General features: G+C 33.8%; 4 protein-coding genes and 1 pseudogene across 4 annotated transcripts; all 5 read right to left on the reverse strand.

Moving 5' to 3' along the window:
- Positions 1–1,269: 1,269 nt before the first annotated feature.
- On the reverse strand, positions 1,270–6,310 carry LOC132751772 (uncharacterized). The gene is made up of 2 exons (XM_060742012.1): positions 5,989–6,310; positions 1,270–2,847 (listed from the first exon to the last, which is right to left on the reverse strand). Exons 1-2 carry the CDS (start codon positions 6,306–6,308, stop codon positions 1,533–1,535), a joined length of 1,635 nt encoding a protein of 544 aa, XP_060597995.1. The 5' UTR covers positions 6,309–6,310; the 3' UTR covers positions 1,270–1,532.
- Positions 6,311–10,946: 4,636 nt separating this feature from the next.
- On the reverse strand, positions 10,947–15,520 carry LOC132751771 (uncharacterized). The gene is made up of 2 exons (XM_060742011.1): positions 15,201–15,520; positions 10,947–12,939 (listed from the first exon to the last, which is right to left on the reverse strand). Exons 1-2 carry the CDS (start codon positions 15,518–15,520, stop codon positions 11,619–11,621), a joined length of 1,641 nt encoding a protein of 546 aa, XP_060597994.1. The 3' UTR covers positions 10,947–11,618.
- Positions 15,521–20,581: 5,061 nt separating this feature from the next.
- On the reverse strand, positions 20,582–25,365 carry LOC132751773 (uncharacterized). Its single transcript, XM_060742013.1, has 2 exons — positions 25,027–25,365; positions 20,582–22,410 (listed from the first exon to the last, which is right to left on the reverse strand). Exons 1-2 carry the CDS (start codon positions 25,344–25,346, stop codon positions 21,087–21,089), a joined length of 1,644 nt encoding a protein of 547 aa, XP_060597996.1. The 5' UTR covers positions 25,347–25,365; the 3' UTR covers positions 20,582–21,086.
- Positions 25,366–31,853: 6,488 nt separating this feature from the next.
- Positions 31,854–50,089, reverse strand: LOC132751769 (sodium- and chloride-dependent glycine transporter 1-like; annotated as a pseudogene).
- Positions 50,090–50,883: 794 nt separating this feature from the next.
- On the reverse strand, positions 50,884–53,109 carry LOC132751768 (uncharacterized). Its single transcript, XM_060742008.1, has 2 exons — positions 53,092–53,109; positions 50,884–51,879 (listed from the first exon to the last, which is right to left on the reverse strand). Exons 1-2 carry the CDS (start codon positions 53,107–53,109, stop codon positions 50,884–50,886), a joined length of 1,014 nt encoding a protein of 337 aa, XP_060597991.1.
- Positions 53,110–72,089: the final 18,980 nt, after the last annotated feature.

Raw genomic sequence — 72,089 nt, forward strand, 5'->3', positions numbered from 1 at the left:
GATGATTTTCTATGTAGATTTGCAATTTTATGTCATATATGTCCTCAACAAATGTGTTTTCTTTTTCAAGGTTGTGTAGTTTGGTATCAGAAAAACGTACATGTATTGCTTGTAGGACATTGACGGCAGAAACTTGAAATTAACTGTGGAGTGCTACCCTGGATTTCGTGGATTTTTTTTGAAGAGAATATTTCAATGGTTACACCGTCAGAAATTACGGACTTGTACGGAAATATTGGTTCCCGGCCAGATGTATAAATTTAAATTTCAATGTAATTTCGTATTCGTGTTATTACAGTTCGTATTTGTCTAGGTGCATTCGTAAAGATTTTATTTCATTGTTATGTAACCCACTTTGTATTCTGAAAAGGAAGGACGTTCAAGATCATGAGTTAAAACTAAATTATTCAAATTGAAAAGTAAGAAGTATGAAACATGATATCTAATCACGTAGTTTAAACAAGAAGTCGAAACAATTGATCCTTACAGTCTGCAGTATCAAAATACAAATGTTTAACTGGCAATTAAAAAGTAGCAATTAAACTTGTTTAAATCAATTTAAATTTATATGATTATAGATAAGAATTAAATGAATACGAATATAAATTAGATAAATAGAAATTGAAAGATAATCAGCGAATAAATACCCAAATTCTGCTCCATAATTTAGGTCTTCATGGATTGTCTGGACACAATTACCTTTAAATAGGACAATGTTTGTTTGGTGACGAAAACAATTCCTAGACACTTCTTGTTAACATAATAATAGTAAACACATTGTCACTTTTTTTTGAATTACAAATAAATTCGTTATTGATAATTTTCCACGTCCAGAATATTAATGTTAGCACTGATTGTGTTTCAAAAGTCTTTCAATAGAGTCTCAGCTGTGTCGGGAACAACTATTCTATCCCATTAAACTAAAACAACCTATCAATTATATATTGATATTGTATCATACATAAGGTAAAGGAAGAGACGGCAGATTTTGTTGCACATGAAATATAACTGATAAAAGAATTATTTATTCAATATTCGTTTAAATGATTCACATCTCGTCAAACTTATAAATATAATTCATACTTAAAACATTCAGTTAATTCTGTATAAAACAACTCCCAAATTGTAAATATAGACGAACAGCAAAATATTGTGTTCTGTACTTATGCAAGTTAATAAACTATTTGTAAACGCGAATTTGATTATAAAACAGGTTTGATAGCTCGGCAAATTCAAACCTTAACCTAAATAATACAAGAAATTTACTTTTACAGTTTTTTTAATTACAAAAATCACAATATTTCAATGATGACAGTAATAAAACCAAATGAATGTCGCCATCTAAAATTACATCATAGATTAAAGCGTTTTTATGTTTTACTCTCTAATAGCATGATGTGGAACAGTCCAGTACTGTTACTTATGTTGCTGCAAGATATATCACGGCATTTATTCAATAAAAGCCGTAGTCATATATGTTATATATATGTAATACACGTTTATAGCAAACGTTTTACTCTGCGTATTAAATATCATATATCACAATCACCAATGTAAAACATTTTCAGATTTGGCTTTTTCAATTCAGAGACTAATATGCAATTGTTCCGTTTGTCAATGCTGAGAGCCTTTGGTGCTGATAGACCGTCGTTTTCGTTTAACAGTTCACCAAGAAATTCACCATCTTTACTTACAATCACAATATTGTTTGACAACTGTCCAGAAACAAAAAGATTGCCTTTTGACGTGAAGCAAATTCCCCATGAAAATTTGCATTTTGAGTTGTTTGAGACCCACTTCCGCTGTCCTTCCAAATCTAAACAAACGACACCTTTTTGTTCATCTGTGATGAATATCCCTTCGGCATTTACTTTAATGCTTCGTGGAGTACTGAAAAAGTATCCATCCAAATCTTGTTCATACTTACTGAGTAGTTTCCCTTTCATATCAAACACATTTAATTGACCTTGCTCTTCCCCAATCATTCCGCCACCTGTTACATAAATCTTTTCATTAAGACATGCGATACCACGACAATGTATATTTGTATGAAATTTTTTTTCTAAAACTTGACTGTTTTCAGCCGATAAAAATTGCACCTTCTTCAATGCAGGCAAAGTAAATGCAATTTCATGTTTGTTTACTTCACAAACCCCCCAAATATTTTCCTTAGCATTAAAACTTTCAGTCTCATTTAGACCATTTTCAAAACGTCTGATTTTACTATTGTAAAAATCAGCCAATAGAATTAAGAACGAGGTTTTATCTTCTTTAAAACATATGCTAGTAACATCAATAGGTTGTTTAGAACCTAAAATTGGTACAGTTCCAAACAAACAACCATCATTCAAAGAACTGACAACTGCCTCCATAACTTCATTTTCAAATTTATTATAACTTGCTAAACTATCATCGAGCTCGTTACCTCCGATTTGAATTTCCTTAAGTGTGTGCTTACATTTAAGTACTTTCTTATATTCAAAGATTTCATCGTTTTCGTTCGATAAGACTTCCGAGAGATTGTTGAGTTTCGAAAGCTGCTCGTTATACTTCTGCAAATGTTCCTGTATGCTGCAAATTTCAGGTCCAAACTGATTCTGGATATCATTTTTGGTCTTATTTACAAGAAAAGCAACATATTCAACAATAGACTTCTGAAAGATATCTAATCGCTTTAAGTGTGTCGTCTGTCTCGTTTTAAGTTTTAGGGCACGGGCAGTACTTCCTTTGAGCGCTGATTTCAATTCTTCGATTCTATCATTTAAGTCATCTTCCAATTCCTTACGTCTTCCATTGTCTTTAAATTGCCTTGCCAATTCGGGCAGATAATCAATATTTTGACATGATCTGAAACCGAAGAAAAAAAGTGGTGTTTTCCATCAAGTCTGAGAAAATGACAATTGTGCATTTTATAGACCTAAATTAACGCAAAAATCATTTCAATCACTTCCTTATAATATATGTAACAGAAATTAAATTTGAAAACATATTTATCAAACAAGGCTGAACATTTTTTCAAGCAAAAAATAGGTTTTTCATACTATTTTTGTAAAAAGAAATGTGCATGGAGACAGGCCAAATGAAAATTAATTATTCACTATCATATCCACAATAAACTCAAATAAAATACATACAATGTATATGTATATGAAACAAGAACTGCCGTTGGAAACAGACAAGTGCCCTCCAAGCAGCCCTAATACAGGAACCATTACCTTTGATTTGTTACAATAAAACTAGAGTGTTGCAAGAATATAGTCTTAGAAACATTAACACATACTTTCTTATATTATCAGTGTGCCTAATTATTTAAAAAATTATCCATGAATGAATGACAAAGACATGACCAGACACAACAATCGATGTACTACATTCAAGTATAACCTTCTCCTTCAAGCGTTTTTGTGCTGCTGAGCTAAGGCAATAGAAAATAAATAACTAGATTCTCATCCAAATTTTGGGCAAAAATGGGGCGGGTGGGTGGATTTTAATTTTTATTTTTTATTTTCCATTCTCGGTCTGGAATTACACACGAAGAGGTCAATATTTTGGAATTTGTTCTATATAATAGGTTCTAACATTATGTTTATGTAAGATATATATAGATTCAGATTGAGAATGGAAGCAACATGATAATAATTATCTTGATTGTAATGATCTAGCTGTTTTATTGAACCTTTTATATTTTTACATCAAACCAATTGATGTTTTGACAAAATAAAAAAAAATATAGATTTACATGTATTGTTACATAATAAGACATCTTAATTTTATAAGAGTTGAATAAAGATGTACTATGTCTATGCAGATCAAAAGTGCTTTTACATGAGTAAATTAATTAATTCAATCAATGAAGCTAGACAAAAAGACAATCCTATTTATATATCACATTGCAAAAATTACATCTAAGCTATTGAAAATTTGGCAAAGAAAGTACAGAGATTTACCTATTATATTAAAAAGCTATCTTATTTATGACTATAGATATTATAAAGATTACATACAAAATCAAGCAGCACGCTGACCATGAAGATTATACGCGAAATTCATTTTTAAGGCCACACGGACCGGCACGCTTTTATTTATTTTTGGTTCAGATGATTATTTCAGGACGTGACATTTCTAGTATAATATGATAACAACCTGGGTGAATGTCAAAATGACGGCTTTTCTTAGTTTGGCTTGCAATGACAAAACAAAATCTGGACGGTAGAAATAATCATGGTCCTCACTAGGATTTTCAAAATCCTGGGACTCCCAATTCTGCTGTTTCTTCTTGATTAATTCCATCATGAAGCTTGTATAATATATTTGTGTTTCCACATCCCCCTCCCTTAGGAAAATATCCATTGTACAACACTCACTGGCAAATGTGTCATTCTAAAATAATGTAAACAATCCAGTAAGTATATTTAATAAGTAAACTATATTTAAAGTGTTATTGGACAAATTTTATCAATACAAGGCTTCCTTTTGGTGACTTCTTTTTGTATTATAAAAATCGGCATCGCGAAAATATGTGACAAACGAAAAAATGTCTGTTTCCTGCATAACCATTCACAATTCTAGTTGTTGTTGATTTTATCAGATATATTATTTTATGAGTATTTTTAAATTGTTATTCAGCTGCTATTTCAAAAGGCATTGTAAAACAAATTTTCAAACTTTGTTATTTACGGCAAAATTTACCGATGCTGTTATGAACTAAGGTTTTTGGACTATTTGATTTGTCAAAAATTGGTCTTTTGTGGTTCAAAGTTCAATATAGTTCAAGTTCTTTTACACATTTCATTTTAACTATCAAAGCAGGTTATTTTTAGCTCTTAGAAATTTATTTGGACCCGAGGATTTTTCACGGTAAGAAATTTTATCTCGGCCCGTATGATCCGATCTTTATTCAGCCAGGACCAAGACTGACGGACTTTCGGCCACACGGATGATGATTCACTTAAAAATATACTTTAAATACTCTGCATCCGTACACAGTAATCAAGCAAGAAAAAACTTAATTGTTTTTCTTTCTTTCTTTTTCTTTCTTTCTTTCTTTTTTTTTTTTGAAAATAAAAATCGTTCGGGCGGAGCAATTTATGACGGGCGGGCGGGGATGAGAATCTGGGAATTTATTTTCTATTGCCTAAATTTTGTTCAATACATATCATCTTAAGCAGCCTATTAAAGAATCTTTAATTCAAAGTTCATCCGTTAATACAAAAGAAGACAATCTATTCATAATCAGCATGTTTAACATATTTTTGACATTGACCTTGAACTGGATACCTGACCCTTTTCAGCAACAATCATCTTGTTTTACACATTTATGCTAATTAAAATATTTCAAAATCCTTCCAGGAATGACAGAATTGTTGACCGGACACAGACATCAATGTACTTTTATAAAAAAAATCATCTATAGTATACCAGGACTTTTTGTCCTTGACATTTGACCTCTGATTCATGCGCGACACATCGTCATTATGTCCAACACAATTATGCACAAGAATTTTAAATCCATCCAGGAATGACAGAATTGTTGACTGGAAATTTACATCTCTGCACTTAAAAAAATCATATCATGACTTTTGACCTACAAATGTGAGCTAGGGACATAATCCTTGGGCGCGACCTGTCGTCACAATGTTCAACATGTATTTATGCATAATGCTTTTTAAATCCATCCATCAATGACAAGAACGTCAGCGGATTTTTAATTAGAAATTTCCTTTGAAGTCACAATGTGACCTTAACCTTTGAGCTTCAGATACATGATACATTGTCCCAATTTGCTACATATTTATACAAAATATTTTTAAAATCCATCCATAAGTGACAGTTATGGACTGGACAAAGTTCGGAAGGAAGGACGGACAGACCTTTAATAAAGTAGATTCTATATGCCTCTCTAGTTTGTGTGGTATAAAATAACAGTTTTTCATAAAACTGCATTGTCACAGTGATAACGATATTAGTTAAACATAATGAATATGTTACCTGTGTTTTTTAGTGATACACACACGACAGCAGACGACATCGTGATCACCACATACCATATCCTCCTCCTTGTCGGTGTGAAGTTCACATTTACTCAGGGGTGTCGGTACATTGATTTTTGAAACTTCCTCACATTTCACTAGTGTATGTCCTCGAGTTAAACCAAATTTCTCATGATGGGCCAGACATGTTGAGCAAAAATACTCGACACATTCAATACAAAATCTCTTGGCTTCCACAAACCGTTCTTGTTGAGAACAAGGCGTACAATTGTAATCATAAGCTTTCTCGGACGACAAAATGTTTCCACACGTCGCCATTTTGTTTCTAACGGATAAACTTGTTTGTCAAGTTATACACAAAACCCGAAGATAAAAGCTGTGTATTGATTTTGTAACTCGCATTTTATGGCACGCCACAATTGTTTACATACAAGATATTTTTATTGAGATATGTTTCCGTCACTTAAAGATTTTCATTTAAATAAGTAATTTAAATTTAAAGCTATGAAATATGGCAAGATATCTTTTCTACATCTGAATCTAAAATCTTCAGAAATCGTAAACGGACAACAATATATTACGAATAATCTTCTAATTTTTATTTTCGAAACTGCTATTCTCGAGATATTTAAATGGGTTCATCATATGAAGGTATCATTGCTATAGTTTGAGTTATTTGAAGTGTTTAAATCAATTGGCCATCAAAACGATCTTATTTTGTAATGAATTAGTATTTATATCAACATTTCTAAAGAAGCTTTTCTTAGTATTCAGGATTTAATTTATTGAAATCTAATAGAAGAGGCAAAGTGATTTGACTTTATATAATTTGAAAAACACTGTTTAATAAAATGACATAGGGACGATGTTTCATAGTACAATAATTTTATTGTTTCATACCTATCTGATTTGATACCGAGGTAGAGTGCAAGATCTTGAACTTGTTGAGTTCGAGTTTGTTTATTGCTGTTTTCATAAAGGTACTGATAAATGTGTATGCTGGAAATTGCAGGCATATACTTTTTTTTAAATACCATAACCACTAAAATGAGTAACTGATTTTGAGACTCTTTGTTAACTCATCAAATAAGTAAAAGTTTTCCCGTGGATGCAGGTGACTTTCTTTGTGACTGATTATGAAATCATTCACACTGTTCTTCTTCTCAGACATGTACACACGTAATAAGCTTTCCTTGCGAAGGTGAAGTCAACTTGTACTGGTAAACTGCTTGCCAACCTGTACAGGGAACAGTAGTCTTATGAATTCAAAGTGAAGATGGATGTTTTATACCTATTTTAATTCAAATTGTACTTAATAATGAATTCAATTAAAACAATGGCAAACAAGAATGATATAAAAGCATCCCATGACAAAATTATACAAACTCAAAGAAATTTCTATAGCAAATATTGATATAATTTATATCATATGTTAATAAATAAGTGATTTGATATTGGCCCTGTTATTTGTCCGAGGGCAGTCGTATTGGCCCAAGGCCGAAGGCCAATACGACAGATCCGAGGACAACTAACAGGGCCAATATCAAATCACTTATTTATTGACAATTTTATTAAATTACTACATGAACTTATAATTTTTCACATTTAATCCTCGGATATTTCTTCTTATTTTAATTCTAAGATATCTTAATTATAACAAAGAACAACTGTCAAAATAACTACATTTTATCAGTTTGTTTTGAAAACCTACATTCTGTAACTTATAGTGTACATGTACAACAAAATGTCAGTCTGTCTACTGTGATTCCTGCTGAACAAAGTCGGTAAATGTTTGTGTTTTCGTGAATTCTACACGTTGTAAATTTATAACACAATCGCTTAAACACTACTAAATCATGGCGTGAATGTTTAGTAACTTTTTTATTTATGCAACCTGTCGGCGTCTACACATATACCGAGTTTAAACGAAATGGATGCCATTTCCCCGTTTCTTGCACAAATCTATATCATTTTTTGGCCCTGCTTTATTAGCCAATGAAATTACTTCAAATGCGGGCTTTATATCTATATCACTTTTCGGCCCCGGATATTGGCACTGTTTTAAAGCAGGCCATCGTGTTATTGAACGTGGCAGGTGCTTTTTTATAGGACTAATAACGTATAGTTATTTAATAAATAATTCTAAAGGCTAGATATGCCATTGATATATTATATATGTCTTTGCTTATCTTTGAAATTATATATAGTATATAAAAAGAGAACTAAAATACATCTATTATAAATGTATTAACTATTGAATTGATATTATAAATGCATTCATTTGTAAACTGCATTCATGTAATTTGATTGTGTCATATAGGCCCATGTAGCCGAATATTTTTGTACCTGTCTTGGCATATTTGTAAATGTTGGTACAGTTTATACGATACGAACTTTTAATAACATTACTATGTTAATTATATATATTCACGCCCGTTTAACACACAACGAGTGAAAAATGTCCATCGGTTAAAATGTTGTGAGCAACTTCCGTTCCTCGTTGTGAGCACCCATCTTTGACGAGTGACACGATAAACAAGATGAGTTTTTCATAATTTTTGAAGATTACAGACATTTATGTAAAAATATTGGAATGCAGTTAGCTAGCGATATGTTTTCCGAGTATGCACGTGTAAAGATATTGCCTGTTGGTGGACAATTTGATGGAAATACCATGCGACGCAGTCACTCGGGGTAGCTGGAAAACTGGAGGCAACTTCTCTTTGGACCTAATTTAACATTGAAAACGTCGATTCTGGTGACGTTTTGTGCATTCTAACCTAAAACAGATGCCCAAAAGTATTCAGCGTAAATTATTATCTGAAAGTCTTCGTAGAAACGAAGATATACCTTTTTTTGCTTTAGTCCTCGTTGTGAGCACCATAACCTCGTTGTGAGCATGACAAGCGCATTGCTTGTCTGGTTTTAATATGTAATTCAAATGGCAAGAATACAATTTTCAATCTACCAAAAGCAATCAAAACGTTTTTGTACAATAGTTTTTCTTTGCAATAGTTCTTCTTTTTCTTTTTTTGAAAATTATTCTTCATATTCACAAGTCATCAGAATAACAGAAGAACTAATCAGTGGAGGTAAATCAGGTATTTTATTTCGTATACTCTAGTGTGGCACGAGTGAACATCACGGGGTGTTTATGAATATTTCAACAATTTCACAATCTGTGTGATACACACATACATGTGTTTATCCTGAGCTGAAGACTGACCAAATAATGTAAAACAAGAACTATCACGGTAAGTTGACAATGCCCCTGAAGTGTTGCTTTGTCCTTTGATTTATGCACCAGATAGATTATTTGTTTTTGGACAATTAGATCTTCAATGTGAAGGTAATTCAAGGTCAAGGTGAAATAAATATAGGTCAGTTGGAAGGTCTTGTCCAAAGGGGCATTGTATCCAAATATGAATTAATTCCACTTACTTATAAAGAAGTTATGACCAATGTTAAAGTTTTTGATGTGTTGTGCCTTAACCTTATGCCAGGACATTATGGCCAATCTTAAATGTTTTTGAAAATTTGACCTTCAAGGTAAAGGCCATTCAGAGGTCAAGGTAAAAAAATACAGGTCCGTAGGAAGGTGCTAAGGGATGTTGTGTTCAAATATGAATCAAATCCGTTTACTAATAAGGAAGTTATGGCCAATGTTAAAGTTTTCGGACAGATTGACGGACTTACAGACGGACATTTCAAAACTAATATGCCCCCATCTGGGGTATGTACAACGCCTTGCAAAGAAATGCTGCTGTGCAAAAACGTTTTAATTGCTGTGGTAGATTGAAAATTATATTTTCACCATCTGAATTACATATTACAACCATACACGCAATGCGCTTGTCATGCTCACAACGAGAATTAAAGCAAAAACGGGTATATCTCCGTTTCTATGAAGACTTTCACATAATAAGTTACGCTGAAGACTTGTGGGCATCTGTTTTAGGATAGAATGCACAGAACGTCACCAGAATCGACGTTTTCAATGTTGAATAAGGTCCAAAGAGAAGTTGCCTCCAGTTTTCCTGCTACCCCGAGTGACTGCGTCGCACAGTATTTCCATCAAATTGTCCACCAACAGGCAATATCTTTACATGTGCATACTCAGAAAACACATCGCTAGCTAACTGCATTTCGATATTTTTACATAAATGTCTGTAATCTTCAAAAATTATGAAAAACTCATCTTGTTTATCGTGTCACTCGTCAAAGATGGGTGCTCACAGCGAGGAACGGAAGTTGCTCACAACATTTTAACCGATGGACATTTTTCACTCGTTGTGAGTTAAACGGGCGTGTATATTATTAATACAAGCATATTTAGTAATACATATACAAATGTACAAAGTAGTTGCATACTAATTTGTTTGTAACGTGATACCATCTTTGTACTCTTTTTGAATACACACATATTTGACAAAATCTTGCAATGAATGAACAAGAACATTGTTGCTCAACAAAAATGCATTTTCACCAGGAAGAGAAAAAGAAGCCATACATATATAATCACTTTTACTAGGTGCACTAAATAACTGTGTAAAAGGACCACCAAAACATTTTTGTACATTGTTATTGAATGGCAGTGCGGTCGAGTGGATAACGTGACGGGCTAGTAATCTGAGGATTACCGTCCGCGTGGGTTGAAACCCCGCCATGGGCAACTCGTTGTTTTTGTGAGCAAGAAACTTTACACACACTACCTAGTACTGGTTGATTCAAGGAACGGATTCGAGAGTATTTCAAAAAGTTTACAGCTTCCAACTCAATCGAACTAAAATAAATTGGTATAAACTATAACACACCATGTTATTTATATGAATGTCATTTTTGTTTAGTTAAACTTTGGGATTTTAACTTGTATATCAGGGCTCCATTTCATTTATTTTGAAAGGCCAGTAATAAGTGACAAGAACTTGTTGATATCTAGAATTTAAGTGACTTTAGCTAAATAATTTAACATTTACAAAAAAAATCTTTATTTTTACATACATGTATATGCATAATGATTTATAGAAAGGATAAACGGTTTTTCTTCATATCCAGTATAAAAATAGAATTAAATGATTTCACTCCTGTCCCTCAAGAACCACAATCCCTTGGGAAAATTCGAAGTGGATTGTGTATACAAAGGTAACCAAGGCATTCAAGACGCCAGCAAAATATAGGTTCAACTGTGCAAAATAGCAATAGTAATCATTTACATAAATACTTTGCAAATCAGTGATAAAATAGAGTCACTTACCTTTAAAAATAACTATTACGTATTTTTCTGACCCGGATATGGTTACTAAAGACTTAAACGTTTTGTTATCAGAGAGCAATACCGGTATATATGTGTGTGCATTAATAAATATTTACTTCTTTATTTAGTTTTATAAATATATAGAATACTATTTACAAAAAATCTGCAATTGGACTACAATAGAAAATAATACCATCTAAATGTCACCACAGTAAGTCAAAATCTGCAGTATCATTAAAAACCGTTTACATTTCCTACCCTCTCGAAACAAATAAAACTCCAGTGCTTTGTTGTCATAAATCTTTTTGTCAAATTGTTAACCACTCGTTTCTATGTAATGGTTTATTTTTTTACTGGTATCTACTGGTTTAATATCATATATCACAATCACCAATGTAAAATATCTTCAGTTGTGGCTTCTTATATTCAGATATTATAATGAAATTGTTCCCTTTGTCAGTGCTGAGAGCCTTTGGTGCTGAAAGACCGTCATTTACGTTTAACAGTTCACCTAGAAATTCACCGTCTTTACTTACAATCACAATATTGTTTGAATCACGTCCACAAACAAAAAGATTCCCATTTCGCGTGAAGCAAATTCCCCATGGAAATTTGCATTTTGAGTTGTTACAAACCCATTTCCGCTGTCCTTCCAAATCTAAAGAAATGACACCGTTTTGTTCATCAGTGATGAATACCCCTTCGGCATTTACTATAATGCTTCGTGGTATGCTGAAAAAGTTTTCCCCAAAATCTTGATAACTTTTGCAGAGTAACTTCCCTTCCAAATCAAACACATTTAATTGCCCGTACTCTTCTCCTTTCTTCCCTCCACCAGTCACGTAAATCTTTTCATCGAAACATGCAATACCACGACAATGAAAATTTGAAATGAAGCTAATTGTTAAAACTGGACCCTTATAAATTGATAGAAATTGAACTTTGTTCAATCCAGGCAAAGTAAATGCAATTTCATGCTTGTTTATCTCACAAATCCCCCAGATGTTTCCTTCTACATCAAAACTTTCACTTTCTTTTAAATAACTGTCAATGCGTCTGATTTTCCTGTTGTCATAGTCAGCTGATAAAACTAAAAATGAGCTTTCATAATCTTTAACACATAGATTTGGGGCACCAAAACTGTTTTCAGGACCTCCAATCAATATAGTTCCAAACAATAATTCATTTTCTAGACAGCTTACAACAGACTCCACAATTTTCTTTTGAAACTTGTTGTCAATTATAAAGCATTCGTTTAAAACGAACCCATAAGATTCAACTTCAATTTCCTTAAGTGCCCGTTTACATTCTAATATCTTTTTAAATTCAAGAAGATCATCATTTTCCTTTGATAACTCCTCTGACAAACAGCTGAATTTTACAAGCATCTCTTTATAGTTTTGGGTGTGGTCTTGCAAGTCGCAAATTTCAGGTTCAAATCGATTTTCGACATTTTTCTCAGTCTCGGTGATAGCATTTTTAACACACTTGTCAATTGTTTGACCTAGAATTTCTAAACGTTTCAAATACGTTATTTTTCTTGTTTTTAGCTTTAAGGCTCTAGCAGAGTATTCTTTGTGTGCTGTACTCAATTCTTCGATTCTATCTTTCATTTCCTTCTCTACTTCTACGCACTTTTCGTAATCTTTATACTTCTTCATCAAATGGGGCAAATAATCAATGTTTTGACATGACCTAAAATCAAAATTTATTTTAGTTTTTTGCATTTTGAATAGTTACAAGACATGTTTCCGAAATCATTTATCAAAGGGTGATATTTTTAACACTGAAACCGTCAAAGGGTTTTAAAGGGACTCCACTGAAATTGTTTGACATGACGGGACTGGAAATGTTTTTAAGATTTTTATACCATTTTATATAGGTCTTTACCAGTAACTTGTGTGCAAAATTTACATTCTCTCACGCCTTTGTTCCATTATAATCATCTTTATTTTGCAGAATGACCTAAGAATGAAAAGTTTTTTTTAACGCTTTACTGTCCTGAGATTAAAATTGGACCTTACTTTTATTTAATTTAACATATACGTATGAACTCCATGTCCTGACATGGTGCTAATGTGATTTTGTTATATATATATATATATTAATTTCTTTTTTTTAAATCTCATCTGCGACCACACCTTTATAATAAAACATGACGTGTGCTCTATATACTTTCGTGTGTACACATATGCAAATCATCAAAAGCACAAAAGTTACTCATTACACGCACTTGTAAGTATATGAATTTCAGAAACATAACGTAAAATGTGTTTTAAGGACCATACTAGATAGTTAAGAAAAAAAAGAGATACCTGACTAGGGCGGCAAACTTATGATTGCATGTTTATATGGTTTTTTTTCGTTGGTTGATACGGACGCTCTGCCTATTGCACTAAGGCATTTATGTATGGAGGGTGTTTGTTGCCAAAAATCCAGACGTGTAAAGTGTTCTTATTGAAAACTACTTGTGTATGCCTAGCATCCTAATCAAATTATTTAACTGAAGCTTCCAACTTTTAAATACAAATGTAACAAGTTTACATATAGAACTAACATAAAAAAATAAGTTCGTAATTTTTATTGCATATAATACATAAGTAAGTTTGCACAATTATATATATTTATCTGTATGTGATATGAGACAAATGTATATACAACTGAAATTTTCAAATAGAATATAAGAAAACGTATTTCCAGCTGCAGAACCACAATAATTCGTTTCACAGTAACATGTTTTATAAGACAAAAGTAGATTCACAAAGTTTAACAATCTAAAGGCATGCATGACGCGCTGGGTATTTACGAACTTCTGTTACGGAATGGTACGAACCAGCTGATCATAGTCAAGAGCACGCTTGTTGCCCATTCTAGCGGGTCTGACTAAAAAAGCGTCCAAAAGAAATAAAGCGTCTGATTTAATTTAGCGGAAGCATTTTTTCAAATTAAATTTAAACACTCGAGAGGGTTATATTCATTGTAAGTGAGGTGTATAATTGTATATTACTGTATATATATATACATATGGTAGAAATAAAGTATTCTAATCACTATTTTTTTTCTATTTATTTTCATTAAACTAACCATCGTCCGAGTGCAGTTCACTAGCTCAAAAACCATTGTATACAACCGAAGCGTCCGATTAAAATATGTTTGTAACATCAATCCTAAATTAAGTCGAATATTTTTTGTAAGTAAAATAAACAGGAAAAAAGTGTTGCATATATAATTTTTTTATTTAAAACCCAAAAGCTGACGTCAATCCAAGCGTATTCCATGTCGCTTACTGACCAACATAGGGTATGAACATTTGTCTTTTCATTTTAAACATCGATATAGTTATATCTATTATATCATTATCTATTTAAATATGTTTTCATTTTTTCTTTTTTATAAAATCAGACAGAAAGGTTTTTATCTAGAAAATATTATTTTATTTCCATAACACTTTAAAATGTCTGTGCGCAGATAGTATTAAAATAAATCGTAATTAAGAAAATCAACATGAATTACTTAATCACGCTTCCCACCTACAAATTACGACAAGTGAATGCAAGAAGTTCGTTTCCATAATGACAGAGATAAAATCCAGGTCGTCAATAACACAAAAACAATGACAGTTTAACATGTCTGGAATTTTGGCAACGAAAGCCCTCCATATGTGTGAGAATATAAGTGCACTATATGTTAACGTTGTCTTTTTATGAGGTTAAATCTGCTTAAACCTATTTTTCGAATTGTTATTGTTTTGTTAATCTCAAGTTTTCATCCTAGGACAGAAACTCAAATCACGGTAATAATCGCATTTAAGCATTAGTTTGTTCGTTTATTTTTAATATTTACCTTTTTACAGTTCTATATAAGATTTTTAACTTGTATGTGCCTTTGATCTGGAGTAAAATCCTTTAAATATGCGCATGTTAATAATAAGAATCAAAATATTTTAGAACATTTACCTATGACATGTGGTAATGCAAACACGACAGCAGACGACATCATGATCACTACAGACCATATCCTCCTCCTTATCGGTGTGAAGTTCACATTTACTCAGACGTGCTGGAACTTGGTCTTTTGAAACTTCCTCACACTTTATAAGTGTATGTCCTTTACTTACACCAAACTTCTCATGACAGGCCAGACATGTTGAGCAAAAATACTCGCCACATTCAACACAAAATCTCTTGGCTTTCACAAACCGTCCTTCTTGAGAACAAGGCGTACAATTGTAATCATAAGCTTCCTCGGACGACCAAATGTTTCTACACGTCGCCATTTTGTTGTTAACATAATAAGCATATTATGGCACGCCACAGTTGATTATATACACAGTGACTCACAAGCGAGTTTCATTTGATAAGCTATGTATTTGCTGCGTAATCTTTAAATGACATTTTGAAACTTGAAAACAGGAAATATTATATTTATCATATTCAAGTTTTTACAAATATATGACAAGATTTACATTGAATTTCATTTAGATGAAAGTAGGTTTTTGCAAGTATTTAAATGATGAATTAACTTGATTATAGTATTTCTGTTAGTATGATACAAAATTAAATGTCTATATAAGTTATGAATACAATATTCAACAATCTTGAACGAATACATTACGAACAATTCATCCTAGTTCCTCTTTTCTTTTATCATACGTATATCATATCAATGAAGGCATTTTCTAAAATATTTGAGTTATTTGAAGTGTTATAATTGATATTTTTCGTAAAGAATTAGTACTCGTATCGCTTTTATTAGACCCTTTAAGAAAAATCTTTAAGACGAGGCAAACTTTTAAAATAAATGTTACAAATGACACTTGACGAACAATAAAACAATACTGCGCATTACATTTCAGGTAGATTGCAAGACCTTGGACCTTCTTGTAGTTGTTGCTTCTTATAGAGAAATTACTTATAAATGCATGTGTAAACTAACATAGCAGGCGTATAGTTTCTACAATAACATAACCACAAAAACGAAAAAATGATTTCGATGTTTAATATAGAATCATCAAATAAATAAAATTTTCCCGGATGATGCAGGTCATGAAAACCTTCCTACTGTCATTTGCACTGTACCAATGCTCTGACACGTACACAAGTAATACATGTACCGGTTCCTTGTTAAATTGAAGGCATCTACATGATGTAGTACTGGTAAACTGCTTGACGGAAAGTACAAGAACGATACTTTGGATGGACTGTGCTCTGGTCAATTGTACCCCGCCTTTTCGATAAATGGGAGATAAAGAAATAGGCTCCGTCCGTCCGTCACATTTTCGTGTCGGGTCAATAACTATGTCATTTATCAAATGAATTTAAAATAACTTGACACAAATGTTTGATATAATAAGACGATGTGTCATGCAACACAACCGGATCCCTATCTTCAAGGTCAAGGTCACACTTGGTGATTAATGGTCAACATTGTCTCTTTGAGCGTATATGTCGTGTCCGGCCCATAACTGTCTTATCCATGGAGCGATTTTGAAAATACTTGGCACAAATGTTCACAATAATAGGACGATGTGTCATGTGCAAAAGCCAGCCTTCTACATTTAAGGTCAAGGTCACGGTTGAATGTCAAAGATTAACATAGTCTGTTACAGAGTATATTTTGTGTCCAGTCCATAACTGTTTTACATATCAAGAGATTTTAAAATTATATTGCATAAAAGTTCACAATAATAAGACAATATGTCATGCGCAAAAACAGGTCGCCTACCTCCAAGGTCACAGTTTTAGGTCGTAGTCTGTGTCTGGTCCATAGCTTTTTCATAAATCAAGGGATTTTGAAATTATTTGGCACAAATGTTAACAATAGTAAGACGATGTGTCATGTTTAAAAACTAGTCGCCTACCTCCAAGGTCAAGGACACAGTTGGAGGTCAATGATGAACATGATCTGTTATAGGGTATATTTTGTTTCCAGTGCATAATTATCTCATCCATCAAGGGCTATCGAAAATACTTGGCATAAATGTTTACAATAATAAGACGATGTGTCCTGCACAATATTCGGGCCATTATCTCCGAGGTCAATGTCACACTTAGAGGTCAAAGTTTAACATGGTCTTTTATAGGGTGTATTTTGTGTTCAGACCATAATTTTTTTATTGTCCTAGGGATTTTGAAATAATTTGGCATTTTCTCAATAATGGGACAATGTGTCATATTGAACAGCAAGACTCCTACCTTCAATGTCAAGGTCACACTGGAATACCAAAGCTTAATATGGTCAATTCTAGGGTATATTGTGTGTGCGTTATATAACTTTTTCATCATTCAAATGATTTTAAAATAACTTGGCACAAATGTTAACAATAACGCAACACCTAGATCCCTACCTCCTACGTCAAGGTCAGGCCCATGCAAATAAAATGTCATTTTTGAATTGCCTCGAAATATACCCTGTAACAGACCGTATTTTGTATTGATTTTGTATTTGTCACATTTCATGACTTTGAAAAAGTGATTACAAGTATAAACATGTATTTCTGTAGACACATACACAGGAGTTATTTCATTATATTTCTTTAATGAATTTATTGTTACTGGCATGTGCAGGCCTAGCATTGATCAATATTTTGCACTGAAAGTCCAGATTCAGACCTCATTTTTTTTTTTTTTTTGAAGAAGCACAATTTCGTGCTTCATATAAAACTTCGTTTGGGCGGGGGACGTTGGTAACTCTGTTACAAATCTCTGTTACAAATTCTTGTTCATAAAGGTTTACTGTTGTTTTCCGGAGAGTAAACTATAAAAATCACAACCACCAACAAATGAGATAAGCTTTGTAACAGAGGAAGAGAGGTGCTATATATCTATTTCAATATCGAATGTTCATTTTAATGCATTCGTTAAAACAATGATAAACAAGAATAATATTAAACTAACCTGTGCGACATTTTTATAAGATATTAAGCATTATCCGTGTTAATGTGATAATGCAATTTGTCTAGACAATCTGTCATTATAATGGAGATAAGTCGTAAGGTCTTATTAAACGCAACTCAGATTATGTTTCCCCTTTAGTTGAAAGCATTCGGAACACCTCGGGCGACTTCAAGAATTCGAACTTGACGGAGATTGCCGAGTTGTTACGATTGAGTTGAAAGGTCACAGTTAATGCGCTTACGTCATTAGTCGTGCACGTCATATATTCAGGAGCACATGGCCCAGTCTGTTTTCTAGATTAATCGAAGTTGAATCGGAATATTTACCTACCAAAAGCTTTATCAGATAAGTTAATTTGTCACAATTATTTAATAGTTAATTTTCATGTATCAAATTGATATTTGATTTACAATATCAGGATAAATACAGTTCAGTCAGTAAATGAATAATAATTTTAAGTACTAGATCTACGAGGTGTGGCCGTGGGACACGGTGATATAGTAACTGTATTAAGTGAAAAATACTTTTTATACCAGTAAGTTTATCATTAATCACTGTATTGAATTATATTTCCTATGATGCCTAAAGCAAAGGCAAAATCTAACAGACATGGAAACCCCGTTTCGTTTCCACGCCATGCCACAAGGTCATTGGCAAGAGGTCAATCGGCGCGGTCAAGAAAACAAACTTGAAAAGCAACACCAACAGCTGAAAAAATGTGGCTGTCAATGTGGAAGCACGTGTTCCTACTGATTCTGATCATGGTGATGGCAATTTACCTACAGACTGTCAGGTGGCCGACAAACCCGCTCCTGAGCTTCAGCAAGAGCATCACGTGATTGGTTTTCCTATGGTTTCTCCAAGGCTGTCTCCTTCTGAAACCCCAATATCCAAGGTGAGTGTGACCCTAGTTTGGTAATACCTACTCATGACCTGGATACTCATATTTCAGATGCGTTGTACAGGAAAAAAATGGAATAATCAGTATGTCCATCTTGCACAATTGTTGCACAAAAATTTCCATATGCCCAGTTCACAAGATGACATGCAAATTTATTTCATAAATAATAACTTTGTATTGAAATCTTATAAATCAACTAGATCTAAAACAAATTGAAAATATTGATTCTTGTACTGATGCTTTTGTAAATTTCATTTTAGTTTACATTAAAAACTTTTGAAATACATGACAATTGTAAAAATTCTAATAAATTCCAGATATGTTACCAATATGATATTCAATTTCGCCTTGCATGTCTATAAACTCTAGTAGTCTGTGGTCGAATATTGATGGCCATTTGTGGCTTACATGCGGTTTGCTAGGCTACAGCCCTTCAACTAGTGACGAGGTAATCAGAAATGCCTCTGCAGGTGTTTGTTATGATTACAATTTCAAAGGCGGACGGTTATAAGATGGTTTTTTTTTCAGTTTTGGCACACCTGCATTGTATGTAAATTACCACATCCATCCGATACTTGCGTAAACGCTCAGAAGTCGATGAGTTATAATAGCAGTGCGTCAGGAGCACAATTTGTTCCTCGACCCTAGCGGAACAAATAATGTGTTTCAGCCCCTGCATGTGAAGACATTCCAAAAGGCCGGTTAGAATGACAAAAAGGCCGGTTAGAATTGTCAAAAAAATGCCGAGATCCGGCACAAAAAGTGCCGCAAATTATAAATTGCGCCGCAATCGTGTCGTTCGTCATGTCTGCTAAAAGAAGGAAAATCGAGGATTTTTTCTCCAAAAAAACGAAATCTAGTAAATGTAAGGGGTTAAAGAATGTATTGGTATTCGTTTCTGTTGAATTGTATTTTGTATCTGTTGTATTTTTTCAACTGCATTTCTCTATACTTTGTTTACAGTTCGGACAAATTCGGACATATTTACACACAATTTCAGTTTATTTATTGTTGCATGTTTATCCTTTGGGGCGCCAATCCTTTGGGCTAAATTTAACAAGGAACCCGAAGGTAAGTATTTGTTTTTCTTTCTTACAGGGAAAAAGTTGGTTTCGGAACGTTGACACTAGTCATTATGAGTCATATTACCATACCCAACCTTTTTCCATTTTGTTTTAAAGTGTAAAAAGCTCTATCTTTGACGTCTTTAGACTTCATTTTTTTATGATTCAAATAGCTCGGGAATACCTTAATTAAATGAAAAAAATCAAAGTCACTTTCGTCGGACTGATTACAACATCCTTTCCTCCGTCATTCGCACTCTACCTCAGCTCTGCTATGTACACAAGTAATATGCGTTCCTTGCGAAGATGAAGACAACTAGTACTGGTTAACTGATTGCGAAAAGTGGTCTTATAAATTCCAAGTAGTTTTTTGATCCGGAGGGTAAACTACAGTTTCTTGTAGGTATGCGTGATATAATACGAAAAGGGATACTTTATATCTATTTCAATTTCAATTGTACTTAATAATGAATTCAATTAAAACAATTGAAAAAATGAATAATATAAAAGTATCCCATGCAATATTGTTTGAGATTTATACATCTCCGCTGAAATCAGCTATGAATAGTTTGAAAGCTTTATGCCAAGTCGAAAATATACAAACTCAAAGAAATTTCTTTAGCAAATATTGATACATAATTCATAAATAATTCTGAAGGTAGATATGCCAATGAAATTAATTATATATGTATTTGCTTACCTTTAAAATAATACATAATATAAAAAAGAGAACTATTATAAATCGATCAAGTATTCAATTGATATTATAAATGCATTCATTTGTAAACTACATATATGGAACTTGATTTATTAGATTATAATAGTAAATAAAACCATCTAAATATCACCCTATAGCATCAACATCTGCAGATAAATCATTCTTAAAAGCTTTTCATATATCCTGCTGTCTTGTCATAAATCTACTATTCGAATTGTTCAACCGTACACGTTCATTGCTTACGGTTTACTTTTTCTGGTATATTACATATCACAATCACCAATATAGAACATCTTCAGATGTGGCTTTATTAATTCAGAGACTATAATGCAATTGTTCCGTTTGTCGAAGCAGAGAGCCTTTGGAGCAGATAGACCGTCATTTTCATTTAACAGTTCACCTAAAAATTCACCATCTTTACTAACAATCACAATATTGTTTGACAAATGTCCAGCAACGAAAAGATTCCCATTTGGCGTGAAGCAAATTCCCCATGGAAATTTGCATTTTGAGTTGTTCGACACCCACTTCCGCTGACCTTCTATATCTAAACAAATGACGCCATTTTGTTCATCTGTGATGAATATCCCTTCGGTATTTACTATCACACTTCGTGGAATACTGAAATAGTTTCCCTCCAAATCTTGATCATATCTACTGAGTAGTTTTCCTTTTAAATCAAACACATTTAATTGCCCTTTCTCTTCCCCCTTCACTCCACCACCAGTCACATAAATCTTTCCATTTAGACATGCAATGCCACGACAATGTATACGTGTATCGAAGCTTGTTTTTAAAGCTAGATGCGCATCAGCTGATATAAATTGCACTTTCTTCAATCCTGGCAAAGTAAAGGCAATATCGTGTTTATTAATCTCACAAAGCCCCCAAGCGGTTCCTCCAACTGTCAAACTTTCCTTTTCTTTTAAACAGTTGTCAAAAAGTCTTATGTTTCTGTTATAGTAGTCAGTTAATAAAATTAAGACTGAAGAATCATACTCTTTTACGCACATATTCGGCACATCAAAGTCATTTCCAGAATCTGATATTACTGATATTGCTACAGTTCCAAATAGTCGGCCTTCCTTAAGAAAGCTGGTAATGGCCTCCATGATTTCATTTTGAAACTTACAGTCAGTGGTCAATTTGTCATCGAACATACAAGGTTCGATCTTAATCTCATTGACTATACGTTTACCTTCTAATACATTCTTATATTCAGCGATATCATTGTTTTCATTTGCCAAACTTGCTGACAAACAACCCAGCCTTGAAAGTAGCTCATTATACCTTTGGATATATTCTTGCGCACTGCAAATTTCAGGTGCTAATCTTCTTTCGATATCAGTCTCGGACTTGGCTATAACACTTTTAACACACTCTATGATAGATTTTTCAAACATCTCTAAACGTTTCATGCACGTCGTTCTTCTGGTTTTTAGTTTGAGGGTGTGGGCAGTGTATTCTTTTAGTACAGATTTTATTTTTTCCATCCTTCTATTCAAATCATCATTTAATTCTACAAGTGTTCCATCATTTTTATATTTCTGTATCAAATCAGGCAAAAAATCGACATCTTGACATGATCTGAAAGAGAAAAATATAGTGCTTTGTCCGTTGCAAATTAAATCATTACAATGAAGCATATTATCTCTGTAAAATGCATTTAGATAAGCTAGCAGGTGATTAGTGACTTATTCCCAGCCTTACTTAAGAAGCTGGATAGCTTCCCCACGAGGTTCAGGCTACGGATCCGACTGCGCTTGACCTTTCTTACTTGACCTTTCCTACTAGTCATTGTGTGCGGCAAAGATTTACTTTTTGTCTAAAATCATGCTTATAATGAAATTATATCATGCAGACTTAAAAAGGGCGAGGGTTTTTTACTATTTTACACACTTTTTAATTTTTTTATTCTCAAAATTTTTTCCTGTTCTTAAATGTTTCATCAGAAAAGGTTTGTTGGAAAACCCAGTCTTAACCAAGAAAACCCTACAAAAATTTTTTCCCCCATGTGGGTTTTCTTCTTTAAAAAAAATTTTTTTAAAATTAAATTAAAATTTGTACGCACACAAGCTACGGCCCAAGGTTAAAAAGCTATGCCTTTTAAAAACCCCCCAAACTAAAATTTTAGAAAAACATAAATTTTTAAAGCATTTGGGGGCATTTTTACGTGCCCGTTGTGCTTTAATTTTCCCCCAAAAGTGTTATTTTTTTATCTCTTTTGTGTGGGAGGTTTAATTTAAATTTTTTACTTGTATATAGATCAGAATAAGAGTAAATGGTAAGGAAAAGTGTTCCATAACCTACAGACAGACTTGTCATTTTACGTTTTCTGGTGGAAATTATGATATTCTTTTATTAAACAGTATGTACGTCATGCGCAAAGCAGTCTGAATGTCTTTGGACTGAGTTAAATAATATCATACAAGACTCCACACTTCCTTGAAACTGAGGGTCCTGGGTTCAAATCCCAAAAGGGTCGAGAATTCTTCTCCTGTTTTTCTTTAACCATAATTTATATATCCTGGGACATAAGTTATCTTATGTCCCAGATATATCTAGTAAATCATTTTTGGAAAGATAGAAGTGTTTAATTTCAATTATAATAATCATTATAGCTATATGTATATTGGCTAAATAATACTAGATTTAATTACAAATATGGAACCAGATATTTTAAAAGACTAATGAAATCAAAACGACACCATTAAAATATCCTCAATTAAATGGACTTTAGTAGGCTCTGTAAGGAGGAAAATGACCAAACGTGTAAAAAATTGGTTTGGTAAAGTACCATTTTTATACATTCTTCAATCATTTTGAGTAGTAATTTTGCTTGTTGACTTAACTTGTTACTTGTAACATTAATAATTTGGTTATTTTTATATCATATCTATATTTCATATTTTAGTATTAGATCTATTCAATATATTTTCTGAACAATTTCGCACACAAACTTCTATTTGGGTTTACTTGTTTAGATGATATACATGTACTCCTAGCTGTTAAATTAGGAATGAAATAATTTTGTGGACTATAACATTAAAAGAATATAGTCCCGAATATTAATGAAATCCTAATGATAAATCTAAAAGGCCCATCATGACCCCAAAAAGCTTTCCTTTTTGTTTCTCATTAGATCTTTATTTTTGATGTCCAGTTATAGTTTCAAAAAATTTACTCACTGGCCTATTGCCTGAACTGTCTTTTGCTTCTGATGCCTTTTGGCAATCACTTCAGTTGTAGTGATTTAGTATTTTGTATAAAGGTCAAAATACTAACTTGGTTACATTTTGCTTCATTTATCAAAAATATTTTTACATTCAATGCTAATTTCTTCAAATTATAAAACTCATTTTTGAAAAAAATCATCTCTGAGCCAAAATGTGTTTTAATGAAAAAAACTGAAAATATATATAATGAAAACATGCATTCTGTTGCCTATTTTAATTACAATCATTTTTATAATCAAAATTCAAAACGATAATTATAAATTTTCTATATACATGCATAAATGTACATGTATATAGTGTTTACAAAATTAGACAGAATAGCAGGACCTCACCTATTTGTCACTTTTTGTGTCCCAAAAAAGTGTTCAATATATAGGTTGACAATGCATACGGTTGCATGGTATGTATATGTATATATGTATGTCAGGTTATCACCATTATCCATTATTCAGACAACAGAGAACATGTTTTAAGTTAAGAGGAACGCCCCAGACCGCCCATTACAGATTTACAGTGGAAAGTTTTTGGAGTTTCTCCTGTAGCTATATTATTGAATTATGACCTTTATCAAAAAATTATTTTTGCGTAGCATTCAAGATAGCAAATCAATTCATTCGAACCTTACAGTACTCAGTAGATATGTTACCCTCGCGTCGGTATGTCTTAATACCGGATATGACTCATATCCGCGTATATGACTTTTTAAATACATCGCGAATATAACTGATAACTTTTTTATTTATGGACCAAATTTAACGATATTTTGCATGTAAAATCATTTCATTATTATAAAACATCGTATCAAGAAAAAATAATAAAAAACAATTACTTTGTAAAATATAAGTCATTTCCGTTATTTAAAGGCATATCCGGTATTAAGTCATACCCCCCTCGCGTTAACCAGAGTGATTGTTACATGAACGATCGGGGGGAGGGGGAGGTTATTAAACGAAATCAGAAAATTTACCTATGATCTTTTGTTATGCAAACACGGCAGCAGACGACATAGTGGTCACCACATACCATATCCTCCTCCTTACCGGCGTGAGTCTCGCATTTACTCAAAGTCAAGGGAACATGGTCTTTTGAAACATTCTCACATTTTACCAAAGTATGTCCTTTAGTACCACCAAACCTTTCGTGCCATGATAGACATGTTGAACAAAAATACTCCCCACATTCCACACAAAACCTCTTGGCTTCAATTAACCTGTCCTGTTGTGAACAAGGTGTACAGTTGAAATCATACGTTTCATCAGATGAAATGATTTGTTCACAAGCCGCCATCTTGTTTTATAAACTTTAAACTTCCCGATTTATGGCACGCCACAGTTATCTAGATACAATATATATTGTCTTATGTTGTGTTTTTTTTTTTCAACATGGAAAAACAAAAGACATTACGATATGAAAAACTCTAAAAAGTGTCGTATCTTTTTTTTAATTTCACATTCTCAAGTATTTTTTTTTCTTCTGGAATTGTTTAACAAGCGATCACTAATATTTTTTTAATAAAATAAAAAATATCATTATCATATCATCATTTAACTCACAGGGATACCTGACGCTTTGTTCTGACAGTATTCCCTACCGCTACCCCCTCCCCCACTCCCTCCAGTCCCTGTTACAACCCCCAAAATTATAATTTAAAGTACATTTCCACATTAATTAATCATACCACTATTACACAATTGAAACTTGAAACTTGAAACTTTTTATTTACTTAAACGCCTATTTTTACAAAACATTCATATTCAATGGCGTTGTACAGCAATAATAATGATAATAAAATACTTCTAATAAAATACTATTAAGAAATGGTTACAGTGTTATGAGCAGATATTAAGAAATTATTGAATGATTTTAAATGAAAATGAGTAAAATGGTATCAATTCAAGTTAAGAACATATCATGCATCAAGAATAATAAAAAATTGATAAAAGATTACTAATATCACATTGAAAAATCACTTTTAGAATATACTACATATCACAGCTATGAATTTTAAAATTTCAAACGTCATTTGCGCTTTTTCACTTTTGAATTAAAACAAGTTGAAATAGTCCCTGAACATGTGGGTCTTAAGATTTCTCTTGAATGCTTCTATAGTGTTACTGTTTCTGATTTCTGTCGGTAATTGATTATACAGTTTAGGTCCAATGTAACTAAAGCTACGGTCTGCGAAAGATTTTCTCTTATTGAAAGGAACATTGTAACAATTGTCAACACATTCTGATGATCTGAGAACTCGTTTTGCAGATTTGCTTTCTAAAAGTTCAGTAAGATAATCTGGTGCGTTTCCCTTCGAACAATTGAACATGTAAGTTAAGATTTTAAAACTTATTCTTGCCTTTACTGGCAGCCAGTGAAGATCGAACAAAGCTTGCTTAGAGCTATCATATTTACTTCTTAAAAGAACTAACTTTGCGCACATATTTTGAATCCTTTGCATCTTTTGTAAATCACAGTTTGCGATACCGTATAAGATGGAGTTACAGTAGTCTAAGTGAGACATTACTAAAGATAACACAAGAGTCTCTGTCGCTTCCTTTGTGAGGTATTGTCTTATGTTTTTGATCCGCATAAAATTTATCATGGCAGTTCTACATTTCCGCTTTACGTGTTCTTTGAAGTTCAAATTTTCGTCGAGGAAAGCACCAAGATATCGAATGCAGTTTTCTTTGTTGATGGTATCGTTTACAATTTTGATAGATTTAGTTTTCACATTTGGTAAGTTGTTGCTTACTCCCAAACATAATGAATTCGGTTTTTGAGGTGTTCATTTTCAACTTATTAGAATTCATCCAGTTGTTCGTTGTTTCGCCAGCGTTTTCTAAATCACTTATTGTATTCTTTTCACTGTTTTGTATATTTGGAGAAAACGATTTGTCCATAGTATGGTCGTCTGCGAAGCCACGAAGTGTGACCGTCGGCGGAATGTCATCGAAAAGTGTGCCTGCATAGGCGAGATACAACCAGGGCCCGAGACAGGATCCTTGAGGAACAGAACACTCCAGTGCACGTGACGTCGAATATGCCGAGTTTACATTAACCCGACAACTGCGTGGGTGAAGGTAGGAGTCAACCCAGCTTAATGCGGTAGAGGTAAGTCCGTATTGCTTGTTGAGCACGTCGATCAAAATGCTGTGGTCGACCGTGTCAAACGCGGCGCTCAGGTCAATGGCGATTAAAGCAGTCACTTCCTGTTTTTCCATTGCGCCGAGAAGGTCGTTCACAAGACGCAGAAGCGCAGACTCACAGGAATGATTTTTTCTATAAGCACTTTGATTTGTGGGTAGAAGTTTATGTTTTTCAGCATGTGAATTTAACACTAATAGGGCTGCTTTTTCAATAACTTTTGAAAGAAACGGAAGATTACTGACTGGGCGATAATTCGAATAGATCAGATCAAGTCCAACTTTTTTAAGCAATGGTCGAACTACAGCCTGTTTCCATTTCTCAGGAAAGATGCCTTGACTGAGCGATAGGTTCACTAATTTAGTTATCAACGGAAGTAATTCAGTCAAAAACATTTTCAAGACGACAGTTGGTAGTACGTCGAGTTCACACGATTTCGATTGCATATTGTTTATGATTTTCTTCACATCATCTTCGGAAAGTTCGTCGAATTTTGGTAGATTTTCCACATTTTTGACCGAAGGTTCGTAGTTCGGGTAAGTTTTCAAAGATTCTCTGATTTTAGAAATTTTGTTCATAAAATGGTCCGCAAACGAATCCGCAATAGCATTGTCACTCTCGCCGCTCGGCATAGGATTTTGTACTTTACTTCCGGTAATTTCTGTCACAAATTTATATAATTTCTTTGAATCGCCTTTAAACTCCGAAACTTTTTCGCTGAATGTTTGTTTTTTCGCTTTTTTAATTTCCATAAAGTATTTATTCCGGGCATTTTGAAATGAATGATAATCCTCGGGTTTTTTGTATCGTTTCCATGTTTTTTCTGCTTTCCGAAATGATTGTTTCTTTTCAAGAATTGAATCACTGAACCATGGCTTTGGAGCACGAGTAATACGAGTTTTCTCTGTGACTGGGGCATGTTTGTCCAAAATAACTTGAATTTCATTCTCAAAATCACATACATATTCGTTTATGTCTATTTGTTCAATTTCTAGACTTTTCAGATCTTCTGAGAAAGCGTCTTTATCAATATTTTTATAGTTCCTAAACGAGACTGTTTCACTTTTGATATTTTCCTCATTATACCTCTAAAGTATTAGTTATAACTCGCACTAATTGTGGAAATTGACTTGAAATCATATTTTTGAGGGCTTGTAACAGAGACTGGAGGGAGGGGAGTAGCGGTAGGGGATGATTTCTGATCAAAGCGTCTTATCCCTGTGATTTAACTTTTTTTTTTAGCTCAAGACTTCATGTACTTGACTTGTCGTCTGAAATTGAGGGCTACCAGTGGGTATGTCATGTAGTCCAAATACTGAGAAAATCGAAAAGTGTGAAATATGCTTGAAATGAATTTACATCTATAGTCCTCACGAAACTTTATAATGATAACTGTTACTTCTAACTAACCTGTTACAAATCATATAAACAGAAATGGAATATATGCTTGAAATATTATCAATAATTTAAGGTGATATTTACTGTACTTTATTACATCCCCATCACATTTAATTTCGGGCTCAATATGGCACCAAAACTTATCAATTAAATGGCTAATATATAATCAGTTCAATAAAAACAAACGCTTTTCTTAAGCTTTCGACGTTTAGTCTTCTTCAGAAAAAATTGACGCTTATATGATTAAATGGCTGACAGAATTAAATGGCTGACAGAACAGAATGCTCTTCGAAACATCTGTTATTTTTAGGAATGCATCTACAATTTAAATAGTTTGTTTTATTTTATGCTTTTCAGTGGATTACTGATTTATCCGTGAAAATTATATCTGATAATTTCACAGTGAAAATTATCAAAATATAATTTCACTTTTTAATGACGAAACTACTTTTTTAAGATTTTCCCAATGTGGTACCTCAATTTTATTTTTGCTGACAATTTTGACAATGTCAGGCTGTTTAGAGAAAAGCAAAGCTGAAATTGATAAATAACTTAAATGTCAAAAGTAATAAAAAGAAGAAAACTTACTTCTATTCATCTAAATTACTAATCACCAAATATCGTCTCTTAATTTTATTGTTTCATTTTTACAGTCTGAAAAATACATTCCTTCCACATACAAAACTGTTCTTGATGATATTTGGGCATATTTAAGTATCCTACGAGCAATAACTGCAATATGCTTCATGAAAACTTGAAAAGCAATGACAGCCATCAGCCCGAAGAATAAGTAAACAACCCAGCGTTCGTAAGGCAGCCTTTCAACAAATCCAAGTTTCCAATTCCTAGCCGTTTTCTGAATGTTTACACATCTGTCAACACTTAAATATTGTCTGTTACAATCCTCAAATAAGTTTTCTTTCTTTTAAAAAGGTGGATGACTAACAAATCGAAATGATATCCCTCTGAATCAAACACAATTATTGAAATACACAACTTTTAAAAATGGCGGCCGTTTACATTTCACAGAGCCAGGTCTAATAAAAATTCGCAGTAAGTAACAGAAATATGGATGGATGGTTGGACTTTTTCTCCTACTAGAATTGTTTGTTTTTATTATTAAAACAAGCGATCATTCATATTTTTTTTAATAAAATGAATAATATCACCGCCATTTAACGTTGATTATCGAACTTATTTTTCAGCCCAAGACTTCTTGTATTTTATGAGAAATTCGACTAATACATGTACATAATAGAGGCTACCAGTGGGGAAAACAGATTTTAATATTAAAGTTAATATCAAGGAAATTTCGTTTTAACTTGTTTTTAAGCATAAAATAAAAAGAAAATTTGTTTGTTTGTTGTGTAAGATGTAATTTTATTTCATCTCGTGAACTTTAAAAACAGTATTCTCACTCGTGGCTACGCCACTCGTGAGAATACTGTTTTTAAAGCTCACTCGATGAAATAAAATTTCATCTTACACACAAACAAACAAATATCCTCTATATAAACTCAAGATTTTCGCGATGATTAAAGTGGTAAAATTTATGAAACATTTACCTCTTATTAATAAACATACATTTTTAATGCTACATCATATTTTAAATGACTCTTAGTAAGACTGCACAGTGGTGTATCGGTCGTCATCTTAAACTCCACCTTAAATATTTCAAGATTGTAGATCGAATATAAGTAAGTACTCAGGATTTAAGCAGAACTCATTTGATACCTTCAAAATTCTGGATCCAAAGTGCGTTGATATGTTGAGCATCGGTAAAAATATATGTGAATTTCCGCTGCTCCAGGCGTGCGCTTTAAGTCGGTATGTGAGTTTCCAACATTTCAAAGCTGCACGCCTCCAGATGAGCCAAAATATTTCAAGAATATAAAAATTGAGAAAAAATGTACTAATATTTTAAGAAAGGTAAAAATATTCAAGATCCATGTTATAGTTTACATGTTATTTGCGTTTTAAGACTGATTTTGCAGGATTTTATCATCATATATCTACTGCGTTACTATCACATTAAGGGCTGTTTTTGCATATTGTGACCCTTTTTTGGTTATTTGCACGGATTGTAAGTGCCGATTGCAATATGTAAATAACTTTATTTGTTTACCTTATATTATTTAACTTTCAAATACATTATCAAAATTTTCAAAAAAATTTATGAATCTGTGGGCGTGCTGCTTTTAACATTCATATAAAAATATTTTTTTAAAAAAGGAAATCACAATGTGATCCTACCCTCCTGGCTTTCCCCTATATTTACTCATTTTTTGTTCGGATTTTATGCACTCTTCATGGAGATAGATATTCTTTCCGCCGTGGGTTCTGGTGTGCCCAAAATATGCAATGCGTGTGAAGAAAATGTCGCTGAATGGGCTCCAAATTCAGAGTTGTCACAAAATGTTACCTCCAAACGGGTTCCATCCCGTGGAAATTATCAGTGGTAAAACAAATATAAGAAATATAGCAGTACATGTATTATGATGTTTGATAGTATTTTTACGATTTCTTTTTTCAAGAAATATAAAGTAAATATTTTTGTATTTTTTTTCATTCTAATTACTTAAATCAGTTGAATGTCACCTACCGATGCTGTTAATCCCATGGATTTTAGTTATTGTTTGGGGTTCACGCACCAGGAAATGTCAAAATAAGAAGGTAATAAATTGCAATATTTTTGTTTGGTATCACGTTAGCTATTTTTAGTGTTTTAAATTTACTTTATTTGATACACGACAAGAATACAAGTCTACGTCCCTGTGACTCATTGAGTTCGAGTTTTTGGACAAAAACATACTTTCCTGTGACGGACGATCTAGTTAATAACAATATGAGCCGCGTCATGACAAAACCAACATAGTGCTTTGCGACCAGCATGGATCCAGACCAGCCTGCGCATCCGCGCAGTCTGATCAGGATCCATGTTGTTCGAAATCAATTTCTTTACTTGCTATAGGGTTTGTAAGCGAACAGCATGGATCCTGATCAGACTGCGCGGATGCATGCTGGTCGCAAACGCACTATGTTGGTTTTGTCGTGACGCGGCTCAAATATAAATAGTTTTCAACAGTTGTGTCATTTATGTGGAGATGTTGGCCAGCAACTTGAGGGAAAAACAAGTTTGTAGCGGTACCAAATAAAAAGAAACGTTCATTAGGAGTAATGATCGGAGTATTGTTAATTGATTTAATGCTCTATACTCAACATTAAAAGCCTATTTACCAAATGCAAAGAAATAAAAGCTTTATTTTCATGTTTATTCATAATCTCTACTTTTTTTTTAAAAAAATAAGAAAATAAAATAAAAGATAAAACAAAATTAACATAAAATCTGTTGATATAAACAATTTAGTTATGTGTTATATTAATAAACCTTAAACATTTAAAATGTATTGATATGTAAGATATAAACATACAATATCAGTAAAAACGCTGATCAGCTTTAGGCCTTCTACAGCGATGAACATAGCATTGATTTCAAAGAAAGTGATGTTACATAATTGAACGACGCCCGCCGGAAAAAAAACATATAAAAACTATAATTTTAAAAGAATATGTATTATTAAAGTCTTGTATAAAAATACAATTATGTGCATCATAGTAAACCCATTTAAGATCCAAACTCTGACATGTGTAACGCATATTACAAATACTATGTTCAATATTTGCATAATAACAATATAAGAATAGTCCGTACTATACGAGTTATCTATATAAGTTTGCTATAATGCTTTGCACAAAAAAGTAAGAATGTATATTCCTCAAAGGACTTTCCAAAGTATTGTTAAAATCAAACATGCCTTTTTATTATAAAAATAATTTTTATGAAAAATAACTCGCATGTTAATAAAACTTGAATAGGAGCGTTTTCAATACATTACATACATAACTGGATTATAAATGAGAAATGAAAGAAAACGCACGAGACTTGGTGATATTGAACAATATCAAGTGAGGCAAACTGTTAACAAACATACACCATATTCTACACTTTGTTTGTTCTTTAAGACTTCATACTTTCATGAGTACGCCAATGTGTTAGTGTTTATATTATATCATTAAATAAAATTATGATTACCAGGGTTTTATTTTTGCAATCCTGCCGACCGCCTCCCTGACAAAATATTAAAATTAGGGTCGGCTGGTTATCACCTTTGTTCTTCTATACAGTGTATCTGCAATATGAAACGGATTGCTGCAGCTTAAAGGATAATCTTGAAGTTGAATACGAGTACTCTTCAAAAGCTTTCACTAAACCTATGCCATTCTATCACGTGTCATGTTTACGTGTACTGTTCACGTGCCATTTATACGTGTGATTTTTAATGGCAAATTCTATGTGATATTCACATTTCCTTCTAAATATAGAACTATGATATAGGACAGATATATCAAACTGTAGATTCCACTGTTATGCGAGACTGTTTAGATTTCTGTGACCCTAGTGAATAATTCGTACTATGTGTGGCTGATAAATTCCCAAAAGATCTGTTGAATGACGGCATTGAAACTTTACTACTCGCTATTGTTGATATACTTTGTGAACGCTGAAATACAAAAATACAAAACAAGCATTATTATTCAAAAATCGTGTGCTTATTTATTTTTTGTTTTTGTTTCAGAAATAATCTTAATAACAAAAGTATTATTTTTTCCTTTCTTAAAAAAAATAGGATGACGAGGAAATGAATCGGTGGTAGCACTTAGATGAAGTTTAGTTTCAACAGAAGTTTTTAAAAAAAAAATCGACTTATTTAGGAGAAACAGTCGTGTCAATGACTTGCGTCAAACGTTGTTAGTAAAAGTACAACACTAGGCCAAATTTTACAACAAATGTTGATAGTTATATATATTATGGATTTAGATTTATAACTTACATTTAAATCCGAGAGTTTTGAAAATCCTCTTGTCGTCTGCTTCTCCTCATACGGGTCCTCAACGAACCCCTTCACGTGTTGTATTAAACGACGATGTTTAACAAGATACGGTCCCCATTCCCTGGTTGGGGTAATCAATAGTCGAAATTTCTATAATAAATAACAATTTTCATAAATGTGTGTTCAAATTTCTAAAATATAGTTCTATCATTTATAAAATAAATGTATGAAACAATACGTGAAATTCGCGTTTATAGTATAATTTTTTCAGCTAACCTACAAAAATCAGCAAACTTTAGCAATATTTCATCTGAGCATGACTATACTAGATGTCGCTTTTCTATGCTAAACATCTTCATAAATAATTCCTGATTTGCAAGTGTTAATATACTATTTATTTACATATCAGATGATAAATTCGGCAAATAAAACAATCTGCTTATTTTCATAAAAAGTGAAATTAAAATTGTTTTGACACAGTGGCATTTTTAGAAACTGAAATGAAATTACAAAAATTATCTTACTCCAAGGGGGCTATCTGTGTCATCCTCGGTAGCGAGTTTGTAAAAGAAGACAATAAATATAGGTGAGATGACAAGACATGCCAGGAACCAGCCTATACCATCAGCCCAGCCGGGAAACACGTAATCACCATACGTCGATGACTCATAGTCGACAAACGTGAACACAAAAATAAACTGAAAAATATATGCAAAAACATTTTGCCTTGATGATAATCTTTGACAGTCTCTTCGAGGTCTGTCTCAAATCACATGATTTTCATTGGTCAGTGCATATTCTGGGCTTGTTTCTAACCAATCAAATACCTGAGATCTGAGTTTTCAGATAAAGTAATTTTTTTATAACCTCTGACCAAAATTGCAGATTTCTGCTGGTTAGTGCTTTATACATCTTTAAAACACATAACAAAGCCGTTTTACTTTAAGTCAGCGTCTGTTATTTTTTAAAAATTCTTTATAATACAAATTTAATATTTGAAGCGTTCATTTTTTTCAAAGGAAATACATGTAATGTTAAATACGAGCACATATACATATGTTGTGACTTTAGAATACACAACATAGCATTGATGATCCCTGAACATTTATGAATGAGTGTGTTGCCGGTTAAAGCAGAAAATTGTCAATATTCTCTATAGATACATGTATATCCTGGACAGTCAATTTGTTTAATTGTATTCTCAAACTCTTAAAATAATTGTAAAGAGTGTACGCTGTGATAAATTTCAAAACATCTTGAACGGGAAACATCTGGCAACGTCTGTACTTTCGTAGACTACTAGTATAGTTTGAATGGTCATTAAACTCATGAACTTTATTTCATAGGCCATTATATTCATGATGTCTATATACATTAGCCATTAAATTTGTATTTTATTTAATTTGTTTCATATTTCTATAAACAAATATCTTGCATTTAAATTTTAGGACGCCAGCAAAGATTGAACAAAGAAACAAGATTTCACAATTTCATACTTACTAGAACAGCTAAGGGGCTAATAGCATACCAACATATCTTGAAGTAAATATTCTGTGGAAATCCTAACATCACTTCCAAATCATTACAGAATCTAGTTACACCTGCAAATGTCAGAATACTTTTGGTTTTATAGAAAATTGAAACAATAATAATGACGCGTAATATATCGCGTGCATCAAGCAGACGCCATATGTCCTGAATTTCTCAAACGAAACTATCCATAATCAATTTCTGATATATCAATATTAGAATTTAAGATAAGTCAGCCAATAGTATAAAGTCTGGCCAGATTGCTAAAAAAACGAGAATGCTGACATGTCTATATACTGATGACTAAAGCTTATCACTTCCGGGTTATGCAGAGTAAGGGTAAACTTAATGCTAAAATTTAGACGAAAATTGTTAAAGTGACATTATGCTCATATTTTCATCGTCAAGTTGAACTAAATTGACAACATATTTCAAAAGATTGAGTGTTATCATGGTGATTGACCAACAGTTGATATTGGAAAACGTTTTGGATAGAATATATATCCTGCCTTAAATATAAAAAGACTGCCCCACTATTGTTATAAATTGACCGTTTCAGGTTAATTCTGTTAGTTCTGATAGTAGATAATGTTTTGGGGGCCACGTGTGTAATTTATCGTTCATGCGAAGTAAATTATAAAATTGAAAGGAATTCTGACAAAATGTTAACTTGTTCTGACAGTCAGTCAGTCAGTAGTTTAAGCTTAATGAGGGTCCATCCGCCCGCGAGGGCACAAAATGCAGCTTGCGCTGTCGAGTACGGACCCCGGACATGTCACCAGTCATGTCCTTAAAGAGTTAATTTTGAAGCACAAAATGGTGATAATTTACCTCCATGCAATTTCCACGGAGTATTAGCCAAAGATATGAATTTTGAGCCAAAAGTAGGTCACTGTACGACGGTCAATGAGAATCTAAATGTACAGTAACCTGTGACAATAGGAAAGGTGTTTAGCCCTGAAAAGGGCTGTTTGTGCCAGCTATAGACCTGCCTTTCAAGCCGTCTAACCGTGCTAGGGGCTCACGCACCCTAGAACACCATCCTCGTCGACCCAAGCGCCTACTTTGTAGGGCCACTCCCCTCGGCATTAGTCAGGACATCGGCAGCTGGTCCGCAGTTGATGACGAAGTAACGATCCCGTTGTTACAGCCTACGGGAGGCTTCTATTTAGTTGAGTTGTTTGCTACCAGCCAAGCTGTAAATCTTCTGATGCTCTGTGCCTTCTCAGCGACGTGCACGCTCCGAGGGGAAGTGAGAAGCTTGTTCTGACAGTTACCTGTTTACTCACTATATACCTTTGTATGGGCATAATGTCACTTTAAGATATTTGAGCATTTCAGTCCATACAGATATGACAAAGACATTATTTTTTCCCCGATTTACATCAAGGCCAGGTTGTACCCGGGTATTCCGTTTGCGAGTTTTAATCATTAAACAAAACACAAAATAGGCATGTTTAATGCTAAGCAAAATCATAAAATAAGACTCGCTAAAATGAAAATAAAACAACCTTGGTCCGATAATAAAGATATGGTTTCAAATTAAAATGTAATGAAAGGAAGACCTTTTTTATTTCTACATTAAATAATAAGTCTATAGTAAGTATATATGTATTTCAGTTACTTCCCTTTGTCTGATTATATTTGTGTGTACGATATACAATAAATGCTGCTGAAGAAGGCCGAAACGCCGAATGCTACGGCAAATACAAACTAGCGTTTATAATTATATACATCAAATAGAGATTTTGTTTATAGAATTTAGATTAATTTAGATTATTTTATTATATAAAGTATATATAAATTTTTCTAAACATTTCTAAACTAATGTGTTACCGTAGCAATACGCTATTGCCATGTTCTCCGCAAAGCCAATGATGAGCAGCGTCCATCCACCGACAAAGTTGTCTAGGATTTGTAAAAGGTACATTCCACCCTGGTTTATAAAAAGGAATATGCCATAGTACTATTTTGATATGAGTATATTCAATCTACAAATAATTCTATTACGTACATTTCGTGAAATACATAGTATATACTCGTGGTATCTAAATATTGTTGAAATTCGCAAAACAGAAACTAATAATTATCAAAATAGAAATTGGCAATAATTATACCTCAATTATAAAACTATTTTTAATTATAAAACTATTTTCTAATTTCACTTTTCAGAAAATTACCTAAACAAAGAATTATAATAAAATGAAATGAAAAGACTTAAACCTGTATAATTATTTTACAAAGTCCAACAAAATATCACAATTAGTTATTTCCAATCTGTTCAATTCACTAAACCACAAGAAAATATATTCTTTGTGGTAATTACGTTTTGTAATAAATGCATTTCACCTCACAAGAATACTACACAGAATATCATCTTACCGAACATGTTAGTGGTAGACCTAGAAGAAAAAATATGGCGCAAATAACTAAAATAACAAATGTTTTAAACTGTCGTAGAATGGGCACTTGGTCCATGCATCCCGTCAACACGGTTTCTACCATAGCAAACTGTAAATTAAAAAAGCTGAGTGTTAAAATAAATAACTTTCAAATATAATCAAAACTTGCACTTTCTTGCAGTATGTAATGAACTTGTTTTCGAGTTGCTAATATTTTAAAATTTAGAAGCAAAAAGTATACAGTCAAACCAGAGTGCACGAAAAAGCTGGATAACGAAATCATATAAGACACTGTTAATGCTAAGTTGATAAAAGTAGACCTCCTTCACTTGAATAGTACCAACACATCTCATTACCATGATAAAATGTTGAATTCTGCTAAAGCCGGTGCTAGGGGGCGTGGGCGGTAACTTGTACTTTCCATTACCGTCTATGAACAGGCTCTTTCAAACCGAGCCTGCAACATTTTCAGTTTTGTCGTTTTGCGCGTTCTTTAGGAATTCTTTATTTCTTTCTATTTTAGTCTTTAATGTATAAAGTAAATCTGATACACAGAGGTTTAACCTCATTACACGAACCAGAAAGGGCAAGAATGAATAGCGGCATATTTTATCAAAATATTATAAACTTGCCATCAGTAGCTAAAATATGATTTTAAGATTTACCTGGCTGTCGAGTCCTAGTGTTATAAGCATAAAGAAGAACAGAATAGACCAAAATGGCGGTGCTGGTAAATTAGTTACAGCTTCAGGATAAACGACAAACGCCAATCCAGCCCCTGCAATAATAAATGTAACACCCATTTATAAACATTTAATGATCACACCCATTTATAAACATTTAATGATCACACAATTAGCTTTTCAGAAATTCTGTTGAGAAGATTGTATTTTGTTGTAAGATAAACACAAATCCTTTGATTATAAAGGGACTCCACTGAAGCATTTGACATGAAGAATATGGAATTTTTTTTCAAGCTAAGTGTACCATGTGATATAGGTCTGGCCCAATAACTTGTGTCGCTCTGTCCGTTTTTCTAGAATAATCATTTTAATTATGCAAAATGCCCCTTAGATTCTCTAAATAATAAAAAAAAATCGTATAAACGTTTTAGCTCAAGGATTTTTTTTTAATTTAGTATTGATAATTCAATTTCTTAAACTATTTTTTGAACATTTTTTTCTGTTCTAAATGTTTTTTACCATGAAGATGTTTTTTTATCTGTACAAGACTTTGTGAGGACAATTTAAGACTTTGTGAGGACAATTTAAGTTGAATTAATAATATTAAATATACATGTTAAGTTATATCAAGTTGTGTATATTGAAGATTGTGTGATATACTATGTGCAGACTTTGCGGTTTTTGGAACAGATCACAACAGGTTTAACACAATGCGGATTCCAAAACTTAATAAATTTGCAAAATATCAGTAAAACACTTGCCATCTTGCGCTACTTTGTCTACTGTGGTACCCTGTTTTCCCGCCATAAAACCTAGGTACGAAAATATCACAAATCCGGCAAATATACATGTGAAGAAATCCCCTAGACATACTATCACTGTATCCCTGAAAATAGATCAAAATGTTTACAGTATATTTTGGTCTATATTTGTTCAGTTAATCTGATCATAACTAAACTGTTTCCTATATACTGATTATTGGTTAACATTATCTTTTAAATCACTTGCAATGTTGTTGTTTTTTTATATCTGTTCGACAAGAAGAAACAATATACATGTAATACCTTTTTAATTATATACGTTAGAAGAATTTTTAGACATACGTGCAGCATAAAAAAACATATAAGTTACGTCAACGTTATTAATTTGCCCTGAACCTTTGAATAACCTTTGGCAAACTTACATATTTGGTTGGGAAACAAATGAAAAATTGTTAAGTTGTACAGTATAGTTGAAATACAAAATCGTTTTGACATACTTTAGTATATTGTTGTGGAATCTATTATAACTTGATAAGGTGACCAGCCCGCCGCCAGCTATTGACATTGAGAAAAATATTTGGACAGCAGCGTCCTTCCATACCTGCAAGAAAGAAAATAATAATGATGATAACGATGATAACGACGATGGTGATAACGACGACGATGATGATAACGATGATAAAAACGACGATGATGATAACGATGATAATGACCACATTGATAATAATGATAACGACGACGACAACGACGATGATGATCATGATGATGATGATAACGTCGACGATGATGATGATGATAACGACGACGACGATGATGACAATGTTAACGACGACGACAATGATGATGTGAAGGTATATATTAAGAAATCGAAAACAATTTCAAATATACAAACTTGTCTTGAAAAACAATGTATAATGTAGGTAAACGTAGTATATAAAACTGTAACGTTGTTTTTGATTGGTTAATCGTGACATAAATGTCCTGTTAATAAAAATTTGTTTAACTTCTCACAAAAGAAAGGAAGTCTGCCTTAATATATATTTCTTATAAAGATGTTTGGCATATCATATGGCCGCTTAAAATGGTCTCTTTCTCTATAACCATCACCTAGCAGTTAGGGTCATATAACTTTACAGCCATTTAATTTCATAACCAATAATATACGCATATAATGAAAACTCAACTGTAATTTCAGAACTAAAAAGAGTAAACAATCCTTTTTAATCATATACATTTTTAGACAGACAGACATGACAGGTTTACTGTTGAGTCACAGTAATTAATAACCCCCATTATGTGTAATTTTACATAGAGAAAACTATACGGAAGTAATTATAGTAAACTCTGACTAACATAGAAAATTGCGACAAAATTTTTTAGATTATACTTCAGATATAATAAGGTAACTTACACAGATCTCAAAACTAAACGCTGATATGATGTAAACAATGAATTAACTTTTGTTCACAAACGAAAAGATTAAGAATATTTCTATTAAATATCTTGTAAAAAAACATCAGCAAAAAAGACCTACATGTAGCAACACAATATAGAGGCTTAAGTTGAAATTTTATGAAATAATGTAATTAAAAAATACTCCAGAAAAGTAAGTAAAATTCAATAAAACACAATATCACACAATGTTTCTATATGTCGCTGATGATCACGGAATATAAGGAACATTACCCGAGCGTCCAGCAGCCGTTCCCATTTTGGCACAATGAAGTATTTGATGCCCTCACCAGCGTTGTCCAGCGTAACACCTCGGAAGAACAATATAAGTAGCACCACGTAGGGAAATATTGCCGTGAAATATACCACCTAAAACATTCATAATACTACATTATGTTTGATGAATTACAATCCAACATGCAGTAACTAATGCAGGCATAAAATAAATAAAATAAGGCCTGACGACAACGACAACAACGACAAAGAAAAGCCCTACATTAAACAGAGAGTTATGCTAATGACAAGATTCTGTATTTTGTCTCAGATCATGTCTTTATTCATATTTTTACTTGAGATAAAAAGTATCAAATTCAGCTTAATGATTATTTGTCGTCGAACGTAAAATCTAGAATTATTTAAGTATAATTTTAATAACTTTTCAATCATTTTTCAGAGAATACGTCAAATTGCCATGTAAGGTTAAAAGTTACAATGATTAATAAATGACTAATAAAAGAGTGTGTAAACATTACCTTGCCTGTACACTTATAAGTGAGTTTATGTACATTACCTTGCCTGAAGACTTATGAGTGAGTTTATGTACATTACCTTGCCTGAAGACTTATGAGTGAGTTTATGTACATTACCTTGCCTGTAGACTTATGAGTGAGTACGTATACATTACCTTGCCTGTAGACTAATAAGTGAGTATATATACATTACCTTGCCTGTAGACTAATAAGTGAGTAAATATACATTACCTTGCCTGTAGACTAATAAGTGAGTATATATAAATTACATTGCCTGTAGACTTATGAGTGAGTACGTATACATTACCTTGCCTGTAGACTAATAAGTGAGTATATATACATTACCTTGCCTGTAGACTAATAAGTGAGTATATATACATTACCTTGCCTGTAGACTAATAAGTGAGTATATATACATTACCTTGCCTGTAGACTTATAAGTGAGTATATATACATTACCTTGCCTGTAGACTAATAAGTGAGTATATATACATTACCTTGCTGTAGACTAATAAGTGAGTAAATATACATTACCTTGCCTGTAGACTTATGAGTGAGTACGTATACATTACCTTGCCTGTAGACTAATAAGTGAGTACGTATACATTACCTGGCCTGTAGACTTATGAGTGAGTATATTATATAAATTACCTTGCCTGTAGACTTATGAGTGAGTACGTATACATTGCCTTGCCTGTAGACTTATGAGTGAGTTTATGTAAATTACCTTGCCTGTATACTTATAAGTGAGTATGTAAACATTGCCTTGCCTGTAGACTAATAAGTGAGTATGTAAACATTGCCTTGCCTGTAGACTAATAAGTAAGTATGTAAACATTGCCTTGCCTGTAGACTAATAAGTAAGTATGTAAACATTGCCTTGCCTGTAGACTAATAAGTAAGTATGTAAACATTGCCTTGCCTGTAGACTAATAAGTAAGTATGTAAACATTGCCTTGCCTTTAGAACTAATAAGTAAGTATGTAAACATTACCTTGCCTGTAGACTAATAAGTAAGTATGTAAACATTACCTTGCCTGTAGACTAATACGCGAGTACGTAAACATTGCCTTGCCTGTAGACTAATAAGTAAGTATGTAAACATTGCCTTGCCTGTAGACTAATAAGTAAGTATGTAAACATTGCCTTGCCTGTAGACTAATAAGTAAGTATGTAAACATTGCCTTGCCTGTAGACTAATACGCGAGTATGTAAACATTGCCTTGCCTGTAGACTTATACGTGAGTATGTAAACATTGCCTTGCCTGTAGACTTATAAAAGAGTATGTATACATTACCTTGCCTGTAGACTTATGAGTGAGTAATATATACATTACCTTGCCTGTAGACTTATGAGTGAGTAATATATACATTGCCTTGCCTGTAGACTTATGAGTGAGTATATATACATTACCTTGCCTGTATATTTATAAGTGAGTAAATATACATTACCTTGCCTGTAGACTAATACGCGAGTATGTAAACATTGCCTTGCCTGTAGACTAATAAGTAAGTATGTAAACATTGCCTTGCCTGTAGACTAATAAGTAAGTATGTAAACATTACCTTGCCTGTAGACTAATAAGTAAGTATGTAAACATTGCCTTGCCTGTAGACTAATAAGTAAGTATGTAAACATTGCCTTGCCTGTAGACTAATAAGTAAGTATGTAAACATTGCCTTGCTGTAGACTAATAAGTAAGTATGTAAACATTGCCTTGCCTGTAGACTAATAAGTAAGTATGTAAACATTGCCTTGCCTGTAGACTAATAAGTAAGTATGTAAACATTGCCTTGCCTGTAGACTAATAAGTAAGTATGTAAACATTGCCTTGCCTGTAGACTAATAAGTAAGTATGTAAACATTGCCTTGCCTGTAGACTAATAAGTAAGTATGTAAACATTACCTTGCCTGTAGACTAATAAGTAAGTATGTAAACATTGCCTTGCTTGTAGACTAATAAGTAAGTATGTAAACATTGCCTTGCCTGTAGACTAATAAGTAAGTATGTAAACATTGCCTTGCCTGTAGACTAATAAGTGAGTATGTAAACATTACCTTGCCTGTAGACTAATAAGTGAGTAAATATACATTACCTTGCCTGTAGACTAATACGCGAGTATGTAAACATTGCCTTGCCTGTAGACTAATAAGTAAGTATGTAAACATTGCCTTGCCTGTAGACTAATAAGTAAGTATGTAAACATTATCTTGCCTGTAGACTAATAAGTGAGTAAATATACATTACCTTGCCTGTAGACTAATACGCGAGTATGTAAACATTGCCTTGCCTGTAGACTAATAAGTAAGTATGTAAACATTGCCTTGCCTGTAGACTAATAAGTAAGTATGTAAACATTGCCTTGCCTGTAGACTAATAAGTAAGTATGTAAACATTACCTTGCCTGTAGACTAATAAGTAAGTAATATATACATAACCTTGCTTGTAGACTTATAAGTGAGTATATATACATTACCTTGCCTGTAGACTTGATGCCTTTGATAAGACAGAAGAAGACAATGATCCATGCCAGCATTAGACACAGAACCAGGTACCAGTGAGGCTGTCCAAACTCATCTATACCTGGACTCAGTTGTAGTGATACCTCGCTGAAATACAAGACAATTAATCCTTAACCTCATGGATTTCTGTGATGGATTTGCTTAGTTTTAGATTTAAAACATTCCATACAAAGTTAAGGAGAATTGCAGTATCAAAATACTAAAATAAAACCGGAGCTACAAAATGGACAGAGCCTGGCAGACTCACTGATGTGCAGACAGGCAAGTGTCTATGCTGGTGGCAAAGACTTATTAATGTACAAAAATGCATCGTCGGATACCCGCGGCCGAACCATTAACATTTATGCAAGTTATGTAACATGTTTATCAATCGTGGGTATCCGACGATGCAAAGAATGAAAACATTTGTAAACCTATAACATTCATTTTAAAAGAGCTTAAGTCCCATATATATGAAGGACAATTTCCTTCTTTAAAAAGGGTCAATATGTGTTTTAACTAATGTTTAGATAATATATTCAGAACATTTTAGGCGCTTATCACCTGAAGAAAGTAGTGCTGCCTGTGAAATAATCTGTCAATAAAAAGCAAAATTTCAACAAAATTGGTATTTTGACTCCGATATAAAATACTAAATCATATTTGTCCAAAAAGCAAAAGGAAGTTCATTTGTATGGCCAATGAGTAACTTTTTGGAACCATATATAAAAGACAAATGCGAAATAAAAATAAATGGGCTTAAATGGTCCTTTAAATGAAAGAAAATCCACTCGAAGGGGAAAATTAATTTGAAATACAAAATCATGAATTTGTTCGTACTCAGCAAATCGTGTATTTTTAAACCTGGTACTTTCATGTATTTCAATAAAAAAGCAAATGAAGGTTTCTGTAAATAAAAACACTGATCTTTAAATGAGGAAGGAAATTCTTAAATCGTATAATGACACTTCCTACAATGAAACACTGTAATTATAACTTATGTCTAAAGTTGTTATTGACACAAAAACATCCCATAATGGCTTACTTGAAATACTCCTCAGCAGGCGACACTCGTTTCAGTCCTGTCTCCTCCTCAAACAACGTGTCGTTCCAGACACCGGTCATTTCGTCATCAACAAAGCACGTGCCGTTATTGTACCTGACGCCGTCATCGCATGTTGTCAATGGCAATTTCTGGGAACAGTCTGAAAAAAACAACAAACGTAACATTAAAATTGTGTAAGCCGTTTATTATTTGACCTGTATCTAACGAATTCGGTCTAACTAAATTCATTTAAGCAGAATGATTTAATTCAATCGTCTAGCTTAACAGAAATAAAAACTCCGTACCAGTCTGCTATACGATGGCGTTGTTTAATGGCGTCATTCCGCTGTCATATCTTCAATAAGACCAATTTCATTATAGACGCGGCTTATAATTATTTGTAACTCAAACTGTTAAGAGTTCAAAGCAAAACTGTGTGTGTTTCCATGCATATTTAAATAGATAAGCAACAAATGTGCACATTTCGCTCTTGGCATGTAATTTAAAGTGATACAATAATTTGAAAATGTTTGTTCACAAAACAACAATAACTGGCAGGTATATAGGGTCGACTCACATTGGCTATTCCATCTGTTGCCGCAATCTGTCCACGGTAGTGTGCTTGTGAAAGATGCAAACATGTAATAAATGGACCAGGCTAGAATCATGTTATAATACATAGCTGTCATGGCGGACACGAGTACCATGGATATCCCAACACCTGTACAATAAAAAGTTGATAAATACATGTATAATAAAATAATATAAAATGTTTTATTCACTCTTATTGATTTTAACATACTTGAAGATATATCTAATTATTCAAGGTAGTTCGTTTCTGATTTTTGAAGGTTGAAGATTTCTGAAGGTTCGAATTTCTTGCAAGACCTTTTAATCTTTATATGTTAAACGCCAAGAATCTATTATGCCAGCCTATGGACGGTTAATGGATATTTTGACGTCTATACTAAATACCTTCATAAATGCACGGAAGGGCATTGAAAAGGCTGGAAAGCCGCGGCATGGCTTTTACATAAAACATAAGAACGTGTATATTTCTAGAAACAGAGACTGAAAATTGCAATTAGGCTTCACAAATTTCCAGTATTGACTAAAGTTATAGGAAATCTGTAGTGGATTCAGGGTCTTTCTAATTTATTGATGAGACCCTGATTAATTCAAATGAAAATTGACACTGTATAAAATTAAGTCTATAAAGTAAGACATTAACACTTTAGAAATTCGTCCCCTCATTTGTTTACATTTATTCCTAAGATATAGTAAGTCTTTTTTGTACCTTTCTTTTGCTTAAATACATAATATCTTAATGTGTTATACCCCAAAACATAATGTTTGCTCATTAACGATACTCTATTAAAATGTGTGTAACAGAGAAAAACAAGAACCAGCAACTTAGCTCTATCGGTGTGCCGTTAGCTAAGACTGAGTGAAACTGCAATAGAACCTCGACCCATAGAAGCCTAGAAATATGTTACGCCCACTCATACACAATCATTATGCAAACGGTATAAGAAACGCCCCGCCTCCATTTCTAAAATATATGGAAAAGAAATTCAGTTAAGTCTTTAAAGCTTTAAAAGACAGTAAAGAAAATTAATACTACAGTGGATTTTCAAACATGATGTCACAACCATTAGAGAACAACGATGTTCTATACGTTTTGGGTGAAAATAAACGAAAAAAAATCTTCAGCAGTATGTTAATCCCTTACGATAGTTGTTCATGTATTTTGTCAGTGTTAAATAAATGTATGACATTAATGCCTTTAATCTATTTGAGGCAAGAATACATGAAAATTAAAAGTTGTTCCAATTAGAGATTCGCAATAACTTTGTCAGCTGTTGTCAAATAATACTTTTTCAATAGATATTCTAAAATGTTTGAAAAATCATATATTAGTAATTCTGTGAGACAAAACTCACCTGTAACAAAGATATGGAAATCTCCAAACGTTACCAAGACCTACAGCGTAACCTAGCAACGATAACAGGAAGTCAAATCGACCGTCCCAGTTACCGCGTTCCTCATTTTCATCTACACCATATAACTGCTTCCGGCTGTCGTCAGTCTGAGTAGTTGCTAGTGTTGCCTGAAAAAATTGATATGTTTGTATATTATAGAATGACAATTATCTATTTTGTTATGTTGACGTATAAATTTTGGCAAAACAGATAGGGTAGAAATTTATATATGTATTTAATAATTGTAAGGTGATAGAAACAATGTATGAATTAGAACGAGTTAGTTTGCAAAATGCTCATAGTATTTAATTTGTGAATCCCGGGTATCTTTGTTTTATAGAAGATGTATTTTAAGAAATATAATGTCTTGCCGCCATAAATAATGAAGAAAAGCTATTCTAAACATGGTTTAATCACAGGCACGAGTATCGGACCTGGGAAGAAAAAATATGACCAGATTGATAAAAAAATCTGTGTTCATCTTAAAAATGTCAAAAAAAAAAATGTAAATAATGACCCCCTTTAAAAATATACTATAAGTTAAGAGAAGGCCGGAAACTCCAGATTCGAGCCTACGAGCAAGGGATTCATTTCCCGGGCCGTTGTGAAAACAATTGGCCAGATAATTAAATAAAACTTTTATCACTATTTCACGTTTATATTAAGCTTCAAAATGAGACCAATCCCAAGTCTCTAGCCCTTCCCGTACATGAAATATCTATCAGGAAACGAGCGAATTCGTGCTAAAAATCCTTGGTAGACAGAATTGCGGCACAACAATTCGGTATGTAAACATAGACTAATACATGTATGTCAGTTGAGTACGGGTCAAAATCACTTGAATTTACTAAATAATATTACTAAATACATAAAGTTGGACCACTCACAACCGTCAGTAGCATCTGATACACACGAGATTCGAGTTTCAAACATTTACACGGTCTTTCAATCGCTTTCTACGCCATTAGGCATCCTTGTGTGAAACGTTGCGGTTTTCGTTGCTATTGTCCAATCAGAAGACTCGTTACAAAATATCGAACAGCTGATTGACAATGGCGTAGAAAGGAATCTAAAGACCGTGGAAAGGTTTGAAATTCGAATTTTGCGTGTATCAGATGTTACTGACGGTTGTGAGTGGTCCAACTTAATGTATTTAGTAATATTATTTAGTAAATTCAAGTGATTTTGACCCGTACTCAGCTGACAAACATGTATTAGTCTATGTTTACGTACCGAATCGTTGTGCCGCAATTCTGTCTACCAAGGATTTTTAGCACGAATTCGCTCGTTTCCTGATAGATATTTCATGAACGGGAAGGGCTAGAGACTTGGGGTTGGTCTCATTTTGAAGCTTAATATAAACGTGAAATAGTGATAAAAGTTTTATTTAATTATCTGGCCAATTGTTTTCACAACGGCCCGGGAAATGAATCCCTTGCTAGTAGGCTCGAATCTGGAGTTTCCGGCCTTCTCTTAACTTATAGTATATTTTTAAAGGGGGTCATTATTTACATTTTTTTTTGGACATTTTTAAGATGAACACAGGTTTTTTTATCAATCTGGTCATATTTTTTCTTCCCAGGTCCGATACTCGTGCCCGTGGGTTTAATAAATAGACGGACAAAAATAACTTGTAAAAAGTAAGTTCTTACTTTTGTTTCAGTTCCAGTGTGCAGTGATATGCATTACCATAGCTAATATCCCTTGTTTAAGGGTACAAATATTACTTTGGGAAAAAAATGGTCCAAGAAAATGCATTTAAGTTTAGGGATAAAGTATTAAATCACTTGCCCACAGATCAGGTAAATCTTTACTTTAAAGGCTAATTATGCCTCAGATACATATACATTTCCGCCTCTTTAGATAGGACAAGCATGTACTAGTATTTTGCAATGTTTAAATAATGGTTTCAGAGCATGTTGGATACTTATCATGTGAAGAAAGTAACACTGAATGTGAAATAATTTGTCATAAAAGTAGAAAAATGTAAGCAAGGTAAGTATTTTATTTTCCATCAAAATACTGAATCACTATAACTGTAATAATTGCCAAAATAGCAAAAGAAGCAAAAGATGGTTCAGGTTATTGGCCAATGAGTAGATTTTTGAAAAATAAGATTTAAAACATTTTCTGGGGGCATAATGGGTCTTAAAAGAAAAAAGTTATCACTTTGGTATTTAGTATTAAAAAAGTTTAAAAATAAAGATGAATATGATATAAAGATGACTCACACGTGAAGCCGCCACTGACTGTACATAAGCGTCGTTATCATAAGGTCCGCCATAGTTGACACTGACATTGCTCATGGACACAGACCCCTGGGAATCTACCGACTCCTCGTCCTCCCTATATTCCCGAGCCTGGAACCAGCATAATAAGATACAGCTGAGGGAACCAGCATTATGAGCAAAATCAGTCATCGCCTTCTAGCATATGACAGTGATTTATCACGTATTTTCAACATTTTACAAAGTACAATCAAATAAACATTACTGGAACCGATTTGGTTTGGGCACAAACAAATTGTTGTATCAATCAAACAAACATTTTTCGCAAATCATCTTCCTTGATGTACCTCTTTCCCGAAGCAAATATACACTTGTTTGCAAAAGGTATATCTAGGATTTGGACCAATAAATATGTTCTTAAAGAAGGTAGATAGAAGTTCTGCCAAATATAATTTTGAGATCATTTTAAGGCCTTGTAACACCGCAAAACGTCCGTATGCCTTGTTTAAGGTATGTCTTTTTGTACAAGATTGTTAGTTTTTTGTTGCATAAATCTAACTCTGTCCATACAGATACAAATTTGATCGAGTAAAGATTATCATGGTAAATACAGTAAACATGCAATCTCTGGATAGGCAAGAACAAAAGGTATTTTTGTTCAAGTTTAAGGACAGATTTTAACTTCTTTATATGAGTAAATAGTGATTTTATTCATCATTTCACTGGGGAAAAATGTAAATCTCGGAAAAATGTAAATCTCTTAATGAATACACACTATTTAATAGTAAGTGTCCTTCACTGCCTTGAGGCTATACACTGTTGATCACATGGACATGAAATTTATATACCTTTATACAATACGCTTCATTGATTTTTAATATTACTAAATGTTTATGATTATTTTTGTTTTGATTGTTGTACAAATTAGTTTTACAATAACATAAAAAAGTGTACACTTACTCCGCCTTTTAATCCCGGCATGGCAAAAGTTTAAGTTAATCTTTAAAGTTAGAACGTCCTTGTAAATTCACATGCTTGTTTTCATCAAAGTCCGCACTTCAATTTCATTACATAAAATTATATACCGATTTAAAATACGCATGAACCGTAAATGGACGAAAGATGACTTTAATTACAGGTATGCACATCTACGTGTTTGTCTCGCAAACGCTTTGAAATTCAAATTTATCCTGTTAAAGGAATACAGCTGTATTGTATTACAAAAGTATTGGTTTTTCTTGTATGCTTTAAAATAACGTTACGTTGTGCTCTCTCACCCGCAAATTTTGACATACTTTTTCTAAAAGCGTGTTAAACCATAAGACCGAATGACGCATATTACGTATATTGCGCTGTTTTTTGCTACATCATTTAAAGTATCGATTTTTTTAAAGATCTCATCTTTTTATGTATTAACACTGGATAGAGAATCAAGAAAGCAAACAAATATATGAAAAATAATATTGACAACATCACATCTCTAGTCAAAATCAATTTTAATATAAAATATACTCAAAGGGAGACAATTCAAAGATACATTTTCTTAATTTAAATAATTTGGTTATCTACCCTTAACAAGAATTACATTGCACAGTGTTGCTGTATCATTTAAAAATTTCACTGTGCGTGTGTTTGCAAGCGCGTCCGCGTGCGCGTTCGTGTGCGTGTGTCATTATTTATTTTAGAATTAATATCACGAAACACTCCTTTCATGCATGTTATTTCTGCATGTTTAGTTTTGAAGCGTTATATTTTCACTATTTGTTCAAAGTTATTGATAGTAACAAAATATAAAAAAGTTGTGTATAATCACTGATTCAGTACAAAAATCGACGAACCAAGATGTCCACGTTAGGTTTCGGATACAACGCCTGATGACAGAGTTATTAACAAGATATTTGTTTTATCAGTGACAATTCTGCAGCATACAATTGTTTTTAATGAAAATCCATATCAATCACCTCGCTTTACACGTTCTAGCCCCTGGACATTTCCCTGCTTTATGTGTGTCAGCTCTGGAACATCTCCACGCTTTAAACTAACCATTTCTGGATGATCGCCTCACTTTACACGTGACAGTTCTGGAACATCTCCACGCTTTAAACTAACCATTTCTGGATGATCGCCTCGCTTTACACGTGTCAGCTCTGGAACATCTCCACGCTTTAAACTAACCATTTCTGGATGATCGCCTCGCTTTACACGTGTCAGCTCTGGAACATCTCCACGCTTTAAACTAACCATTTCTGGATGATCGCCTCGCTTTACACGTGACAGTTCTGGAACATCTCCACGCTTTAAACTAACCATTTCTGGATGATCGCCTCGCTTTACACGTGTCAGCTCTGGAACATCTCCACGCTTTAAACTAACCATTTCTGGATGATCGCCTCGCTTTACACGTGTCAGCACTGGAACATCTCCACGCTTTAAACGTACCAGTTCTGGAGGATCGCCTCGCTTTACACGTGTCAGTTCTGGAACATCTCCTCGCTTTACACGTGACAGTTCTGGAACATCTTCTCGCTTTACACGTGTCAGCTCTAGAACATCTCCTCTCTTTACGCGTGTCAGTTCTGGAACATCTCCTCGCTTTACACGTGGCAGTTCTAGAACATCTCCTCGCTTTACACGTGTCAGGCCTGGAATATCTTCACGCTTTACACGTACCAGCTTTGGAACATCTCCTCGCTTTACACGTGTCAGCTCTTGAACATCTCCACGCTTTACACGTTCTAGCCCCTGGACATCTCCCTGCTTTAGTTGTGTCATCTCCGGATTATCTCCTTGCTTTTCGCGTATCATCTCTTGAACATCACCACGCTTTACACGTGTCAGTTCTGGAACATCTCCTCGCTTTACACGTGTCAGCTCTGGAACATCTCCTCGCTTTACACGTGTCAAATGTGGAACATCGCCTCGCTTTACACGTGTAAGCTCGAGATCATTTCCTCTCTTTACACGTGACAGTTCAATAATTTTGCTTCGCAGTAAACGTGCTAAGTCTCCAGAATTATCTCGTTTTACACGTGGTCCATAGAAGGCACCTCTGTCATGCTGAAAATTTAAAAATATATTATATCAATACCGCCTGTCTTAGAAGAAACCATATTCTTAGTACATGTAGTCAAACACTCAATCAACCGATATTGGTTCAATATCAATATTGGTCTAACATTTAATTGAACGGAAAAAAAATATTCACTGTAAAGATTCATAACCCAAATACATCATATCTTTTTCAAAACGACCTGTTTAAGCTTAAGATAATTTGTCTTCTACTTCAAAGTTAGGTATCTTTATTTTGAATAAACAACAACTTTAACAACAAAAACATAATCAAAGTTATTTTTAATTGTAATTCTGTATTAGATAGAATATATACTGTCGTTAGCAGAAACAACAAAATGATTCTGATTTGTACATCACATCTTTTTCCAAAACGACGTGTTTAAGTTTAATCCCCTGACAGGATTTGAACCCACGTGACAAGCGATCCTTAAATTAATAGCCAGACGCGTTATCCGTTCGGCCATACCGACGTAACATTAAATTTTGACCCCCGTTGAATATTGGTCACGTGGTTAAAAACCTATGTGTCATTAGACGCTGTTAAATGGGAGAATCAATTTGTGATGTGTCACGAAAAATCGGGGGGGCGCCGCTGGTCACTTGTATCGTTTGTGATATGGCTCATGAGTAGAATAACCATTCTACCCAATTAGTACTGCATACGATTGACGGCTGGAGTAAGAAACACGCTACAAATATCACCACCACAAACGATGGCAAAATTTGATCCTTTGTGCAACGATTTTCGAGTTAATTAAAATTTTTATTCTACCATATGAGGTTTACAATTTGATTTGGTAGTAACAATGGGTGTCATTTTTAACGGTTTGTAGAACAATTTTTAAGTTGGATATCGTCTGTTTATATGAGACACACTGTAAAAAATAAAAAACTCCAGCAGACTTCATAAAACAGATTTCAAAAGATTTCAAGAGGCCGAGTCCGGATTCAAGCTACTCTAGGTTCAAACAAACAACATTGCCGTGATTGGCAAAATAATCTTTATGTTGGACGGGGGAAATATATACGAACGTCTAACACAAATGATTTCAGCGCCTAGCATGAGTTGGTCAGTGCATCAGTGCCTGAAAGTTTTTGTCCCGGTGGTAAGACCTCTGCATGATCCAACGTCTTTGATTTCTATCACTTGTTAATTACTGAAGGAGAAGAGTACTATTTTAAACATTTAACTCTCACGAGTGGGGACGCAATCATGTCTCAGCCATAAACTTGGTTTGTTCAATTGTCAATTTCATTGGATATTTCTAATTCGATTAGTATTAATATTAATTCTGTAATATCATTTATATTGATTTGTCTTAATCTATTATGTATGATACTATTTTCATATTTCAGAGAAAATCAAACAAACCTACTTTTGAGGGATAGATTATCTTTTAACGCGAAAAGTGCTAAAACGACTGGATTTACTATAATAAAAAAACGAACAACTACATGGTCTTAGTGTCTCATACGTATTATCCAATCTTTCATTAGTTCGTCCCATAGAATTTTTGATTATAGAGTAAGCAAGTCAAGTTACCACTATACAATTAACAATTTCAGAGCATTTAAGCCATATTCCTCTTGGTGTAAATGTCACACGTTACAAATGAAAACAATTCCGACATTGGTGAAGCCTCCATCTAAATCAATGGGTCTGGCTGGGTCGAAGAATAATCTTTTCCGCTGATTCAGGGGTCATTTTTTTTCTACTCGAGAAGTGCATAAAAAAATTGGCTAATTCATTGGCACGGCTAATGGTTGGTAATTTCTATATATAGAAAAAAGAGTATCCATGAGAATCTCAGCGGCAGCATCGGTGTCACATCGCAACCGTGCAGTGCACGTTGTCGCAACGAAGTCACGGTGTTGGAAACAGTTTCGACCTCCTGGTCACAAAGTGGTGTAAACCGTCACTCATGTCATATAAAAGAATAAGTATTGCTTGGGATCGTCGATCGCGATTTGTTATTTTAATTGAATTAATTGACTTTGTCAACTGTAAGATGTAAGCATTTTCAAAGAATACAAAATGATTAATATAATTGATTTTGCTCATAAGCTGAAAACTAAACTGGGAATTACATGATGGATTTTAGATTTTGATTAAAAATGTTATAAGGAAAACATAGGTTGTTTTCCTTTAAACTGTTGTGTCTTTATCGAGTACCATTATCATAGTTACAGTACCGCTAGGAGCATGAACCAGTTTTTAATCTAATTGATATTATACTAAACTGTTTATAATAACTGCAGTTATTTTGCATATAAGGGGGCTATGTCCGAGTGAAATTATTGTCCTATTGGGATTTTGCCCGGTTGGGATATTGTCCTAGTCGGATAATTCCGAGTGAAATATTGTCCTAATGGGATATTGTCCTGGTGGGACATTGTCCTAGTGAGATATTGTCCTGGTGGGATATTGTCCTTGTAGAATATTGTCCAGGTGGGATATTGTCCTGGTGGGATATTGTCATAGTGAGATATTGTCCTAGTAGGATATTGTCCTGGTGGGATATTGTCTAGGTGGGATATTGTCCTAGTGGGATATTGTCATAGTGGGATATTGTCCTAGTGGGATATTGTCCAGGTGGGATATTGTCCTAGTGGGATATTGTCCTGGTGGATATTGTCATAGTGGGATATTGTCCTAGTCGGATATTGTCCAGGTGGGATATTGTCCTAGTGGATATTGTCCTGGAGGGATATTGTCATAGTTGGATATTGTCCTAGTGGGATATTGTCCTAGTGGGATATTGTCATAGTGAGATATTGTCCTAGTGGGATATTGTCCTGGTGGGATATTGTCTAGGTAGGATATTGTCCTAGTGGGATATTGTCCTAGTGGGACATTGTCATAGTGAGATATTGTCCTAGTGGGATATCGTCCTGGTGGGATATTGTCATAGTGGGATATTATTCACTTAGTAGGATATTGTCCAGGTGGGATATTGTCCTAGTGGGATATTGTCGTGGTGGGATATTGTCATAGTTGGATATTGTCTAGGTGGGATATTGTCCTAGTGGGACATTGTCATAGTGAGATATTGTCCTAGTGGGATATTGTCCTGGTGGGATATTGTCTAGGTAGGATATTGTCCTAGTGGGATATTGTCCTAGTGGGATATTGTCCAGGTGGGATATTGTCCTGGAGGGATATTGTCATAGTTGGATATTGTCCTAGTGGGATATTGTCCTAGTGGGATATTGTCATAGTGAGATATTGTCCTAGTGGGATATTGTCCTGGTGGGATATTGTCTAGGGTAGGATATTGTCCTAGTGGGATATTGTCCTAGTGGGACATTGTCATAGTGAGATATTGTCCTAGTGGGATATCGTCCTGGTGGGATATTGTCATAGTGGGATATTATTCACTTAGTAGGATATTGTCCAGGTGGATATTGTCCTAGTGGGATATTGTCGTGGTGGGATATTGTCATAGTTGGATATTGTCTAGGTGGGATATTGTCCTAGTGGGACATTGTCATAGTGAGATATTGTCCTAGTGGGATATTGTCCTGGTGGGATATTGTCTAGGTAGGATATTGTCCTAGTGGGATATTGTCCTAGTGGGATATTGTCCAGGTGGGATATTGTCCTAGTGGGATATCGTCCTGGTGGGATATTGTCATAGTGGGATATTATTCACTTAGTAGGATATTGTCCTGGAGGGATATTGTCATAGTGGGATATTGTCCAGGTAGACCGTGCACAAGTAATACTCAACAATTAACAGTTGAACACATTGATGCAAGTAGTTAACAAGGAAATTCAGCAGAATTAAAATTTCAATGACCTTTAACCGATGTGCAATTTCTTTCACGTTTCTGTTAAACCATCGCAACAGCTGAATTTGGTAAAACGATGCATTTTGCACTATCACTATTATCAGGCAAATAACATACGTATGTATGTTGACATGATTCATAATCAGGGCTGCGTTTCATAGGAAGTCTATCCTTAATCCTAGTACTTATGACAAACTATAGGACTAATTTTAGACCGTTTTAAACAAATATTTTCATCTTTGGTGAAAGTTTTAGACTTTTATTTAACTCATTCTTCTGAGAAAAGTTTTATAAAAAACTTTGTCACGTGCTTTCAAACTGCAATGTTTATCACTATTCAGAAATTGAAGAGTCTTAACTTAAAGTCAGGACGTTTTCTTTGAAACGAAAGCTGTCTTAGATTTGGTCATATTTTAGACATAGGACTGTCCATGAAACACAATCCAGTAACTTATTTCAGTCTATTATTTGATAATGTAAAATACATGCATTCATGGTATTGCAATAAAGTGAATCTTTAATGATTGTGGTAAGCAAGTATGATTTTACTATGATCGATTATTTTGCTCGGCTTTTATGCACGTGCTTATTATCGTTGAAAAATGTATTTCTCAGTCTTAACGGACAACTTTTCCTGTCATTAAAAATAACTATAGTAACCATAAATTACTAAATCCAATACTGTCAGAGTTTTGAATTTATATTTTAACAGGTCTTTATTAACAAACAGTCCTATATTTGTATATGATCAAAAAGATTTTAATCGGTACAAAATATGATATTTTTCATAATTTTCGAATCATGTGAACGAATGTAGTGCACTAATTTCATTCATGTGATATGTACATTATGATAACATGTCATAGATTGTGACCTTTCCTTTGATCTTGAACAACTCGCCCTTGCAGGTATGACTCAAATGCACTGATATGATGTGATTGCAACACATTTCAAACTTTTTGTCAAAGATAGACAATTTAAGTTGACAAAACATTACGCGATGGGTATAATTTGATACATACACCTGCAGTATCCTTAAATATCCTTAAAGACACAGTATGCCTCAGGAATGAATATTGTTCCTTCTTAAGAAAGGGCAAACATGAGTTTTGTAACATTTGAACGATAGTTTTAGATATTGTTTGATGTTTACACCTGAAAAAAGTGCGCTGAAACTGAAAAAAAGTCTAAAAAATAGGGAAAAAAGTAACAAAAATAGTATTTTCTTATAACAAAATTAAAACACTATTTGTTATAAGCTAAAAAGGACAGAAGCAAAAGGGTTGTACCTGAAAAAATGGGGCCAAATTTTTACATATTAAAAAAAGTAAGGGGAATTAAAAAAAGAAAATAAAAAAAAAGATTTTGAGTAAAAGAAATAAAAGCATTTCTAGAGCATAATGGGCCTTTAAAACATGTACAATGGTACAATAATGTTCTGGATCTAACATTATCTTTTTACAAATCATCGTATTCATCTACTCATAATTCAGCATGCAAATGTGATTTTTTTAACATAAGATGCCGAAATTTTTTTTCATATTTCAATGCCAGAGATACACTTCACAAAGAAAAAACTATTTTCAAAGACCGGAGAATTCTATTCGATTAGTACTAAAAAGCTACTCTTTGGCATCCAGAACTTTCAAAATAAGTGCTTGTTCCATCCAACATGTTCAAATTAAATTAAAGAAACAAAGAAGTTTAAATAATACGTCATTTTTTCCTTCTCTACTTTTTATTTATTATAACGTTTTTGTTTTTTTTGCAATACTAACAAATGGGTATCTGTTTCACAATTCCTATGATGGATTAGTTAGTGGTAGTGTTGTGTGACACACAACAGTTAGATAGTACAGCTACTTTTTTTTCTTATATAAATTATATATAATTATAAAAGAGTATTTACTAAATATAAATCTATAGTTATGAAACTGATGTTAGACATTTAAAGGGGAGGGCCCACGATCATGTTGCAAAACTTTCTAGTCCAACCATTTTGTATATTATTGTAAAAATTGATGTGTATGTGGCGCCGTTATATGTCGCAACGCCGCTAAATGTCCCACTTACCGCTAAATGTCACACCAATACCGCTAAATGTCGCAACTGCCGCTAAATGTCGCAAAATCATTTGCCGTTAAATGTCGCAATGTTAACGTTAAATGTCGCACGAATTTCCGCTACCGTTAAATGTCGCAACACTACCGTTAAATGTCGCAAGATATAAATTCATGTTAAAATCATGATTAAAAGTAGTAGTATTTTAATTTAAAACGCTCTTATAGTTATTTTTACTGTAATTGACATTTAACAAAAAGTATCTTTGTTTTAATTGTTTTCTTTTATGAACCTAAATATCGAGGATTTGAGCTGCTATATAATGTAATATTGACGCTAGAAAGCGTATTCTAGAAAGATACAATTGAAATTCAAGTCTCAATAGATAAGTATTTTTCTTTTGTCTCCCTTTTTCATTTATAACCCTGATTGACATCTTAAAAGTATTATGATATTGTCGCGATCAGAATTCGGTTTAAGTAATTTCATTGATTTGAAGACCTTTTTTTTGCTAGTACTAATAGTACATTGTAAAACAGTCATACAAGGGCGGTTTAAGCCCCATTTACACAGTCCCGGTTTGGTGTACCGGTTTGCCACGGTTTAGTAAACCATGATCAACCGTGGTAAACCGGCGTTGGGTCGTTGAAATTCCGTGAAGTAAAGAGACAGACCATGGTGAACCGGAACAAACTGAGAGATCACCAAGGTTGTCTTCAAATGTTTAATACAACCGGGGCTCACCGGCACTCACCGAGAGGAAGCCCAAATCCGTGTTCTATCGGCTTGGAACATCGAACAGGGAATTGCCGGGAAACCACCGTATCTATACTGCATCCATGCCGTGACAAATCGTAGTAAACCGGGATGCGTGTCAATCAATGTCCAAACGGCAAAGTCCCGGTGATGACACGATGTTGCCACGGTAAAACAGGCAGAGCTACGGTAGAGCCAGGGTACATTGAGGTCACTGGCAACAACGCTCCGGTTGGAGCCGGTAATGTCCCGGATATTGCAGACAAGTACGGTTATACAACGTGCAGACAAGTACGGTTATACAACGATGATAGACGGTGGTGTAACGACCTCATGCCGATACAGGAAATTTAAAGAACAGGAATATATAAACTTGAAGCGCTACTTTAAATTTGATCATTTTGTTTAGAGAAAGAACAAGAGCATGGACAATTTGTTAAATGAGAGAAGGAAAAATTCTTCAGCTGGTTCATTTTCAGCTTCAGGTACCTCAACCTCTGAAGTTGTTGTATACACAGTTTTTTTCCATCCCCTTCCTTCGGATGCATCTCTGCTGTCTTTTTACCAAATGACTGATGTCAACGTGGTCAGTCAGTTTTATTCTCATAAACTTGAACATGAAGCATCGGTTGCATTACCAGGGCGTCACCGGCACAGTACCGGAATCACCAATAGCATTACCGTGGCAAAAACGGCGATGGTCGGATGGACCGTGATGAAACCGTGTCTAGTCGGGTTTCCATCGGAATCAAGCGGGAATACACCGGTTTAGCATCGGCGCTTATCGTATATATCCGGTGCTATATCGGGTTCTGAACCGGGAATACACCTGGGCTCTGTCGGGGATGTGTAAACGCAATTTGATTTCTCAGAAAAACACCACGGAAAACCTCGGTTCACCAGCTTAAGACACAGTAGCGATACCTTGGCCATTACCGGGACAGTGTTAATTTGGGCTTTATCAAACGGAACCTGCAACATTTTCAATTTTGCCGTTTTGGACTTTCTTTAGGGGTTCTTTTTTTCTCTATTTCATCAATGACTGATGTTCCTCAACACACATCTGAACAACTTAAGTATTCAAGGAAAATATAGCACTCAAACCCACTGATCCGGGGTCCAAATACCAAACAATTTTCATACAGTAAACCAGTGACATAACAATTAAGCTGATGCTTATGAAAGATTATACTTGAATGTCGAATATGATATCATTTTATTGTGGTTACTTAACTTACTTTGTTTCGCTAATATGTTTGTTAATACAACCGCAGCCAATGCATTTAAATTTAATAGACTACAATGTACAGTTAATTTCAACATAAAAGTTCAAATCTTATGTTTACTTGTAGCGTATCGTTAGTTAGGAGCTGATTTTATTAATGAGGTTGCTCTAAAAATTAATGTACATGCGATTGTTATCTATCTTCCGATAATGTCAAACCCGTCGCGGGACGTAAAAAATGGTTAACTTGGGTTTTGACATTGCCTTGGTTTGAAATGTTCAACGGGTTTCCAAATGCAATCACTTATGACTTGCATACTTAAGGGAATTAGGCGGCGGAAACTGATATGTGTTTGATGTTTGATATGATTGTATATCATATGTCTTTACTTTCAGCTATTGTTTAACACAATATTTGCATTTATATCAAAAGGTATGAGGGGCCTCCGTGACCAAATGACAGCTAACTATTTACTCCCGAGAAATGATTTTTTTTTCATTAATGAAAAGCTAAACGTGTCGGCGTTGGTTAACCTTTTTGGTTATGTTTTCGATTATGTTTTCGCCTTGATTAACCTTTTGGTTACGGCTTATTGCTCAAAAATTCAAACATATTCACTTAAAACATAAAATACTTATTTTATATAAAAGTAAAATGCATTTCTAAAGGAATTAAGATGATCTTGAAAGGCATTTCTCCCTTTTTATATTTTTCCCCAAAACCATCACAAATATTCATTTCAAACTTGAAATATTGATTGAATATCTAGACAAAAATTTCATTTTAACAGAAACGGCAAATACGTGAAAAACATGCACAGTATGAAATGCACGGTCAACACGAAAATCGACAGACAAGCTTTGTCTTATTCGAAATGGGAAATGTTTTGGGCCATTTTGAAATCTTGCATTTAGCATTCGTATAGTACTCCTTGATCATTCAGTATTCCTCACAGGTTTGCCGATCCGCGGTCGGGTGTTAGATATGAGCGAATTTCACGATTAGCAGATATTATCATATTATATGCCGGCAGTTGAGTAAGCAGATGTCAAAATTAGAAAACGCACAGAAAATTTAGTACATTTTACCATTTGCCAAACACTATTTACGCAAGTGATATTTTACTCGTCAAGTCGCTTTATACTATGATAGATTCTCGGAAAATTTCATTAAATAAGAATAGTTTTTTTTAATCATACTGTCAGAGTTCTAATCAAGTTTAAAAAACCTTGATTTTAATAACTGTCAAATAAAAACAATGACTATAAAAACAAAAACTTTAATATAGACATAAAAATTCATAGCCCTATCTTAATTTTACAAACCATGAATCAGCAAATAAAAACTCTTGCTGAGATTTGAACTCAGAACTTCTCTTATGTATGTGATACAATAAAGAGGCATTTTGACAATTAAACTACAAGAGCTTAAAACTTACTAACCATGGCTTGTTATGAAAAGATTAACATTCTTCTTACTTTTTTGCATCTATATATAGTTTTCAAATAGCCAAATTTAGGTCTATTATAAATGAAAAAAAAAAAACTGGCCAAAATTCATAATTTTATCCTGAAAATTCTTTTTTAAAACTTATTTAAAGGATTTTTCAGAATCATTTCAATTATTTAGTACATAAGAATTAAAAAAAACAAACAAAAAACACACACACTTAAAATGTTTCTTTTTCATATGATTACACATTTCTAAAAGATTTTGTAAAATATTGTCAATTTTCTATTCTTTATGGTTCTTATTTTACCAATCTAAGGCATGAGCTGTTCTGATGAATAAAAAAAACAACACTAAATTAAATTATCAACAGGAATAAATTCTGTCATGTACGTAAATTTTGCTTCTATATGAGAAGCAAGTAAATGACTGCATACATTGTGTGAAAATGTAACAAATTCGAAAAATTTTACGGAACTAAATTTCAACATTGGTACTGTGACGTCATATGATGACGTCTTGAAAAAGAACGCATGACGTTATGCGGCAAAACAAGTAAAAATGACTTAAAATCACTAAAAAGACTGGTTTGACAATTTTGCTTGTAAAATATATCAGAATGATAAGAACTAGTCGATAACAGAAACAAGAGCTGTCAGAAGGACAGCGCGCTCGACTTTTTTAGTGCTTGCCTATAAAACAAAACTTTGACAGTTAAGGGCACACAAGACTTTAACTAGGAATTTCTAAGTACAAATCAAGAAACATTTTCACAGAGTTATCTTCTCTTGCTTACAGATAGGTCTCATGATGGCACATAAGAACTCCAACTTCCAAAGTAATATCTCAAATGGTTAAGTCAACAAGTGGACAAGAATGAAAATCTTAACTGAGTTTCTAAGTCAAAAAGGGCCATAATTCAAATAAAATCCTTAACAGAATTACCTTCTCCTGCCCATGTTTTGGGACCATGATGGTAAACAAGTATTCCAACTTTCAAATTAATATCTCAAACAGTTCAGTCAAAAAGTGGACTGGTACTAAAAACTTAACCAAGATTCTAAGTCGATAAAAGGCCTTAATTTTTAAAACAAATCCTTGACAGAGTTACCTTCTCTTGCGTACAGATGGGGGTAATGATGTGAAATAGCATTAAAAGTTTCAAAGCAATATCTCAAAGGGTTAAGGCAATAAGTGGATTTTACCCATATTCAATGTATTTTCTAAGTCAAAAAGGGGCATAATTCTGTCAAAAACCTTGACAGAGTTATGTCCTCTTGTCTGTTGATGAAGGTCGTGATGGTAAACAAGTATGGTCAGTTTCAAAGCAATACCTCCAATGGTTTTGAAATAAAGTGAGGTGGTACAAAAAACTTAACCAAGCTCAATACACTTTCTAAGTCAAAAAAGGGCCATAATTCTGTCAAAAACCTTGACAGAGTTATGTACTCTTGTCTGTAGATGGAGGTTATGATGGTGAACAAGTATGGTAAGTTTCAAAGCCATACTTGTAATACTTCTGAAATAAAGTGGGGTGGTACGAAAAACTTAACCAAGGTGTGACGCCAACGCTAACGCCGACGCCGACGCCGACGCCGACGCCGGGGCGAGTAGGATAGCTCCCCTTTTCATAGAAAAGTCGAGCTAAAAATCGATAACAGGATAAATAGAATGATTGGTCCTATGGATGGAGAACTATCTGACCAAAGACTCACCCAATAAATTCCTCCGCCTCGCCAGATCCAAGGCACTAACCTATTAATTATTCTCTATCACTTCAGACATCAAGAAAATGGTGAACAATGCAATCAATAATGTAAAAATGTTTAGTGATAATTATGTAAAATAACATTGATAATACAAATACAAGATTCATTTCTCCCCCTCTGCTTTTACCATGGCTTGGGACATGCTAGAAGTTAAAAATGCACACATCCAGATATTCTTACTTTCTTCAAAAATCAATCAAAATTTAGGAAAAGTAAAAAAAAAATAGATGTGCATACTTCTTTGATTCAATTCAAAATTAGCTTATTACAAGATTTAAAAATATTGCTATATTAATTCTAACCACTTATTAAACCCAATGTTACAAATATTTTAATACATAAACTCTTACTTATGGCTTAATAGTAATTTTTTGTAGTTTTCTGAACTTCAAATCTAAATATTTAACTTAATGATGGAACATATAATTATTTTCATTTAAAACAATATGAATCTGGAAGTGTGCTGTTTTACAACTAGGCAGCATTGGGAGAAGTGTAGCGATTGACCTTTTTTCCGGTAGTTACAGATTTAGCTCTGGGGGATTACACCTAATGAAGTATATACACCTTATGAAGTATATAGAGGATATTCAAATTTTTTTATAAATACACAATTTATTTCATTGAGTGGTATGAAAACAAATATTTCATGAGTGGCTACCGCCACGAGTGAAATATGATAATTTTCATACCACAAGATGAAAATAAATCCTGTATTATAGAAAAAGACTTGAATTATCTGTTTATTATATACATTTTTTATATTAAAATTTGAAAGATTACTTCTTAAATTTTGTTCATTGGCTGAATTTAGAAGAAAGTAATCCGGCAAGACAAGTAAAAATATGTAAAATATGTTTAACTGCAGTGAAAAATATATCTTTTACAGTGAAAAATACGGAAAATGAAAATACAAATTTTATTTCATATTTCATTTATCAGTATATAATAAACACCATTATTATGTGATATATCTATTTTTTATAATTATTTTAGAGTTTCAGGTGGTTACTATCTATCGCATATTTTACACATTTGAGCCGCGTCATGACAAAAACAACATAGTTGGTTTGCGACCAGCATGGATCTAGACCAGCCTGCGCATCCGCGCATTCTGATCAGGATCCATACTGTTCGCTTACAAACCCTATGACAAGTAGAGAAACTGATAGCGAACAGAATGGATCCTGATCAGACTGAGCGGATGCGCAGGCTGGTCTGGATCCATGCTGGTCGCAAACTCATTATGTTGGTTTTGTCGTGACGCGGCTCATTTAATTGTTGATGTTGTGTTAGAATTGAAATAAGATATCCAAATCAGTGATTTTATAGCTTGATAAAATAATTGTTTGTCATTTAGATGTGCTCATTATATCACTCGGGCTATGACCTTGTGATATTATCACATCCAAACTCCAAACAGTGTTGTTTAGCTATAAAATCACCGTTTGAGATATATTATTTCTTTAAGTTTAAGCAGAAAATCTCATTTTATTTCATGGAATTATTAATACAATGATATTCTAATTATTTTCTAACAATGAAATAATTGTTTTATTTCACTTTAATCCCAAAAAGGCCTAAAACATACAGATTGTTACATTATTACACAACATTTAGGTGAATTCCCGAGAGCTATGTACAGAAAATACCGGAATTGGTGTTTAGCTAGTTTTTCAAATTATTAACCTTTGATTGAAGCTCTGAAGAATGGTAAGTCTGTCACTGTACAGTCTATAGTTTATAAAGTCGTGCGTTTTGGTTTTGCTACACATCCCCCACCATTCCATAATCAGAGCTTCAATATCCAATATCCATGTCTGACCAATAACCGGAGAAAGTTTTGGTCAATGATTGGTCTTTTAAAGTTAATCACGCCAAGTAGTTAAAGAAGTTGATTGGTCAACTAGGGAAAGCCATGGCTTATGGTCATCAAATGAGGTGGTCAGGTTGGTAATGACTGGTAGATTTATCATTGATAAAGTTCAAGTCAAGGTAAATATCATCATAAAGGTGTTCAGATCAATAATTCAGGAACACTTTGACCCATTAAGATTAGATGTACAGGTTTGTCATGACTAGTAGATGTCTGGTCAATAAGTGTAGAACACTGTAAAAATAGTAAAATAGATATAGAGTATAGATAAATAAAAGTCAGAACAGTTTATTACAGAAATAACATTTAAAACCGCATGGTCTGCACTTCCCCTTCATGGTAGAACTTGCCTAAAAGTGTAGAACAGTTGTTAAAGATAAAAACACTATATAAAATTGAGCTGAAATAGAAAAAAATATTAAAGTAGATAAACTGCATGGTCTGCACTTCCCCTTCATGATGGACCTGGGCAAAAAGTGTAGAACAGTTGTTAAAGATAAAAACACTATATAAAATTGAGCTGAAAAAGAAAAAAAGAATTCAAGCAGATAATTTGCATGGTCTGCACTTCCCCTCATGGTAGAACGGGCCAAAAGTGTAGAACAGTTGTAAAGATAAGTTATACAATAGAAATGTGTGTGAAACAGTCCAGAATGAAAAAGTGGAAGCCGAGCTGATTGTCAGGGCTGTCCAGGGGATATGATGGTGTTGTATATTAACGAATGTGAGTGAATAAACAGTCCAGAATGAAAAAGTTGAAGTCAAGCTGATTGTCAGGGTTGTCCAGGGGATACGTTTGTGTTGTGTTTTGATGTATATGAGTGAAAAAAAACCAGTCCAGAATGAAAAAATGGAAGTCAAGCTGATAGTCAGGGCTGTCCAGGGGATATGTTTGTGTTGTGTAAAAATAAATGTGAGTGAAAAAAACAGTCCAGAATGAAAAAGTGGAAGTCAAGCTGATTGTCAGGGCTGTCCAGGGGATACGTTTGTGTTGTGTTTTGATGAATATGAGTGGAAAAAAACAGTCCAGAATGAAAAAATAGAAGTCAAGCTGATTGTCAGGGCTGTCCAGGGGATATGTTTGTGTTGTGTAATGATAAATGTGAGTGAAAAAAAAACAGTCCAGAATGAAAAAGTGGAAGTCAAGCTGATTGTCAGGGCTGTCCAGGGGATATGTTTGTGTTGTGTAATGATAAATGTGAGTGAAAAAAACAGTCCAGAATGAAAAAGTGGAAGTCAAGCTGATTGTCAGGCCTGTCAAGGGGATACGTTTGTGTTGTGTTTTGATGAATATGAGTGGAAAAAAACAGTCCAGAATGAAAAAATAGAAGTCAAGCTGATAGTCAGGGCTGTCCAGGGGATATGTTTGTGTTGTGTAATGATAAATGTGAGTGAAAAAAAAAACAGTCCAGAATGAAAAAGTGGAAGTCAAGCTGATTGTCAGGGCTGTCCAGGGGATATGTTAATGTTGTGTTTTTATAAATGTGAGTGAAAAAATAGTCCAGAATGAAATAGTGAAAGTCAGGCTGATTGTCAGGGCTGTCAAGGGGATATATTTGTGTTGTGTAATGATAAATGTGAGTGAAAAAAACAGTCCAGAATGAAAAAGTGGAAGTCAATATGATTGTCAGGCCTGTCAAGGGGATACGTTTGTGTTGTGTTTTGATGAATATGAGTGAAAAAAAACAGTCCAAAATGAAAAAATGGAAGTCAAGCTGATAGTCAGGGCTGTCCAGGGGATATGTTTGTATTGTGTAATGATAAATGTGAGTGAAAAAAAAACAGTCCAGAATGAAAAAGTGGAAGTCAAGCTGATTGTCAGGGCTGTCCAGGGGATATGTTAATGTTGTGTTTTATAAATGTGAGTGAATGAGTGAAAAAACAGTCCAGAATGAAATAGTGAAAGTCAGGCTGATTGTCAGGGCTATCCAGGGGATATGTTTGTGTTGTGTTTTGATGAATATGAGTGAAAAAACAGTCCAGAATGAAAAAGTGGAAGTCAGGCTGATTGTCAGGGCTGTCCAGGAGATAATATATAAGTTGTATATAAATAAATGTGAGTGAATAAACAGTCCAAAATGAAAAATTGGAAGTCAAGCTGATTGGCAGGGCTGTCCAGGGGATAAGTTTGTGTTGTATATTAATAAATGTGAGTGAATAAACAGTCCAGAATGAAAAAGTGGAAGTCAGGCTGATTGTCAGGGTTGTCCAGGGGATACGTTTGTGTTGTATATTAATGAATGTGAGTGAATAAACAGTCCAGAATGAAAAAGTGGAAGTCAGGCTGATTGTCAGGGCTGTCCAGGGGATATGTTTGTGTTGTATATTAATGAATGTGAGTGAATAAACAGTCCAGAATGAAAAAGTGGAAGTCAGGCTGATTGTCAGGGCTGTCCAGGGGATATGTTTGTGTTGTATATTAATGAATGTGAGTGAATAAACAGTCCAGAATGAAAAAGTGGAAGTCAGGCTGATTGTCAGGGCTGTCCAGGAGATATGTTTGTGTTGTATATTAATGAATGTGAGTGAATAAACAGTCCAGAATGAAAAAGTGGAAGTCAGGCTGATTGTCAGGGCTGTCCAGGGGATATGTTTGTGTTGTATATTAATGAATGTGAGTGAATAAACAGTCCAGAATGAAAAAGTGGAAGTCAGGCTGATTGTCAGGGCTGTCCAGGAGATATGTTTGTGTTGTATATTAATGAATGTGAGTGAATAAACAGTCCAGAATGAAAAAGTGGAAGTCAGGCTGATTGTCAGGGCTGTCCAGGGGATATGTTTGTGTTGTATATTAATGAATGTGAGTGAATAAACAGTCCAGAATGAAAAAGTGGAAGTCAGGCTGATTGTCAGGGCTGTCCAGGGGATATGTTTGTGTTGTGGTTTGATGAATATGAGTGAAAAAAACAGTCCAGAATGAAAAAGTGGAAGTCAGGCTGATTGTCAGGGCTGTCCAGGGGATATATTTGTGTTGTGTTTTGATGAATATGAGTGAAAAAACCAGTCCAGAATGAAAAAGTGGAAGTCAAGTTGATTGGCAGGGCTGTCCAGGGGATATGTTTGTGTTGTGTTTTGATGAATATGAGTGAAAAAAACAGTCCAGAATGAAAAAGTGGAAGTCAGGCTGATTGTCAGGGCTGTCCAGGGGAGATGTTTGTGTTGTGTTTTGATTAATCTGAGTAAAAAATAACAGTCCAGAATGAAAAAGTGGAAGTCAGGCTGATTGTCAGGGCTGTCCAGGAGATAATATATAAGTTGTATATAAATAAATGTGAGTGAATAAACAGTCCAAAATGAAAAAGTGGAAGTCAAGCTGATTGGCAGGGCTGTCCAGGGGATAAGTTTGTGTTGTATATTAATGAATGTGAGTGAATAAACAGTCCAGAATGAAAAAGTGGAAGTCAGGCTGATTGTCAGGGTTGTCCAGGGGATACGTTTGTGTTGTATATTAATGAATGTGAGTGAATAAACAGTCCAGAATGAAAAAGTGGAAGTCAGGCTGATTGTCAGGGCTGTCCAGGGGATATGTTTGTGTTGTATATTAATGAATGTGAGTGAATAAACAGTCCAGAATGAAAAAGTGGAAGTCAGGCTGATTGTCAGGGCTGTCCAGGGGATATGTTTGTGTTGTATATTAATGAATGTGAGTGAATAAACAGTCCAGAATGAAAAAGTGGAAGTCAAGCTGATTGTCAGGTCTGTCCAGGAGATATGTTTGTGTTGTATATTAATGAATGTGAGTGAATAAACAGTCCAGAATGAAAAAGTGGAAGTCAGGCTGATTGTCAGGGCTGTCCAGGGGATATGTTTGTGTTGTGTTTTGATGAATATGAGTGGAAAAAACAGTCCAGAATGAAAAAAATGGAAGTCGAGCTGATTGTCAGGGCTGTTCAGGGGATATGTTTGTGTATATGAGTGAATTAACAGTCCAGAATGAAAAAGTGGAAGTCAGGCTGATTGTCAGGGCTGTCCAGGGGATATGTTTATGTTGTATATTGATGAATATGTGTAAGAAAAAAAACAGTCCAGAATGAAAAAGTGAAAGTCGAGAGCCGATTGTCAGACAAGGGCATTTTTTCTGATTTATTATCATAAATTCATTATATTTATAGAGATTTACCTGAGGTTAACAAAACAACATTCCAATCTCATTTCTCAACATATACCATATGTTGAAAAAAGTCTTTTTAACTTAACAAATCACATTTGCTTTGTTGGTTCTTAAGTCTTTTGACGACTCTCCATCTTTATTGGCAGAAAAATATGCCCCAAAATGGACAGACAAGGGCAGGTTAAAGGGTAGAACCACAGATATTCTAGTCTACTAGCTAAAGTAGATCATTCCTATCAAATTGCATACTGACTGTGTCCATCTCTCTCCATACTGATGTACAAATCTACCAGCACAGAGATGTACCAAGCTATATTTGTTTTGTTGGTTCTCAAGTCATATGGCGACTCTCCACCTTTATTGGCAGAGAAAATATGCCCCAAAATGGACAGACAAGGGCATACTAATTTCTAAATTATTATCATAAATTCATTATATTTATAGGGATTTACCAATGAAATCAAAGAGCAAGGTTTACCGTACAATACATCGTGTCCATCTCTCTCCACACTGAAACAACTTCCAAATGTACAAATCTACCAGCAAAGAGGTGTACCAAGCTATTCCATACCATATCCTTCTTGCGAGTATATAGGCACTGGGACTCTCGAAGAATTGATAGTCTCGATCAACTTTCACAATGCTTGTCAAGTACTCCAATACTCTGTCACTGAGTGGCTTTGACCATCCACACATATATCCATCATCACCATGTTTCATGTCATTCCTGCAAATTTGCCTCCTTGGTCTTAAGATTAACTGAAAGTTCACTGGTGTTAACAAAACAACATTCCAATCTCATTTCTCAACATATACCATATGTTGAACAAAGTCTTTTTAACTAAACAAATCACATTTGGTTTATTGGTTCTGAAGTCATTTGACGACTCTCCACCTTTATTGGCAGAAAAAATATGCCTCAAAACGGACAGACAAGGGCAGGTTAAAGGGTAGAACCACAGATATTCTAGTCTACTAGCTAAAGTAGATCATTCCTATCAAATTGCATACTGACTGTGTCCATCTCTCTCCATACTGATGTACAAATCTACCAGCACAGAGATGTACCAAGCTATATTTGTTTTGTTGGTTCTCAAGTCATATGGCGACTCTCCACCTTTATTGGCAGAGAAAATATGCCCCAAAATGGACAGACAAGGGCATACTAATTTCTAAATTATTATCATAAATTCATTATATTTATAGGGATTTACCAATGAAATCAAAGAGCAAGGTTTACCGTACAATACAACGTGTCCATCTCTCTCCACACTGAAACAACTTCCAAATGTACAAATCTACCAGCAAAGAGGTGTACCAAGCTATTCCATACCATATCCTTCTTGCGAGTATATAGGCACTGGGACTCTCGAAGAATTGATAGTCTCGATCAACTTTCACAATGCACGTCATCTATCACTGAGTGGCTTTGACCATCCACACATCCATCCATCATCACTATGTTTCATGTCATTCTTACAAATTTGTCTCCTTGGTCTTAAGATTAACTGAAAGTTCACTGGGGTTAACAAAACAACATTCCAAACTCATTTCTAAACTATACCATATCTTGAACAAAGTCTTTTTAACTAAACAAATCACATTTGTTTTGTTGTTTCCGAAGTCATTTGACGACTCTCCACCTTTATTGGCAGAAAAAATATACCCCACAATGGACAAGGACAAGGTAAAACGGTAAAAGGGTAGAACCACAGATATTCTAGTCTATCTAGTTATAGACTAGGTAAAATAGATCATTCCTATCAAATTGCATACTGACCGCGTCCATCTCTCTCAACACTGAAACAACTTCCAAATGTACAAATATACCAGCACGGAAATGTACCAAGCTATTCCGTACCATATTCTTCTCGTGAGTATATAGGCACTGGGACTCTGGAAGAATTGATAGTCTCGATCAACAAACACTTCACCACTGTTACACAACAATCCATTTTCTGAAAAAAAATATTTAATTCCATTTGAAAGTTATTTATAGGTCGGCGGCGTACTATACAGATTTTTCCAAAAATCTTTTTATAATAACCCAATTTTCCGAAAATGGAAAATACCTTGCCAATATTTTGTGTTTACAATATCATTCTTCCTGTGTCATTTATATGAATAATTAAATGGAAATTTGTGTTTAATTTGACGGCGTTGAAAGGCATGCTCAGGGAAATCAACAGAGTGTATATATGAAGCTACCCACAACGGCTAGAAAAGGTGTTTATATTGATCGCGAAACTGTACTGTATGGGTTAAAGAAAGTTTGTGGATAGAAAAGGAAATGGATTCATGCAATCATTTTGACAGTTTTGATTTTATATAAGTGCAAATAAATTAACCAATAAAATACAGGAGAACGGTATATCACACTGTGCAATGGAATTTATGCAAATTAGCGAGGGCCATTTGATTAGTTGACTTGGTGGTACATTGTTTATCTGGCATTACACAGCTGTCAAAACATAGCATTGATCAAGGTTGATCGTCAGCATTATTTTAAGATGGTTAATGTTTTTTTATGAGATTATTTTGTTTATAACTCTTGAAATAAAGATGCTATAGTAATGGAACTTGTCATGCATGATGTGAGTATTGACAAAGGAAAATTATCCTAAGTCTAGAGTAGACATCATTTATAATACAAAAAAAAATAAAACAAGTACATGTAAATATAACAATTTTCAAATAAATTCCAAGTTCAACAAAAGCTGTCGGAAGACAGCAATGCTCGACATTATAGTTGTCACAAGGATGTTTCAATGAGTATAAAAGGGGGCATAAATATGTAAATAAGTAAATCAGAGTTATGGGACATGTGCCAATCATGTTAAAAAATCACAGTGATTGAAAATGTATGTTAAGTTTCATTCCATTCCCTTCAATAGTTAGGGAGATACCAGCTAACAAGCAAAAAAAACAGCTAACAAGCAAAAAATGACCATGAGTTTCATCGAGTAAAAAATATTTTACTGCACCAAAACTTTAATCTGAAATCTGGAAGGGGACTCCGCGGCGAGTAGGACAGCTCTCTATATACTTCGTATAGTCGAGCTAAAAATTAAAATCATTGAAGGGCAATTTCTCTGACAAATATGATTGAACCCAAAAATGTTGACGAGATGCACAACTAGACTTGTAACTGATCT

This window comes from Ruditapes philippinarum, unplaced genomic scaffold (assembly GCF_026571515.1).
Source record: "Ruditapes philippinarum isolate M1 unplaced genomic scaffold, ASM2657151v2 ctg7196_1_1_1_1, whole genome shotgun sequence".
NCBI classification, from domain to species: Eukaryota; Metazoa; Mollusca; class Bivalvia; order Venerida; family Veneridae; genus Ruditapes; species Ruditapes philippinarum.

Bases quoted from the DNA above. Each gene is read 5' to 3' on its own strand.
- LOC132751772 (XM_060742012.1), bottom strand. From the start codon at position 6,308: ATGGCGACGTGTGGAAACATTTTGTCGTCCGAGAAAGCTTATGATTAC. The intron at 2,848-5,988 runs GTAACATATTCA...CTTCGGTTTCAG, and splicing joins TGTATCACTAAAAAACACAG to ATCATGTCAAAATATTGATT.
- LOC132751771 (XM_060742011.1), bottom strand. From the start codon at position 15,520: ATGGCGACGTGTAGAAACATTTGGTCGTCCGAGGAAGCTTATGATTAC. The intron at 12,940-15,200 runs GTAAATGTTCTA...TTTTGATTTTAG, and splicing joins TGCATTACCACATGTCATAG to GTCATGTCAAAACATTGATT.
- LOC132751773 (XM_060742013.1), bottom strand. From the start codon at position 25,346: ATGGCGGCTTGTGAACAAATCATTTCATCTGATGAAACGTATGATTTC. The intron at 22,411-25,026 runs GTAAATTTTCTG...TTTCTCTTTCAG, and splicing joins TGCATAACAAAAGATCATAG to ATCATGTCAAGATGTCGATT.